This window comes from Mercenaria mercenaria, chromosome 2, assembly GCF_021730395.1.
Source record: "Mercenaria mercenaria strain notata chromosome 2, MADL_Memer_1, whole genome shotgun sequence".
NCBI classification, from domain to species: domain Eukaryota; kingdom Metazoa; phylum Mollusca; class Bivalvia; order Venerida; family Veneridae; genus Mercenaria; species Mercenaria mercenaria.
In genome coordinates, this window is record NC_069362.1 from 47,015,359 (window position 1) to 47,087,447 (window position 72,089).

General features: G+C 34.9%; 1 protein-coding gene across 1 annotated transcript; it reads right to left on the reverse strand.

Moving 5' to 3' along the window:
* Positions 1–385: 385 nt before the first annotated feature.
* LOC123562180 (protocadherin-10-like) lies at positions 386–30,851 on the reverse strand. Its single transcript, XM_053536513.1, has 11 exons — positions 30,784–30,851; positions 29,407–29,463; positions 15,563–15,753; positions 11,446–11,499; positions 11,078–11,161; positions 9,191–9,301; positions 7,913–8,032; positions 7,385–7,537; positions 6,593–6,674; positions 5,712–5,821; positions 386–5,422 (listed from the first exon to the last, which is right to left on the reverse strand). The coding sequence occupies exons 1-11, from the start codon at positions 30,839–30,841 to the stop codon at positions 4,742–4,744; spliced, it is 1,701 nt and encodes a 566-aa protein (XP_053392488.1). The 5' UTR covers positions 30,842–30,851; the 3' UTR covers positions 386–4,741.
* Positions 30,852–72,089: the final 41,238 nt, after the last annotated feature.

Consider the following 72,089-nt stretch of genomic DNA (forward strand, 5'->3'; position numbering starts at 1 on the left):
ATATTTTATTGATAAATATTTACTCAGTTATACTAATAACATGAAATAATTTGTTGAAACATATCTAAAGATAAAGATTTGTATTATAAAGTAATATCGATGGAAAAGTTTTTGTTAAAAACAGTGGTCATTTTTGCCCCCCATTTTTAACCCTTTCAGAGGCATTTCCCAGATGGCCAACATATATTTTTGGATTCAGCATACCAAAAATATGTTATAAAAGTATGTTGGACCAAATACTAACAAAATGCTTGTAACTTCTTAAATAAGCTTATATCTGCAAAATCGGACTAGACTAGTACCGATAATGAGATGTTGAGGGAGATTCATGTAAATTTTAGAACTTGTTTCACAATCGACATAAAATAAATTATTATAAACCATATATATTTCATAATTTATTGAAAAATCCTTTCTTTACAGTACATACTGTATCTAATATTGACTAGCATTTCAACTTTGATTTCCAAATCACATCACATGGTAACACAAAGAGCAAGAAACTACAGCTACTGTATTTTACACGTACATATTCAGTCTAAGAAGAGGTGAGGTTGATCGTCTGAATGTTTCGGTAATTTAAGAAATGTCTTGCATCTATACATTAATGTCTGAAATTTCAAAATTCTGAACACAGGTACATTACCTTATTTTCAGATTTTACATTTGCATAACGGAATTTCTATTAGTAAAATGGAATTAAAAGACTTAAACATTTTCAATGGGACATTCTTTTAAATAAATCTATAATACTAATTTAGTACAAGATTATTGATACATGTAAGTAATTTCTGAATGTTGCCGAACAATTGCAGACTTTAAGATTTCAATTTGTTTTATTATTAAGACATAGAGCTTTTCCGTCAAATTTCTAGGCAAGGAATCATGGAACCGCCGTCGCCAAGCGCTCGTAGTATAAACATATTTTCATTAATGCCCTGAAACTACCCGATTATTTTTTTACAGTTGCTTGACAAAGAATTTTTTGTTTTTCGTTCCACTGAAATAGTCGTGCTATTTTCGAAATTCGACAGGTGTCTGAAAATCGTTCTTAGAAGCCTAATAGTGAGAAAGAGTACTGTATCTTAACAAAATTTGAAACTCTGCAATATTCGATACTGAAGAGATGGAAACTATCAAAAGTCTATAATGCGATTTCTAACCTTTTTAGAAACATGGTTAATTTCAGTACTGAATAGAACACATCAGAATTTCAGAATGTATTTTCTAACCTTTTTAGGAACTCGGTAATGTTCACTACTGAGTACCGAACAGATGGAAAATATTAGAAGTTTAGAATGTGTTTGCTAATAATAAGATGAACTCGGTAATGTTCGATACTGAAAAATAAATGAAATCGAATTTAGGTGTCTAACAATTTTAGGAACTTGGTAATGCTCGATACTGAAAAATAAATGAAATCGAATTTAGGTGTCTAACAATTTTAGGAACTTGGTAATGCTCGATACTGAAAAATAAATGAAATCGAATTTAGGTGTCTAACAATTTTAGGAACTTGGTAATGCTCGATACTGAAAAATAAATGAAATCGAATTTAGGTGTCTAACAATTTTAGGAACTTGGTAATGCTCGATACTGAAAAATAAATGAAATCGAATTTAGGTGTCTAACAATTTTAGGAACTTGGTAATGCTCGATACTGAAAAATAAATGAAATCGAATTTAGGTGTCTAACAATTTTAGGAACTTGGTAATGCTCGATACTGAAAAATAAATGAAATCGAATTTAGGTGTCTAACAATTTTAGGAACTTGGTAATGCTCGATACTGAAAAATAAATGAAATCGAATTTAGGTGTCTAACAATTTTAGGAACTTGGTAATGCTCGATACTGAAAAGATGGCAACATATGAGAAGCTTAAAACAAGGAAAACGCTATTGTTTTTGATAATTTTAAAACTTTGTTAATGTTCGTAATTGGAAAGATAGAAACATGTTAGGACTTAAGAACTGTGAAATGTTCGCTACTGAAAATATGGGAACATTTTATGAAGTCTAGAAAAACACTTTGTCAAGCAGTACTGTTACCTGACAATTTTAGAACTTCAGATATGTTCATTACTGACATCTTCTACACAAATGACATAATCATATCAAAGATTGGAACCTAAACAGAGTCTAAATTCCGTTCAAATACAAGCAGTACAAGACAAGTACAGACGTACTGAATATTATATCACAGCTAACAACCGTATAAACATTAAAAATAAATAACAAATGTCTCCTCTCATAAATAAAACAAGAGGACCATGATGGTCCTGAATCGCTCACCTCTTCCCACATGACCCAGTTTTGAGTATGACGTCGTTTTTTCTATTATTTGACATAGTGACCTAGTTTTTGAGCTCATGTGACCCAGTTTTGAACTTGACCTAGATATTATCAAGATAAAAATTCTGACCAATTTTCATGAAGATCCATTGAAAAATATGGCCTCTAGAGAGGTCGTAAGGTTTTTCTATTATTTGACCTATTGACCTAGTTTTCGAAGGTACGTGACCCTGTTTTGAACCTTACCTAGTTATCAATAAGTGAACATTCTCACTAATTTTCATGAAGATCTCATGAAAAATATGGCCTCTAGAGAGGTCACAAGGTTTTTCTATTTTTATACCTACTGGCCTAGTTTTTGACCGCACGTGATCCAGTTTCGAACTTAATCTAGATGTCATCAAGGTGAACATTCAGATCAATTTTCATGAAGATCCATTGAAAAATGTGGCCTCTAGAGAGGTCAAAAGATTTTAATAATTTTAGACCTACTGACATAGTTTTTGAACGCAGTTGACCCAGTTTAAAACTTGACCTAGATATCGTCAAGATGAACATTCAGACCAACTTTCATACAGATTCCATGAAAAGTATGGCCTCTAGAGGGTTTTTTTATTATTTGACCTACTGACCTAGTTTTTGAAGGCACGTGATCCAGTTTCAAATTTGGCCTAGATATCATCAAGGTGAACATTCTGACTTATTTTTATGGAGATCCATTCAAAAGTATGGCCTCTAGAGAGGTCACAAGATTTTTCTATTTTTAGACCTACTGACCTAGTTTTTGACCGCACTTGACCCTGTTTCGAATTTGACCTAGATATCATTAGGATGAACACTCAGACCAATTTTCATACAGATCCCATGAAAAATATGGCCTTTAGAGAGGTCACAAGGTTTTTCCATTATTTGACCTACTGACCTAGTTTTTGATGGCACGTGACCCACTTTCGAACCTGACTTAGATATCATCAAGATGAACATTCTGACCAATTTTCATGAAGATTTCATGAAATATATGGCCTCTAGAGAGGTCACAAGGTTTTTCTATTTTTAGACCTACTGACCTAGTTTTTTACCGCACATGACCCAGTTTCAAATTTGACCTAGATATCATCAAGATGAACATTCAGACCAACTTTCATACAGATCCCATGAAAAATATGGCCTTTAGAGAGGTCACAAGTTTTTTCTATTATTTGACCTACTGACCTAGTTTTAAAGGCACGTGACCCACTTTCGAACTTGACCTAGATATCATCAAGGTGAACGTTCTGACTAACTTTCATGAAGATCTTGTGAAATATATGGCCTCTAGAGGTCACAAGGTTTTTCTATTTTTAGACCTACTGATCTAGTTTTTGATGGCACGTGACCCAGTTTCGAACTTGACCTAGATATCATCAAGGTGAACATTCTGACCAATTTTCATGAAGATCTTGTGAAATATATGGCCTCTAGAGAGGTCACAATGTTTTTCTATTTTCAAACCTACTGACCTAGTTTTTGATGGCACGTGACCCAGTTTCAAACTTGACCTAGATCTCATCAAGATAAACATTCTGACCAACTTTCATAAAGATCCCATGAAAAATGTGACCTCTAGAGTGGTCACAAGCAAAAGTTTACGGACGCACGCAAGGACGCTCGGACGGACGACGGACGACGAACACCGCGCGATCACAAAAGCTCACAATGTCACTTTGTGACAGGTGAGCTAATAAAAAACAGAAACAAATGGGAAATACTAGAGCCCAAAATATAACTTCTACAATACAAAAATATATCATATCTCTTAATATATAATTAAAATATTTAAAGATTTCTTTTTTTCCCTTGTTCCATAATCTGCTGATGAACGCACGTGTATAGTCTTAACGGGCTGTACGCAACTCGTGCGGTTATAATTTTGGTAAAGCGTTTCGGGGATGTTTCAACATAACTTACTCTTCGAATAAGTAGAGGGTATCTATTCATTTCAGTGCAAGATCATAATGTCTTTTTAAGTTGATATTAAATACATATTTAAACAAGTAGCGTAGCCACGAGTGAAAATATAAGACCAGACTGTTACGAGGGAAAACATGTAAATCAAACACATTTTCTTTTTATCTGATGTTTTTTCAATGTCCTTGGCCAAATTCTTCCCGTGTTGTAGTTCCATATCTGATTCAGTTAAAAAGTATATAGTTTTACTGTCTTATTATAAGATACCTTTCAATACCTCACTAAAACATGGTCCTAAACTGTACTGTATAATGAAATCTTATGACAAATATACACCCACAGGCTGTGGTTATAAGTCAGAATGCTTTAAAACAGCCATAGTTATATGAGATACTTTAACAAAACAGATCTTTTTTTTCGGATATCGTCTTGGATACTTTGATACAAATTGTCGCAGACATAAACAACTCCATAGATAATTATTTGGCAAATGTCCAACTATCTACATGTAAACAGAGTCTATATCTGCGGCATTGTCATTTGGCACTTGAATTGGGAGGGAGGGATCCGCCTTTTTACTTCTTTGCGACCGTTTCACTCTGGATTTATCGGTCGAGTCGAAAAACTCTGGATCTGCGCCCATATTGTACTCCCGCGTACCGTCAAATATTTCTGGTTCTTTGTTTTTATTTCGCTTTCTAGACTTTTTCTTTCTTTTCCCTTCAGTTGTCTCAGTGGCTGTATCTCTCATAGGCAAGGGAGGTAACTGATTCGCTCTTCCGCCTGCAGTACTTGGAAAGTCGTCTGTCATTATTCCAAGCGTGGCCTTGTTACCGAAAACGAGTCTTTCATCCGAGTCAGCTCTTCCAGTGTAGTCTTCGCCTTCAGTGTGAAGATCTTCTTCCTCCGTCTGTGGCTCTGACTTGTCCTCAGCCGGCCCCACTGCCATTTCCCGTTGTTTTTTTCGGTATATTACAAAGACGACTATCAGAGCGACAATGACAATGGTTAACAATACTCCAAGGACAATAAGAGGAATCAGAAGGCTAGAGCCGTCTTTTTCTTCTGTAGACCGACCTACAGGCGGCTTTGGGTATCCTGTGTCATTTCGCAAACGCTCCCATACTTTTACAGTAAGGATGGCGATGGATGACAAATCAATGTTCTGGAGGTCTTTCCTTACCTTCAGGACAAAAACATTATATTTATGAAACTAAGTATTCTTAAAAGTGACTAAACTAAAAAATCAAATTTTACATAACAAATAAAAGAATGTGTAGCATGTCGAAGTGGTTGGTAAATTTCAGTAGTCTATATCAGAAAAGATGAAAGTATTAGCAATAATATTTTAAAAGCAAATCCAATGACGGTTTACGTAAACGTCTAGAAATACGTTGTGTGAAGCCAAAAACGTAAAAGAAAGGGACCAAAAATACAATACACTCATACAAATCCAGATCTGTGACATATACCTCAATAACGAGTCTAAACTCAGAGTCCGGCAGATTAGCTGCATCGACAGATTTCGCCTGTGTGACAGCACCTGTGCTCGCGTCCATTGTGAATAAATTGTTCTTGTTACCTGAAACAGCCATTTTGAATTGCTAGTATATATTGTTCAGGCGAATACTAATTATAAGGGAATGGACACAAAACTTCGCTGCCTAAAATTTAAACTGTGCATATTACACTTTGGAACGGTAAAGAATGCTGTCAAGGTTTACTGCTTAGGCTTGCGGCCGCCATTTCGGTCGAAAAATCGTTTGTCTCCTAAACTCTTGCCTTTGATAACCATTCACATTAATGTTTGAAATAACATGATTACTAAACACAATTTGTCGAAACGCATATGAATAAGATAATCTTTTCACTGATAACAGACAAAACTTTAAAATTCAGAGTTAATTTCGTCCATGACTAGTTAGTATCGTTTTCTACATGTATGGTACTCAAATCAGTTAACGGAAACAAGAGCAAGCTAGTACCTAAATCTTGTTACGTGAGATGCTATATGACTATATGTAAAGTCGCGAAAACATGTGACAAATCGTTGAATCAAGCTCCTGACCATCAGACTCTTATCGTCTTATATTGTCCGTGGTATAGGTGAGCAGAATGAAAAACATAAAAGTAGATTATAACATCTCAATGGCAATTCTAGTGGTTAACCTAGCCTTGCATACGTAAACCAGGTCAACAAACAAAGCACACACACGTGCCATCCACGTAAGAAACAATCTTTCTATTAAGACTGAAACAAAAGGCAAGAAAATAGCTATTATTATATTTAAAAGGACTTTATTTTTGTCAACTATTTTTCTTATATATACTGTTGAATTCACAATGTTCTTACCAGACTTTATAGAATAAAGTAAAGCAGTCCCAAGAGTGTCGTCATCTTTTCCTTTCAGTGGTGGTGTTATCTCCAAAGAACCCTGAGTCATAAAAATAAAAATAAATGAATCGTTGAGATATCTTCCCCGTCAATAAAAATATGACGATCATAGTAATTACTTTGCTTTAAACATTTATAGCCAGACCACCCATTTAGAAAAACTGGAATGTGCGACGCTAACCAACAATTTCCAATATGCTGTGACTATTTGATTAAAATATATTAACTGACTGTACGTATGTATGCTTTGTAAACTTTTCGAATGTGCAGAAATGGACACGACAGCACCCATTAGAATAATAGACACATGTATGGTGGACAGTAACACTTTGATGGCATTCTTTTTTTCCTGTGCCACTTTAATCATTAGAGTTATGAATGGCAGTCGTTCTAATGACCATTTGAAAACTTATCGTTTTTTTTTTGTTTTTTTTTTTTTTTTTTGTAAAAAATCTGTAAGCCCTAGGATGGAAGTATGAATGTTCGTTTCTTACCAAATAATTTCCAGCAAGGCACAATACACAATGGTGCCATATTGCACATCAGTTATGTTGCTAGTAACTTAATACTTTAAGGTTAAATGTGTGATTTTTACTTACTACTATCCGCCAACAGCTTTTGTCAGTCTGCGTACTGCATTTTCGTACGGATAATATTGTATAATTATATTGTACGGTCACATGTTGCAAATGCAAATCGCATATTGGAAGAGCAAAATAAGTACAGGATTAAAGACTTTTGTTTACATACCGTGTACAAAAGACGTGTTACAGACACAAATGCCGGCGCTGGACACGGCGCTGGACAATTTGGATACTCAAAATACGGCACTTGGTCGTCTACATCTTCTATATTTACTTGCAATGTGGTCCGAGCTGTTTTCGCGTCAGCTGATTGGCCATCCTTTAAAATAAAGACTGTCTGTACATGCTTTGAACAAATTTGTTTGAGTTGATTTACTGTAAGGAACGTGTTTACATGAACATTTTACATGATCTGCCTATTCAAATGAATAACCAATGAGCATTTTAGAACACAGTGAAATGCATTGTAACTTTTCGGTATGCAATCATTCTTGATATTAATTTGTACATCTTGCCTAACGTGCTATTAATCTGTTTTGTTTTTCCTTCTTTTTTCTAGATTTTTATAATTGCGGTATAAAGCAATTTCGTACAAATTTAATGGCTTATAAACAAGTTAAAGTAAAGACTTATTTCACTGTAAAATCATACTTTGAAATAATGGAGTTTAAAAGAGCGTCAAACTTGTTCTTACCGCTACACTTAGGTTTAGGGAACGGGTATTCTTTGCTGTTGTGTCAAAATCAAGCGGTTTTGTTAGAGTAATATTTCCTGTTGAAGAAGCCGGAATACTGAAAAAGGCTGACCCGTCATACTAAAATAGAAATGATTTACTCTTATTGACATGAAAGGAGCCATTCATTAATTGTTTTATTATATTGCATCAGAAATAAATTATAGAGGACAAAAGCTCCATATCTTATCGAAGGGTATATGTCGCGCGCAACTGGGGTCATGGTGAACAGGTGTTTAAAAGTTTTACTTCAGTCCATTTTAAACCGAAGAAGAGGTTTGCGTCAGAAAGTACCATGCACTAATTACGTATACACATTCAACCGAATCTAAGGGCACAATAGTGTAACAGCTCAACTGATCATAAATTAGTCACAAACATCTACACGTGTATGAAGTTTCACTAAAGTCCATTTAATACTGCAGTAGTTCACGTCATTTAACAATAACGATAATGGCTGCGTTCAGATTTCATATGAGTTTAGCCCTAAAATCTACAATTATTTGACCAACTTTTAAGAAATAGGTCATGTACAGTCAAACTACATACTTCTTGAATCCATGAAGTTCCACCTAAAATTGTGGAAGTATTTCAAACTAAAAATGTTTTACTGTTTAGGACAGATACTTAAAATATTCTGAAAAATTTGTCCCCCTTTGAAAATGAATGCCATTTGTAAAGAAATAAAAAAAAAACTATTGCTGAAAACTGTGTTCCACCAATATATGTGAAATTTCAACACTCGCACGCTATTGCAAATGCATCACAACGAACATGTATAACAGTTCCTTGAAAATGGTGAGTTTTTAAAGGCGTTTGACTGTCCGGAAGTCGGGCCCCTTAAGGCAGTCCTTTTCCGGAATTCAGTTTTTATATCAGTATACTGACACTTGTTTTGTAGAGTAATGTAATATACACGCTATCATAACAAAAACTAAAAAAACAAGTGTCAGTATACTGATATAAACATTGAATTCCAGAGAAGGACTGCCTAAAGGGGACAGTATGGCACAACATGTAATGGTCAGGTAAAATATTGGTAACAATGTTGTTCGTTTATCAAAAATTTCTGTGTTTTGGTGATATACTCCTAAACCTTAATAACGGAATTTCAACAGACCCAACCTCTCAGAAGACTTATCCATTCACATCATACGGTTATATAAAGTCAAACAACAAACTAGCAGGAAAGACATGATTATTTTTATCATGATATAGGTCTTAAGTATTTTTACTTACGTCAGCTATACTGTATGGATGAATTTGGAAATAAAAGTTCTGAACACCTCCCACATCTTCATCTTTAACTTTCGACTTCAGTTTGTATACCACAGTGCCAACCCGCGTGGACTTCAAAATAATATATTAAAGTTATGATATATAATACAATGTGTGGCAGCTCAAAATGGTAGCAGCGCATTTTCGTAGTCATTACTAAAAATCGGCCGGGTCCAAAATGCGTTCCACTCAACGCATTTCGGTAGTTTACAAAAACGTTGTAATAAAATGTGTTGAATATGAACACTTCCGACGCAAAACGGTATTAATGATTATCTCATGATTTACAAAAAGAATATTTTGTGAAAAATGAACACTAATATCTCAAAGAGGGTCATGATGGAACTGAGTCACTGATCCTTGACGTTTTGACCTTGAAAATATACAGTCAAGCAGGACCATTAAAACACACGTGAAAGAGGTGAATGCAACTCTAGCTTTGACATACATCTAAGATATTTAAGGAACGTGGCACAACTGTTCACCACACTATGTCGTTCGCATGACCCTGGGACAGGTTTCACAAACGCCCTTAAGTACAGACTGTTTCAGATTAAAATTCATGAGATTCATGAAAAAAGATCACATGAGACGTGTTGTATTATACGTTTAAAAGTGTATGCAAGATAGGCATGTAACCTCGAAACCCTTCACCTTTAAAAAGAAAAAATGCCGGAAATGTTTATCTACAACCTCTTAATCAGACTTATAATTCACCATTTATGGATGCTTAAAATATCTAGGTGAAGGGCCTACGTGCATCCTCACATTTATACTTCGTTTTACAGAATTCAACATTTTCGTGCTTGAAAAAAAACTCGGTGGACTATTTCTCCGACAACACTAGTACATCAAAACAACAAACAATACAATGTAATTGCCTGGAAAAGCGTTGATTGAGGCCCCTTTCATACGCTCAGGAATCTACATTTTGGTTGTTTTTATACAAAAACTATATCTCTGGAGGGGAACTCAGTATCCCCTCTCCCAACTTTTTTATAGGAGACATTCCCTCCTTTTATTTCTCTCTTTTGTTCGTAATGGAAAAAAAGAGAGCACAGCCCCTAATGTTGATAATAAAAAACTACCAAAATACTATTCCATGATCCCTAACACATCATATGTACCATCGAACGCATTTTGTCGCTACCAAAACTCGGTCGAATTTGGGTAGTGTTTAACAAAATGCGTTGCTACCATTTTGAAGTGTAACATAACAATGTTTAAATAATTACGATAATGATTATTCTGCAAAGTAGCATGCTATGACGTAACGTATCATACTGAAACAAAACATTACTGAATGTAAAGGTTGATAGAGCTTAGACTACAGGGTCCGTCTTCGAAAAAGTTTGGTTAAGTTTAAAACTTCCTATAAAGCCTATACATTATCTTTTTTCACTGTAATTGTTCAATAAGCACAGCTGCATATAATCTGAGTGATGGGAGTTAACTTTATCAAATTTTCAGTTTAGATAAAAAGCTCACATAAACATCTACGTCAGTGGAGCAAAGAAAATTGTAACTTATAATTAATTAAAAAGAATACATCCTTTTTGTCTTAATTGTGCCAATAAACTTGTCATCTTTATTCGATGAAGATAGCTTTCTTATTTTTTCTAAATTAAATTACCTCCTTTGATTGTAATCAAAACAATAGAAGCCTCATAAATACCTGACATTTACCATACAGACATATTCCTGAGGCAAGAGTTGTCGATATTTACAACAAAATAGATATAAATTACTAATACATAGGCTATTTTTAAATTAGTTCATCAATACAAAATTAATTTCATGATGTCTTTCTGTTTCAACATATTTCTCTAGTTTTATGTTATAACTTACCTCTGGTAATGTTATATTGTAAGGGCTGTTTACAAATACTGGAGTAAATTCATTCACTGGCGTCACACTTATGAACACATCATTCTGTAATATATCATTCATTACATGTGTGCATATATGTTTGTTTGTTTTGGGTTTAACGCCATTTTTCTACAGTATTTCGGTCATGTAAGAACAGGTAGTATAGTTGTAGATGCACAATTAAGATGTTAACAAACCGTAAGTCCTTTATTTTGAAACGAACTTAAAACGCCGCACTGTCACAAGTGAATGTTTAAAAAAGGTATGTCTCTTTAACGGTAACGGGAATTGTGGGCGATCTTGTTTACATTATTTTACATGCATTCGTCCAGAAAAAAAATAAGTACCGTATTTCCATCGCAGGTTACTGTCAGGGTTATCGTGGTTATGTCAACTTCATACTGAAGAACAAAAAAGTTATTAGTCTAGAAATACAAAGGAAAAAATGAAACAAACAACAATTGTGCTTACTTTCCTTGATTCAGTATTTGCGATCTTATCTCTAATAACTTAATTCCGGAAACCAGGTAGAAATGTCGTATAATGCGTACTGCTAACTGATTAAGTGATTTAATATGTTGCGCCTTGCTCATGTCAATTGCCAACTGTGTGAAAGATAAAATTAATGCAGTTAAATGCCAAATGCTTATCATAGTCTGTTCGTTTTTATAAAAAAAATTTTTGTACTTCTATAAATAGTTTTCTCTCTTCAAAAAGGTAAATCTGAACACATTTGAGGAAACAGTTTCTATAGAAAGCCAGTGCGCTATACTAAATGACAATTGTTTAAAGAGAAAAAGTTAGCGCAAAATGCTCTTTGCTTAATGGCTTATTGTCAAATATTAACGGTAATACAGTAATTCCCAAACGATAAATGCCAATTGTTAATTGCAAAATGCTAATTGATAAATGCCAAATGCTTTTTGCTAAGTGCTAAGTGCTCTTTTCAAATAAATGATCTATGATTCCAACCTTTCAATAGTCATTGGCCTTTGTTACATGTTTTCATATTATTCAAGTGTACATTTATTTGCTGTTTGCTCATTAGGTGAACGAATTTTTCAAAAAATCAAAGATAAACATTTATCTTTTAGCAATCTTTCATTAAGCATTTTGCATTAAGCATTCAATATATGGCATATAGAATTTAATTAGAAGCATTCCGCATTTTAAAGTATTTGGCACTTAGCATTTAGTAATTGCCATTTTGGATTAAATATTTTTCATTTAGCATTTAGCAATTAGCATGACGCACCTGCCTTCCATAAGTTTCTTTCTCAAAATACGATCATTCAAATCCTTTAGACACTTGCAGAACTAACCTTAATGCTACGAGTTTGATAATAAGCATGCATATTTCTCTTGTGCTATGACAATAAGCATTTAGCAAATAGCATATGTACCGACTATTTATTACTTTTGCATTTATATGGTGGCTGATTGCTGTCATTTCGTGTTGGTGTGTTGGCGGGGCGAAAATACGACAATACGAAATCACAAAAACCCGACAAAAACCTATTAGTAATTTGTCGAGATTTCGTGTTTTCGCGAAAGAGGTATCTGGACATATTTTACGCGAAAACTCGATGTTAAGAGGGTGCCAACATGACATATTTATCTGTCGAGTTTTGTTTTGTTTGTTTGTTTGTTTTGGGTTTAACGCCGTTTTTCAACAGTATTTCAGTCATGTAACGGCGGGGAGTTAACCTAACCAGTGTTCCTGGGTTCTGTACCAGTACAAACAAGTTCTCCGCAAGTAACTGCCAACTTCCCCACATGAATCAGAGGTGGAGGACGAATTATTGCAGAAACAATGTCTTTTATCAAATCGTCACGGAGAACATAAGCCCCGCCCGGAGATCGAACTCACGACCCCGCGATCCGTAAACCAACGCTCCCCCTACTGAGCTAAGCGGGCGGGCTGTCGAGTTTTGTGTTGGCGGGTATAGATATGTTGTGTTGGCGCCCTTTATTTGAAATGCAGTCGTGCTTTCGATCCGAAAACACGAAAACTGGATAAATTAGGTATTTGTCGATTTTTCGTGTTGTCAAGTTTTCGTCCCGCCAACACGAAAACAGGACAAATACATTGCTTGTCGAGTTTTCGTATATTTTTTTCGCCCCGCCAACAGGAAACCACGAAAACTCGACATTTTAGGGATTTGTCGTGTCCTCGCCCCGCCGACACGACAACATGAAAACAGTACAAATACACAACGTATAACTTTAAGAATTAAAATTGACTAAATATGATCTATTTTAGATATTATACCACATTTATTTAGCACTCTTTTCATACATATGTGCACGTTCAAAAGTGCTTTACAGAATAAACTTCAAACAATACAAACAAAATCATACAAAAATAATGCATTTCATATTAACAAAAATCACGAATGTAAAACATATACATGTGGATAAAACAAGACACCAGAGGCCACCATTGCATTCCTAAATTTCAAATATTTCTGTGAGAATACCATCTTACCCCCTCACGTACCTCAAATTTTGGATAAAAATGAAGCAGGGAATACCATTTCATACATACGTTTCAATAATGACAAGGGAGAGACCCTAAACATACTTATATATTTTGGAATTGTCTAAAACAGTAAAGCTTCTTGGGAATCTTATTTTGTTCATACATGTTATAGTGTTGAAAGTACCCAATACTGTGTTGGTATAGGCACCATATCCCTCCCCAACCTCCACACAGACGTATGCAGGAGTATAAACTCATCCGTAATCCAGATCATTCATTACGTATACACTTCATTGAATGGAGAGTAACGGAATTGATTGGCCAAATGGAAACAGTGAAATCAAAAAATCATGAAATCGTGAAGTTTAATGGTGAAATGGTGAAATCGTGAATTCGTGAAGTGGAAATCGTGAATTCGCGAAGTGCAAATCGTGAAATCAAGAAATCGTGAAGTTTTTTTCGTGAAATCGTGAATTCGTGAATTCGCGAAGTGGAAATCGTGAAATCAGGAAGCAGAAATCGTAAATTCGTGAATTCATGAAGTGGAAATCGTGAAATCATGAAGCAGAAATCGTGAAATAATGAAGTTAAAATGTCACCACGGGTCTTTCGTAGACATCTGACAAATTGTTGTACTGTTTTATAATCTCAGATCTTTACTGAATATAATTAAATTCTTAATTGACGGTTCGTTCAAATGGAAAGGAAAATGCTTCTAAAACCCCGTGCCACTGGTTTCGGAATATGTTAACTTTACGTTTTACATGAGATGTCTGAAAAATATTTATTGTGTTTTCGTTTTGTTACCTAATTTGTCGAGTTTTCGTGTTTTCGTGTCGGCGGGGCGAAAACACGAGAATACGAAAACTCGACAAGTAATGTATTTGTCCTGTTTTCCTTTAGGTGGGGTAAAATACGACAACACGAAAACTCGATAAATGCCTAATTTGTTGAGTTTCCGTGTCGGCGGGGCGAAAACACAAAATTACGATAGCTGACGACAAAATAAATGGCGCCAACGCAACATATTGATACCCACCAACACGAAAACTCGATAGATAAATGTTCGTGTCAGCGCCTTCCAAACTTCGAGTTTTCGAGAAAAATGTGACGTGATTTCGCCCCACCGACAGGACAAAACAAAAACACGAAAACTCGCCAACTTAGTTTTTTTTTTCAAACTTTTTCGCCCCACCGACACGCCAACAGGAAATGGCAGAAATCAGCCACCCTACAATTAGCATGGTGCCCGGCATTCCATGGGTATTTACTGCTAATTGTCAACAGCTATAATGCGTAAGTGTAAAAGGTGTCATTTAAGGCTATAGTTGTATCAGACTGATCATATTAGTGGAAATATAGAAAAAAAATATCAAAGGTTTAGACTAGTGTATTTCTAACTACTGCCATGTCTATCTGTAATCCACTGGCCTTCCGAGAAATAAAACTGGCGATATTTCTTCCAGTCAGTAAAATTTATGTTAACCGAAGCAGAGACAAAGCCCATATTAATTTTCAGTTTCAAATTGACAGTACACTATTAAAAATCTTTGTTATATTATGTAGCAAAAATATCGATTCTCACTGGTTTCTTTGGTAAGGCATTCTTAGAAATTGGATACAGTCGTAATTCAATGCCGCTTTTTAATTGTTCAACAACATAATTAGTCACTATTTCGAATTGCCAAAACTGACTTTGATAGTTTTTTTGGTCATCCAATCAAAAGCAAAATCTATTCATCATGAGATTCTATTTCATCCTTGCTCTACATTTTGACCAATCACAATTCATCTACTCGTATTTATAGTTCATATAAGAAGAAAGAAAAATGTTTCGCGCCTTCATGCATGTATAAACATTTGTTACTTATGTAGTTTACAATGGCAAAACTTGTTTGTGGTTGGCTTTCTGTGTAGAACCTTTATCAAAGATTTTTTTTTTCGATTTTGTTGAACAGTTCCTATTAAAAATTGCCACTTACACTTATCCAAAACTTCTCCAGATCTAGTTGTTGGGTGTTTTGCAGCTTAAAGGTTGTATCATTGTTAGTTAGCCTGAGAGCACTCTTAATATCACTCATAAATCCTTGAGGGTTCTTTGTAGCATTGGGGTTTTTCACTTGGAAAGTTACAGTGTGTCCTTGTGTTTTCGTTCCATTAAATATCAGAGTACCTGGAATATACACGTTTTCATTATACAAAGTCATATCCAGTTCAAATTATTTAAGATAATTATACATTCTGCTGGACCAACTAAACGATTTCAAGTGTTTGAATGGAAATATTAAAAAATAGCACGACAACTGACTCGATTGACTCGGAGCATCAAACGAAATCATATCTGGACAACGGCATACTAAAAGATGCTTTATCTAATTACACAAACGTGATTCTATTCTTCTATACACCATTGCACTGACTTCAACTGTCTACATTTTTGTGTGGGTGTGTGTGTAACCGCTGAAAATGTGCCCTGAAGATTCAATGCATCTGTCGAAAAATACTGACTATAATGATCTAGTATACCTTACTTATCGCACTACTTTGTGTAGTTGAATACGTGTGTTAAAGCCTTTGTATCACAAAGTTAGGTATGTACGTTACGTTGTTAATTCGTTTCCACGGAAGTACTGGTTTAGTTCAAGATATCACCATTTTCTACTGAAGTATGGAAAAATGCAGCGTAGTTATTAGCATATAAGTACCAAATTATCAGAACAGAACAGAACAAAACTTTATTGAAGAAACACAGATTATAGATATACGTTGTGGATTCGGGCGTAAATGTACTTTTAATATTGAACTAATCCAAGTAAAGGGGTGCTATAGTTTACTGAATAAATATTTTATACAAAAAAAGATACCAACCAATCGGACGTACTAAACTTGTCACGTTGGCGCAGTAGGTTAGCGTGAACCTCGCATACAATGCATTATGTGTAGGTGTGAGTTCGATAACTACATTGTATAATGTCCAGCTTTTTTCACGAAAGCCGGTATTAACGTTGATGATTCAACGGACAATTCAAAAATCGAAACTGCCAGCGAATCTAAGGATTAACCTTGTTTGTGAATGAAATATTTTTTTTTCTGATAAGAAATAAATTTTGAGAGAACAAAAAATATAAAAGAAAACCTGTGGGAAAAAAACTGAAGAAAAATAATTCAAAAAAGTAAATATTTAAGTCCAGGCAATGAAATATGATACGTTCTTTTTGCATTATAGGCCTAATCCATATTACAATAAAAAGAAATTCTGTTGGGGTTCGAACCCACAGGTTGCATGCATGCCATGTATCAGGGGCAATCACACTTACCAATACACTGTGCAGTCTTTGATCGCAATTCGGTCAATTTCTTACATTATATACCTATTTATTACGTAAATCATCAACCGAGATGATCCGAATACCAGATCCACCTTAGTTAATGAACTCGCACTAAGGTCATTTTTGAAGGTCAAAGTATATCTATAGAAAATATCATTTTGCAATTACCTGTTTACAAAACATATAATACAAGAAATTCACATACTCCGGGTATTGGTATTGGTGATATAAACATTTATGTTTGTGGGGGACAGTGGCTGATATTTTTCTTTTGTTTTATCTAAATCTAATATATTGAAGAAATACATAAAACGGACGCACAGCCATTTATTTCAATTGCACGGTTGTTTTCTTCACAGAGCATGTTCGTTTTTTCCTTAGTCAGACAACAACTACAACAAGAGGACCATGATGGTCCTGAATCGCTCACCTCTTCCCACATGATCCAGTTTTGAGTATGACGTCGTTTTTTCTATTATTTGACATAGTGACCTAGTTTTTGAGCTCATATGACCCAGTTTTGAACTTGACCTAGATATTATTAAGATAAAAATTCTGACCAAACTTCATGAAGATCCATTGAAAAATATGGTCTCTAGAGAGGTCACAATGTTTTTCTATTATTTGACCTATTGACCTAGTTTTTTAAGGCACGTGACCCAGTTTCCAACTTGACCTAGATATCATCAAGGTGAACATTCTGACCAGTTTTCATGAAGATCCATTCAAGGGTATGACCTCTAGAGAGGTCACAAGGTTTTTTTATTTCAAGACCTACTGACCTAGTTTTTGATCGCAGTTTACCCAGTTTCAAACAAGACCTAGATATCATCAAGATAAACATTCAGACCAACTTTCATACAGATCCCATGAAAAATATGGCCTTTAGAGAGGTCACAACGTTTTTTCATTATTTGATCTACTGACCTACTTTTAGATGGCACGTGATCCACTTTCGAACATGATCTAGATATCATCAAGATAAACATTCTGACCAATTTTTATGGAGATCCATTTACAAGTATGGCCTCTAGAGAGGTCACAAGGTTTTTCTATTTTTAAACCTACTGACCTAGTTTTTGACTGCACATGACCCTGTTTCGAACCTGACCTATATATCATCAAGATAAACATTCAGACCAACTTTCATGAAGATCCATTGAAAAATATGGCCTTTAGAGAGGTCACAAGGTTTTTCTATTATTTGACCTACTGACCTAGTTTTTGTCGGCACGTGACCCACTTTCGAACTTGACCTAGATATCATCAAGATGAACATTCAGACCAACTATCATATAGATCCCATGGAAAATATGGCCTCTAGAGAGGTCACAAGGTTTTTCTATTATTTGACCTACTGACCTAGTTTTTGACGGCACGTGACCCACTTTCGAACTTGACTTAGATATCATCAAGGTAAACATTCTGACCAATTTTCATGAAGATTTCATGAAATATATGGCCTCTAGAGAGGTCACAAAGTTTTTCTATTTTTAGACCTACTGACCTAGTTTTTGATCGCACGGGACCCAGTTTCGAACTTGACCTAGATATTATCAAGATGAACATTCAGACCAACTTTCATACAGATCCCATGAAAAATATAGCCTTTAGAGAGGTCACAAGGTTTTTCTATCATTTGACCTACTGACCTAGTTTTTGGGCACGTGACCCACTTTCGAACTTGACCTAGATATCATCAAGGTGAATGTTCTGACCAATTTTCATGAAGATCTTGTGAAATATATGACCTCTAGAAAGGTCACAAGGTTTTTCTATTTTTAGACCTACTGACCTAGTTTTTAAACGCACGTGACCCAGTTTCAAACTTGACCTAGATATCATCAAGGTGAACATTCTGACCAATTTTCATGAAGATCTTTGAAATATATGGCCTCTAGAGAGGTCACAAGGTTTTTCTATTTTTAGACCTCCTGACCTAGTTTTTGACGGCACATGACCCAGTTTCGAACTTTACTTAGATATCATCAAGGTGAACATTCTGACCAATTTTCATGAAGATTTTTTGAAATATATGGCCTCTAGAGAGGTCACAAGGTGTTTCTATTTTTAGACCTACTGACCTAGTTTTTAAACGCACGTGACCCAGTTTCAAACTTGACCTAGATATCATTAAGGTGAACATTCTGACCAATTTTCATGAAGATCTTATGAAAATTATGGCCTCTAGAGAGGTCACAAGGTTTTTCTATTTTTAGAACTACTGACCTAGTTTTTGATGGCACGTGACCCAGTTTCGAACTTGACCTAGAATTTACCAAGATGAACATTCTGACCCATTTTCATAAAGATCCCATGAAAAATGTGACCTCTAGAGATGTCACAAGGAAAAGTTTACGCACGCACGCACGGACGCACGGACGCATGGACGACGGACACCGCGCGATCACAAAAGCTCACCTTGTCACTTTGTGACAGGTGAGCTAAAAACGTATAACAAAGGATTATACATAGACGCATACTGTAACTATAAATTCGATCGGACACAGACGAGTACTATAACTATTAAACGGACATAGATGAATACTTCAACTATAAATTTTAAAATTGTGAACGGACATAGATAAATACTGTAACTATAGATTTGAACTTGTGAACGGACTTGGATGAATACTGTAACTATAAAACAGTTGTAGATGAATACTTCAACTAAAACATTAAAGTTGTGAAAGGGCATAGATGAATAGTCTTTAACTATAGATTTAAGCTTTTGAAAGGGCATAGTTGAATACTGAAACTATAAACTAAAACATTTGAACGGACATAGATGAATACTGTAACTATAAACCGGATATAGATGAATACTGAAACTAAGTAAGTACATGTAAAGTTGTGAATGGGCATAGAGGAATACTGTAACGATACATTAAAACGTGTGAATGACTAAAATAATCCGAACGTATTTAGCAAGATTTTTCAGCTGTTCTGATTTCTAGTGGCAAACAGTTCCTTGAATTTCGGGATATTGCGTCTTGTATAGAATTTTCTAGGGATTTTCTTTAAAGAATGGGCATACAAGTAAATAATGAAATTTGTCTCCTAAGTCTTTTAAAGGGCACAGAACAAATTTCCTTGTATGGAATAAATGACTGGCTCAACCAGCCCGTTTCTATTGTGAATCTATGGCTGCCTGTATGGAAATGCATAATTGGGAGTCTAAGGGAATTCAAAAGTAAAGTGAAATATTCCTCAAATGATATGCTACCTTTAAAACAACTACACATGTTCCTTCATTTGAAGTTTCAAGTTGCGAAGACCAGACCTTAATGTATTAATCAATCAAAGTACGTTTAAACTGTATGTATAGTTTTACAGCTTAATGAGTGCTGGTTTAACCATAGGTAAAAAATTCAAGTTGAGTCAGAAATTTGTTTAATAAAAGCAGCCCATTTAAAGGCATGAGTTGACTCTATCTTATATAGATAACAATTATTGGAATATTTAGTGTTTTTGAACTGAATTAACCTGTTACAGAAGTTGACCATTCAAGATCTAATGATTATTTCGATAGGGCAACGTCCAAGTTCAGCATACAACATGTATCTAGGGGTACTTTGTCTAAGTAAATTGGTGTGGACTTGCTCTACCATATCGAAGTTTTCAAAACCCCATATATTACTCCCGTACGTTAGAATAGAGAGGACTTTGTGGCCGGACTTTGTGGCCGAATAACTTCAATTATAAATCGATAGGAAGGTCAAGGTTATTGAACCTCATATATAACAAGTGCATGGATTTATTTGCCTGCGAAACTACATGCTTTTTACAAGATAGGAAAGATCCAGAGCTTGAGAAAATTACACATAAAGATTTATCCCCCTATTCACTTAGATTAAATAGATTGACCATTAATTCTGAAAATGTACTTGCTGGGTTTATTAGTACCAAAGACGACACATTTTGTTTTGGAGAAATTAATTTTTAACTTCCACATATGATAATAGTTGTAGAAGTAGACATGGCTAGAAATTAGTCTCATTTTTCCCTATTATAACTGCATCGTCTACATGAAGTAGTAATATTTTCAAAAATTGCAGGGCGTTATTTCCTGGAAAATCAATTATGGTGCCGTTATCATCTCAACTGAAAAATATCAACTTTTTTTCTTCTCTGACATTAATTTTTCAATAAGAAAATATAGGGTGAAGATATGGTCATTTGAAGGGTACCCGGATCTAAATCCGGCCTGAGTTTCATTTAAAAGATGATTCATTATTAAGAAATTCATTTATACGATTGTTAAGTATTATTTATTATTATACCAGATTTATATAGCGCCCTTTTCATGATAATACGGTTTGTACCATATAAAGGGACAAACCCCTTTATCTGCACACAGTAGCAGTTTTTTGTTTGGACCGGGTACGTATTACACGACTTTAGTCTTTAATCGGATTGAATACGTTCATGCGGAGTTTATACCAAAGCTTTGCCTCTTTTTGGAAAAACAGCTGAGATAAAGTCGTTTTCAACTGTAGAGAAGTATTTTACTATATTTTTTTCTTTTTTGAAATTTGTATTCATTATTTGTTACATGTCTAATTAAATTTTATCGATAATGCCGTCAAATAAATACATTTATACAATTGATTATCGAAGTTTATGCGTACATCAGCAAAGTCGATGATGCAATTTTGTCAATGTAAACCTGACATTTTGAATGTAGTATTCACTGTCTAGGCATTTTCTCTGATGGTTGCATCTAAAACTTAGTACAGTCACCATTGGATACCTGGTTCTGTACATAAAACAGGTTCGAGGGATTCAAACCTACAACCACACTCAAATATATTTAATTTAATAATTAAGTTTTTTTAACATAATTTGTTACACAATTAAATTAATTAACTTTATGATAATTAATATAATAATGTTTGTTATTTTGTTATTTTTGCCTTAATTTTAATAGATGCCTTATACCAAAAAGAAGTCGGGTACGGTTGGCGCAACCAATCATGTGGCCTTAAACGCAATGAAAAGTGCGGTTAATACCAACGTGCACAAAATTATCTGGATTATACCTCACAGTGCCACAATTTCTGGCTCACCTCCGATAGTGCGGCGCCTCAACCTCACAGGCTTACACCTCGAACAGTATCAGTATCTTCTACAGCTCGCCCATCCTCACGAGGCATTACCACCTCGAGCATTATCAGTATCTTCTACAGCTCCGCCTCAACCTCACGAGGCATTACCACCTCGAGCATTATCAGTATCTTCTACAGCTCCGCCTCAACCTCACGAGGCATTACCACCTCGAGCATTATCAGTATCTTCTACAGCTCCGCCTCATCCTCACGAGGCATTACCACCTCGAGCATTATCAGTATCTTCTACAGCTCCGCCTCATCCTCACGAGGCATTACCACCTCGAGCATTATCAGTATCTTCTACAGCTCCGCCTCATCCTCACGAGGCATTACCACCTCGAGCATTATCAGTATCTTCTACAGCTCCGCCTCATCCTCACGAGGCATTACCACCTCAAGCAGTATCTGCCTGTCCGGCTCCACCTTACGGCTCATCTCACTCCACACCGGCACCTCAACCTAATGAACCATCACCACCTCAAGCAGCCCCACAGCTAGTACCTGCGGCTCCACCTGTTCACCAAGTAGAGCCAGCTGAAGGGGTACCTCAACAAGAAATTCCAGGGCCTTTACCCCGCAGGCAGCGGGTTCAAGGTACAAGTTTTCAGTCTATTTATGATAACAGTACTGATCAAATATTCAATCCAGCAATAAATAATTCAACTGCTCAGCCATTCGAACCAGCCATCGAGCACATAAACCCACAACTTCTGGTTCCTTTAACGATTAACACTATCCATTTTCATGTTCCCCCAACGATAAAAGCGAAGATTTGGAATAATGAGTTTATCGAAGTAAGCTTTTTGTTGTCAGAGAACAAAGATAGTGTAAACTCGTCTTTTTTAGTTGTTCAAGATGGCAAAATTGTAAGCCAGAATTGTAAACAAAAAATATCACGAATATTGAAAAATGGTCAGATGCTTTTCTGATTTTTATTTCGATTTACGTAATGAAACACCCTGAATCTGTTCAAGGTTTATTGAAATATATGTCTATTATCAGAAAGCTTGCAGCTCGCAATGCAAACTGGGTGTATTACAACAATCAGTTCCGTATGAGAAAAAGCGTGGATCCTACAAGTAGTTGGGATGTAGTCGACACTGAATTGTGGCTTCTGAGCACTACCACAAATAGTATAGCGCCTGTCGAAGCACGCACTTCTTATGACTTTAATTTTAAGGGTCTGTGTCAAAGGCCCCTTTGTACTTACAAGCACAAATGTTTGAAATGTGCACAAAATCACCCAGTTTGTAGCTGCAGGCTTTCTGATAACTATAAGTATAACACATTCCTTTTCACAATGTAGGTTCTTTCAGGCTGAATCGACCATACCGCTCAGCACAGCAGAGTGCGCCAAGGCCTATGGGACCTCGCTTCAACGCCTATAAAAACTGATAGGTTAAAGTTTTGGTTAGAGGATTACCCTGATTTAGATATAGTGATATACCTTTTAGAAGGTTTTCAGAATGATTTTAAATTAGAATATAGGGGCCCTCGAATTCCTCTTTATGTTAAAAATCTACAATCTGCCTTCATGTACCAAGAAATATTTCATGATAAACTTTATCGGGAATTGAGTTTAGGACATATTTTTGGTCCATTCTCTGACCCCCCTTTTTCTAATTTGAGAATCAATCCTTGCGGTTTGGTGCCAAAAAAGTCAGGAGGTTGGCGACTTATCACACACCTGTCATACCCTCCAACACTTAGTATAAATGAATTTATTGATCCAGAATTAACTTCAGTCCAGTATTCGAAATTCGACAATGTTGTCAAAATGGTGCAGAGTTTAGGTAAAGGGGCACTACTCATGAAAAAGGACATAAAGTTTTACCTCCCGTCCACCCATCAGACTTCCCTCTTTTGGGCATTTACAATAATTTAACGTCTGAAATCTTCATTCAAAAAACCATGCCGTAATGATGTTTTCTAAGCTGTGCAACTTTCGAGAAATTCTCGACTTGCCTACATTGGATTTTATCTAATTATTCAAAATCAAGTAATATTGACCATTACTTGGATTACTTTTTATTTGCCGCAAAGACATATTCTGATTTGTCGTGCTTGGTTAACTCCTTTGATTTCATTTGCAATGATATTGGAGTGCCTTTAAATGAGGACAAAACTGTAGGCCCAGTCACTACCATAATATATCTGGGCTTAGAAATAGATTCAGAAATTGGTCTTCTTAGAATTTCACAGGAAAAGATTGTCATATTATTACAACTACTTGAAACACTCCAATGTAGAAAGAAAATTACTCTTAAGCAATTACAGTCATTGGTAGGGTCACTAAATTTTATTTGTAAAGCCATTCCTGCAGGTAGAGCTTTTAATAGGTGTTTTTACAACGCTATGTCTCAGGCACAAAAACCTCATCACTTCATTAGGGTATCTGATGGAGTGCGATATGATATGGAAGTATGGGAAATAATTTTGAAGGATTTCAATGGTATCTGTTACTTTAGTGACCTTCACTGGACCAGTTCTGTTGATCTCGAACTATTCACAGATGCTTGCGGCAATAGTGACTATGGGTGAGGAGCTTACTTTCAAGGAAGGTGGTGCTTTTTGCAATGGCCGTCCGATCTGCCGTGTGAGGTCTTAAAAGAGCTCATACCAATCATGCTTGCTCTGTCTGTTTGGGGTCATCTTTTGAACAAATAGAAAATTCTGTTTAGAACTGATAATAATTCATTAGTGCATGTTATAAATACACGATCGTCAAAAAATGACAGGGTTATGAACTTAATACGTCAGTTAGTTCTTTTCACCCTTAAGTATGATATTCCGTTTAAAGCTCTCCATATTTCGTCCACCCGTAATGAAATCACAGATGCAATTTCTCGTTTACAGTGGGATCGTCTTGCCAGATTTCTACCGGTTGGAGCATCATTGGAACCGGAAGAAATCCCAGTTTCATTTCTAGACATTTTCAAGCAGAAATTGACAAACTAGCTATGGAATCCATTTCGGATAACACACACAGAACATACAATAATGGGCTTTCACTCTTTAAGCATTTCACAGATGAGTGCAACAAGAGCATTGAATGGCCACCTTCAGTTATTCACATTTTAGAATTTATTGCATATATGTCCGTGAGAGGTTACTCCTTTAAAACAGTAAATAGTTACATATCAGCTGTAAGTTTTCAATCAAAGCTAAATGATGTAGTTGATAATACTCAGCATTTTCTAGTGAAAAAAGTACTAAAGGGCTATACGAAGGTCAATAAAATGACAGATATTCGATTGCCAATTTCTTACTCAATGTTACTTATATTGTGTAAAAATCTTCAGTTTGTTTGTGCTTCAAGATATGAAGCATTTCTTTTTCAATCAGCATTTTCCTTAGCATATTTTGCATTGTTGCGCATTAGTGAGCTTGTTCCGTCAAATTCTCACGAAACAAAGAACTTTATTCAACTGTCGGACATCATCATTAGTGATAATCAAGTGTCTGTAAGGATACGACATTCAAAAACAGACCAGTTGGGTCAAGGTACCTTATTGGTCATCCCCCAGTCTGGAAGTGGAACAACTTTCCACTCTGTTCTTGTACGGTATCTTTCGGTTCGGCCAAATATGCATAGTCCATTTCTTTGCCATTTTTATGGAACAAGTCTCACTACTTATCAGTTATACTCGGTTATGCGGAAAGTTCTAGAATTTAGTAAATACAATGTTAAATTTTACAAATCTCATTCTTTTCGCATAGGAGCTGCAACCGACTTGTATTTGCATGGTCACTCAGAAGAGAAAATAAAAAGTATGGGCAAATGGAAAAGTTCAGCCTATCTGGGCTATATTCGCATTCATTAATTCAATATTTTATTCACACTGCGCTTAAATAAGTTTTCAATTTTTCAGGGCCATTACAAGTGTTAATTGTTGGTTCTTCAATAGTTAAGCATGCAGCAGAACATGCCACAAAAGGTGTCGGCTATCACCTTGGCTTGGAAAGGTACAAAATTTATTTATATTGGAAGGGTGTATCAACGCTGAAGATACGTTCTCAGTAATTCAAAAGTCTATACAAAAAACTGAACCAGATATACTCATCATTCATTGTGGGGGCAATAACCTTGGCTGTACTCCATTAGGACAAACTATGTATTTTTAAGGTCTCTAATGAGTCAACTTTTTCAAACATATCCATATACTTTAATTATTTTCTCACCAATTTTACCATTGATACAGTGTTGGTATGGAATTAGCCATGCTTGTTTGGATAAAGCCCGGAAGCGCATTAATAATTTCAATTTCAACAAAGGTTATAAAACAAGGTGGGGCTGTTATAAAATATCCAGAAATATTGGAAGAAGCATCTGCATTATTCTGCACAGATAAGGTGCACTTGTCTAGTTTGGGAAATGACATATTTCTTAATACCTTACAAGGGGTTTTATATAAATTTTGTCACGACGACAATGCTAATTGCTTTCCAGATGCCACTGAAGTTGGTCCATGGCTGCCTATGTAATTTACCGCTGCCCTTCCGCCTTTTTTTTGGCGGTGGACTTTAGGTCCATTGGCAGAAGACGGGCACGGTCAATTCAGAGACACATCTATTACATTTTGGTATTAAGTAGGCAATATCTGTATACCAGACTGTCACTAACACTTTGTGATGTGTTTTTTTTTCAAAATTTAACAATCAGCAGTATCTGATCACCAGACTGTTCTTGTTTTTAGGTGATAAACTTTTTATTTAGTGTTTATCTGAACACCAGACTGAGGTGATAAACGTTGTTTTATATGGTGTCTTTGGAGGCTGCCCGTTGTATGTGAATTTGGCGCCTCACTGTTGTTTGTTGTCAGTTGTTATTTACTATCTTAGCAGCCATGGACAAAAAATTGCCACTCATAATTAATAAATTGTAGATTAAGATTCATACTATGTTGATTTTTCTATTTTTGGGTTCCTGGAATTACCTCCCTTTAATTGTTGTGCTGATAAACACATTCAAAGGCGCTTTACATATAGCAAACGCAGCCACAGGCAGCGCAAAATTTACCCTCTACTAGTACAGACATCGATCTGACCAGAGGGACAGAGTGAGATAATGCCCAATGAACAGACAGAGAAAACAGAGAAATACAGGCCTGTCCAGCTAACTTAGCCTATCTCTTTGCGAACAGAAATTAACGTGTCCGGTGTATAGAACCGATACACGAGAAGCCGTCTTTCCTGGAAAGAACCAGTACAGGCCTCTTAGTCAGGTGGGAGACACTCAAGAGCATCTCAGAATTTTCCAGTTCCGTGACCGGGATTCGAACCCCGGACCTCTGGATTGGCAGTCAAGCGTGTTACCACTAGACCACCGGTCCACTTTGTACCGCGGTTAAAACTTTTCTGTGTGATAGGCCTATAGTTTTCGGGCTTAGCGGGGACCCTTGATCAATCATCGGAAGAGGGAAAACATGGGTATTGCGAATTGAAAAAAATAAATTTAATCTTTCTCCAAACAATCAGTTACCAACATCCATTTTCTTACGTTCGACATGGTATCTCTTTAAATTAAGATCAGTTTTTTTCGGGTTTTATATATACTTATTGTATAAAGTAAATTTTTCGGCAAATACTCGTCTGGCTGTTTAAAGTTAGAATAAAGAAAGAAATTCGCTATTAAGTTTGCTCTGTTTCTTGAACTAACATCTAACATGTAACTGACAAAAAAATCCTCGCATACAACCTTTGTTTTTTGCCGATTTTGGTCATGCACAAACAAACAAGGGAAAAGCATGTACAAGCAAGGCAATTCTTGTAAGCACGCGCTGTTGGTGTACGTTTTGGATATACTGTTGAGGGTCCAACGTAAGCAAATTATGGATCCCGAATCAATTTTTTGCCAAAGTCGAAAGGTCCTAGACCTATGAAATCTATCATTTGCCTTTATATTGAAAATATAATTTTTCCACATAATTTCACTTTGACTTGAAATATCTGCTACCTTTCTTGATACGCGCCTGAATTGACGTTCTGTTCTATTGTATTATTTCGCGTATTTGCCTGAATATAAGTTTACACGCCGCGAATTAATCCCTGAACTGAATGATAGGCAAACAACATTTACAAAAACACAGTTTCGTTTTTTTTGGTTTTAGATTAATTTGAGTCGGGAAAGTTGACACACTAACTTTAAATCTTACATTAAAACTTTTAAAAATGATTCTGTACTTTTTACATATCTATGCAGCCTTCTGATGTGTAATGTCGGGCAAATGTGTATAAGCTAAAATTCGTGTTCATTTCTCACATTTTTAAATGCAATTTAGAATTTTGTTCATAATTATAAGTTGAACTAAAAGATAAAAAGTATAGACATTTCATTAAGGATATAATTATAAAGAGTGGGTGTATCTATTCCTATTATACGATAATGTTAACATTTTAAAAGAGCAAGGGACTGGATGAACAATGCAAAATTGTTGACACTCAGCTACTCTCGGCACCTTAATTTATACTGTACGTTAGAGACAAAATGCCGTGGTACTGTTTAAATCTAAACTTTTCGCTATGTACCGACTGCATCGAAGAAAGTGGGAGTAAGTCTTATTTATAACTTTGGACGAAATTACCATGTCAAGAAATCATGTTACTATAGGCCACGGACAGGCATAAATAAAAACGTATGTTCACAACAACGTGAAACGGCCGACTTCGATCGGCTTCAGTCAGCTTAATTTGTTCGATATTTTCAGCACTTTGCTGTGCTGCCCCTCGTGATATTATTCTTTCACATCTGAACTCTAAACAATGATTTTATTCAGCCACAAATCACAAAATAAGACATATTATTTAGACTCTTACACGTTACCAAAGATTTTAAGGTACATTCTTGACGAACTCCATTAAATATTTGCCTGTTTTGTGTTGTTGTCTTAATATATTATTTCTTAAATATAACTTCCACATTTTCAAAGATTTCACCGTCTTTTAATGTAACTGCCGAAAAACTGACGTCAACTTTCAATGAAACTGCCCAAACAGCAAATAAATAAAAAAAAATATATACATATATCTTTCAACTTAACTGCTGAAAACTGACCTTGCTTCTTTCAATATACATGTGACTGTCGAAAAGTAAGCTTTAACTGTTGATGCAACCGCCGGAAATCTGACCCCTTAATTGTCAGTGTTACTGCCGGAACACTGACGTTACATTTCACTGAAACCGCTAAACCACGACGTTAATTTTCGACGATAAAACTACCGAAGATTTGCTCAATACCCAATATTATGACCTTCAATGTCAATGCAAAACAAACATTTTAAGCTGTATTCATAAATACCATCACATTGTCTCCATCGAATTTCATTACATTCACCTCGTTCAAATTTATATTTTTCGACACCTTATGTGCAAGTAATCATACAAACCATTTGGCGCAGTTTCTGATATGGAATATGCTGGCTCTAGATCACAGACTGCGTGCACTGTAAGAAAAAGTTAAAAAATATCAGAGTTAATTGTACTGCTGGAAACGTTTGTACATTCTGACAGTTTATAAAATTTACAACTTAAGGGTCATGTAATTTATCTTTAAATTTACAGAGGTTATTGCATTCTTTGTAATCTCGATGAGAACAGGAGTTCAGTCATAGGGGAAAAAAACGTTTACCTAATTCATATACAAAGATACCCGTTTAAGTGTCTATGACGCCCTCTGACAGGTCAGTTATTTTTCTATGTAAATCTTACTTTACCACTCAGTTTTAATTTCAATTCCGTTTTTAATGGTGGTAGTCATCTAGAATAAATACCCCTGTAACATTGCTTTCACGCCAAGAAAAAAATAATATATATAACTTATTTTTTGGGCATTTAAATATATATGTGAAGGTCAAATGTCATATCTGAAAATATGAAAAATTGCTTCTCAGTATCTTTCAAAATATATAAAGAAAACTTATGTCTATACATTAACAGTATTTTATCTTTGTTTGAAATACCAGACACTGAAATGTGTAAATAAACGCATGAGTATTTTGCAATGCCAGTAAAAATGGGAGATTTGTTAGTCAGACGTTTTTTACTAGACTATATTCGTCTTGACTATGTGTAGGACCCCCAAATGTAAAAATGGTCACATATGTAAAAATTGTAACAAACGTAAAATAATGTTTCCGAAAAACATCTATTACCACTACCCGCCCTTTCCCCTTCCTTTACCCGTACTCGCCGCTAGGAGCATTGGCTTCTATATTTTATGCAAAAGGAACATACAAACCGAAGGACGGACACGCCCATTACTACATTCGAGCGCACACTACACATATCACTGTGTCGACCACTCCGGCTATATTGTTTTTGTTTTAGATAATTAAAGGCGAAACTATTTCTAGTAGATGAAATCACAAGGTGACTGCGAAAATTGTGTTTTACATTTGTAGGAAATTGATTATACATAAGTGACCAAGACTTTGTTTTTATATTTGTGACGCTTTTTTATTACATATGTCACCAGCAAAGTTTGTACATTTGCAACAACTCGGTTATACATTTGTAGAAAGTTTTTACATATACGGTAAAATTATTTTACGTTTGTAACCATTTTTACATATGTGACCATTTTTACATTTGGGGGTCCTACAACTATGATTTGCTTATGATTGTAGTTCCACATACACACCGAGTCAAATTAGATATTATCATGAGGATTACATAGATTTAAATCAAAATCTCATTATAAAATATTTCATTGAAAGATATGCATATTGCATCTCTAAAGTAATAAGAAAATACAGTTTTATTACCGTTGGATACAAAGATGCACAGGGCAGCACTTATGATTATGCATCCTTTCTTAATCATGGTTGGGTCTCTATACCTGAAAGCAATAAGAAACATATAGTTTGGTAATACATTTGTATAATTTGATTTTGAAAATATTGAGCATTCACTCCAAACATGTACGACTTTGCGAGCGAGCTCGAGAGTTTGTCGCCGTTTCAGAATCTAATGGAACATAAAATAAATATTTTAGCGGTGAACCCTTTAAATCGAAGGGCAGCCGAGCCAGAATTCAATGTTCGAGTTTGAGGCGTTTTCAACATATAGGGGTTTCGTCTGAGGATAGTATGGTATAGGAGAAATATGAAAGAATTGCCCAGAATCCTGCTGAAGTTAAGCAACTTTATGGACGAGTGCTAAAAAATGATAGAAGGCAAGTGTCAATAGTCAGCTCAACTTAAAGATCGTTCTGCTTTTAGGGGCTAAAAAAACATGCTCGGATTTTCAAAATGGAGGAATTTCCTTCTATAGAGGTATCTTTATATATATAAAAAATATATATAAGGAAATGCTTCGGGACTGGAAACTTTGTTTAGCTTAAAGGGACTCTGATTTGGCGTGTTTTCTGTACATGTTACCCCATAAGGCTTTTAAAATTTAGATACATTATCGGTCGTTGGAAAATCTTAGTATTTGTAGGCAAAGATAATGAAAAAACACTTACAACAGACAGACGTCCACCTTGATATGAAATTAATTGTCTCTTATATTGGATAAATTTTAACTTCCTGATGTCCATTCCTGTCAGCTGTCAACATTTATTTATAAATTACAAACATCACCCGTATGTAAAGATATACAAGTATTTCTTATGTAATTTTTGCATATCTCAAACCATGTTCAAATACGACGTAGCAATTTATTAGCCTGACAATGGACTGTATAAATATTTGGCTGATACTTATGCTTGTCAAATATCCAAAAATCAATAGTTTTAACATCCTAGCAGATAACGTTTATCAGGGCACAGTGAACTAATCCTGAAATTTATCCCTCTTATACGCAATGCAATAAATCTGTGATCCCATAAAAATATATAAACAAGATATCAATCGATTATGTTTGCTTAAGTAATGTTCATATTGTTGCGTATTAAGTATTGTTAGATTTATATGTAGTAATATTCTCTAAACACTTGTTTCCCATTGTTTTTGATAAAAAGGGGGTATTGTTAGATATAACATTGTATAAGTAGTTAATATATTTCTACTTGACACAATTGACAGCCAGGTGATTACTCGTACTATCTTACCGAATGCTCTAATTTTAGTTTAATAATACTTAAATGTCTCAGGTGTTTGTATTGTAAAACAACGTTTTGTTAATATAGGTCGTTTAAAAGTTATAGCTGATTTTAAAAATATATTTTCAAGTTTCTTTTAACAACAACAACAACAACAACAAGAATGAAAAAAGACACTAGGTACTTCCAAATTAGTTTAGTATTACGCTATAAGAAGTCATTTTGCATTAAGATATATCCCATACACATATTTTAAAGGAAGGATCAGATTTTAACCCTGCTAAATCCTTTCTATAATGAACTTGTCCGTCTTTCAGTTTGGACAGTACCATTAACTGTTAAAAGGGGTGCATACTAAAACGACTGACTGAATGGCTGGCGAACAGTACAGATCATGATCAGACTACACGGATGTGCAGGTTGATCATGATCTACACTGGTCGCAAATGCAGAATAAATTGTGTCCAGCATGATAAGGGTTAATATAAAACATTATACAAAAATATATTTACTTTTAAGAAAATTCCATCGGTATCATCTTAATTATGAAAAACGACGCTTAACTTCGTAAGTAACTAAGTAACTATTACTTGATATGGGCGAGGCGTATGTTCTCCGTGACTAATTGATAAACGACATTATGTCTGAAATCATTAGTCCTCCACCTCTGATAATTCATGTGGGGAAGTTGGCAGTTACTTGCGGAGAACAGGTTTGTACTGTTACAGAATCCAGGAACACTGATTAGGTTAACTGCCCGCCGTTACATGACTGAAATACTGTTGAAAAACGGCGTTAAACCCAAAACAAACAAACAAACAAATTACTTGATATAATGTTAATATGTTTGTAAAATAAAATAAGTCAGTGAAATTGCAAAAAAAAAATGTTTGTTATTGGCCAACATAAAATTTCAGTATCTGGGTTAAAATGTTTTTATCGCAGGAAGTACCTGCATTCCCTTAGCAACAGAACATTAAAACGTTATAAGGACGTAATTAATGTCTCCTCAAACAAAATACACCCATCTGGCATTATTTTATTATCTATGCGTCATTATCTAATGTTATAATAAATATTCAGCTTATCGAACAAGTCATAACTTTAAAAGTGTATAGAATGAAAGCAGTCAATAAGTGTGTTCTCTGCTTTCATGTATCCGTATCATAGCTGATGTAAGGATTTTATGGTCCCAATTTTAAGAACCCAATTTTTAACATGCATTAGGAAAGGGACCTGAAAAAAAGCAATAAAAGCAAATATTGTTTATAATGATACGGAGACGTGGAAACTGACTATTTACTGATATATGGTCAAATATCAAAACACATATAGATTTAATCCAAAGATAATGAAAGATAAAGAAATTATTTTGTTTTTGACAAAGTTTTCTTGATTTATAACGAAATTCATTCGTGTATATATAATACTGGATTGAGGCCGTTTGGAATTAATAAGATAATATCACAGCATCATTCGATTTTGCTGAAATTTTCACAAGACATGTGTTTTTAACTGATATTGCTAAATTAGTGGGGAAATTCGTGTACTCTTATTAATATGAAATATATTGACAAAGATATCGAGCGTTGTTCGAAATTTCGTTAAGTGTGTATGTTAATGCATCTCAAAATTATGAAAAATACTTACTTTTTTTGTTACATTCTGAAAGAAAAATGGTTAATATCACAATTTTTTCTTTAAAAATTCACTTAAATTCCAATAGTATACACTGTTCTAACATGTTCGATTCAAAATATCCTTTAGAAAGTTGAAAACTTGAGGAACTTTGCTTTTGTCAACAGAACCAGGCCTGTTTCGTGATAAAATCCATGCCGATGGCTTTAGCTCTACAGATAAGCGTTAGTAACGCAATGAATAATCTTGGTCACGTGACCATGTGCGTTGACATAGCTTATCACTGGTCGATACTTAAAAGAAATAAGTTTGACATGTAAAATGTTTTCAGATAATTTATCATTATTTAAATACATAGAAAAGGTCTTAAATTCGTATAAACAAATACGTAAAATGAAAGTTTAAATTGCACAAAGTTTTATTGTTTATGAAAAGTCTCTGCTAAAAGTAAAACGTTTATAAGGCTATCGCGTACAATTTGTCATTTGTTTTGTTAATTTAAATGTAACCCAGTAGGCATTTGACGTCGGTTAGACGTCGTATAGACGTCGGACCCCTCGCTTATCTCGCGGATGTATGACTAATAAATTAACATGTGTAGAAGAGAAGATCCTTAGGTAGAATAATTTATACATGTGTATAGAATGCACTTTTATCTTGAACAGTTTAAAATTCGTGAACAAATCCGTTTCCGAAAAAAGACAATCTCATGCGATATTATAATATAATTAACAGTATTTGATGTTCGAATGAACTATTATTTATATGCGCATGTCCAGGCTTTTATGAAAACATTATATAATAAATAGTAAATATCTTGAAACTATACTAGCAAAATTATACTAGTTTAAAAGTTTTATAATTCATAACATTTATCAGACTTTCTATCCAACCTAATTCCAACGTCTTCTAGACGTCTATTAGACGTCGTGGATATGATGTTGGTTAGACGTTGGATTCGAGTCGCCGACGTCGCGACCAAAATCCAACGTCTAACCAACGTCGATACGACGTCAGGTGTTTACTGGGAAGCATATTATAGTTGCGTCGCATCTTGTACTTTTTGTCCCGAACCTTTGATTACATCAGACAAAATAACTACGTAAAATTTAAGTTTATGAGCATTCCAAATTAAATAATAGTAATAAAAAATGTTATTTAAAAAAATAATGAGGGTAGTTCGTCAACAATAAATTGGTCTCCAATATGGAAATTTAAGAAATAATAAATTCCCAATCGTGGTTTATCGTAGAATAACCTGTGTTTTCAGTTCTTATGCGTAAGAATAGTATCACGAAGGCCGTAGGCCTGATCATGAGTGATATATTGTTCCGCATAAGAGCGAAAAACTCGGATTATTCTACGATAAATCACTCTTGGAAACTTGTTATTTCGATTCTAACACGAAATACTAGTATCAACATTGTTAGAAAAAATGGTAACTACTTTTTACGACCGTGCTACGCACCTGGATCGGATGACGTCATTGCACGCGCGTGGGTTATTGCAGAATAACCCGAGATAGATCTTGCGCTACATGTATACATAGGTTGCCCAAACTCTAACGCAGTGATCTCCCTTTCCACTTCGCTCTTTAGTTCTTTACGTAATTGTAACCGTGACCAACACTTTATGACTGTATTAGCCAATAATTAGGAAATGCTATAATTGCGTTTTTACGAAATACGCGACATATAAAGGGAAAAAATAATTATTTCATTCTTATGAAATAATATTTCGTATTATTGATATATTTTGAGTTTTGCGAAATAAGAAGAAAAGTACTATTCATAATAACAGAATGGAATGTTACTTTTGGGATTCCATAGTTACATACTTATTTGAAACAGCAATAATTTTGTAAGTTTTAACTACTCCTATGTTTACATACCTGCTACACCTGCTGTACACCCATCCAAATTATTTATTCTACATTCTTATAGTTACATGTCATATTAACATCTTAACCGAAAACAAAGCTGACACATTGGGTATATTTTCTGACAACTTACAGTCATTCTTTGAAAACAAATCGAGGGAGCGCGATATCTTTGTTTGCGCTTTCTTCAAACTTTGAAAGTTTTAAATTGTCATGTTTGAATCAATCACAAGCGATTTCCACCTAAAGGAAGACGTGTATTTTTTATAATCAATACATCTATATATAACTTTGATAAAATTCCCTACTTGACATGTTTAGAAGTTTATGGAATGCCGTTATCCAGAGCGACAATAATACTGACTTATCTGACAATATAGTACTACCGGCTGGAAATTCACGGTTGCAGATAGGTCAATATGGCAGACACGATTTAGGAAGCTTAGCAGGAAGTGCTTGATAAAGAATTTATAAATAATAAAAGATAAAAGGGTATATATTTTATTAATTTAAAAGTATTTTTTCGATATTGCTAATTTATTTTGAGATACATGTAAATTGTTAAGCGATCACATATGACTACATCTCTTGCCTCATGTAGGTAGTGCGTCTGTTATCGATATTACGATGAAAGAGAGATGGTACTTTAGACAACAAAAACAGGTTATATTCAGAATCTCCTGAATTTCTTTTGTATCACCGAGTCTGCAACAAATGAACGTTAAAATTTAATTGACATATCACTCGGTGTCATATCAGACCAGGATTAATTCTCACGCATTGAATATACACGCATTGAATATACACTATTAGACCTATGTAAAACATAACTTTAGAATATGTACATCCAGTAGGGTTGGCGTATCATAATATGCATATAGCACATTATACACCGAGTCTCAACGTAAGCGTTGACCGGTGGTATAATTACGTCCGAGCTGGGTCCGGTTGTTCGAAACTTTAACCGGCTGTTAAACTAGCCTCCGGTTAAATTTTGATTCAAAATACTAGACTTAGTGGGACACACTAGTATGATGTTTTGATTTTATTTTAAAGATTTTCCAGTGTTCAAAATTCTTTCCTCATACATTTGTTTTATAAAGTCTTCTGAAATGCCGAAAAATAACCCTAAAAGTTAATCAACCGTTAGCTTAATCGCCTGTTAAAGTTTCGAACAACTGGGCCCAGGTCGCTTTTTGCGGTTGTTTTCACCAGTCAATGTAATATTTTCCTTCACACTTTTTTCATTTTTAAAGCTTTGTTATTAAAAATTGGCCGAGGATGACCTACAATGGACGCGCTTTGATGGTGATGTATTGAATTTTTCATGTCATTTGTATTTTTTTCTAACATTCAGGAAATATTCACTAAAAAACACGTATTTGGATACCATACCGTAGTATTCTCGCTTTAAATGGATAAATTACTGTTAAAATGTCCTGTAATTTAGTTATACATGTACGATATATCGGTCACCGTTATATGCAGTTTAAAAAATCACATAGCCCGGCAAAACTCGGTCGTCGGCGAAGGTGCTGTCTTACGTCCGAGTCGGTGGTACACCAAAATAAAAATGCATACGTACGAGCTGGTGGAATTTAAGAAAAACGATTTTTTCAAGACTTTTCAGGATCCGACAGTGGACAAAATGCATTTTTATCGATATATAGACTAGTCTACCGTTTCATGTTTCTTCGTTATGCACAGCCATTTAACGCATCATTGTGCACAGTCATTTAGCACATTTAGCAGGATTTTGTGACCGAATATTAATGTTTCCTTCGCGATCGCCAGACTATTATTTGCTTATGTGTCTACGCTTACAGTACAGTTAAACCACAGTTGGCCCTATTAAAAGCGAAGTACATCTTGATACGCAACGTTTTTTTCCCTCGTTTTTCTTTCACACTTTCCTTGTACATGTATAAATATTTTGAAAAATGTTGCGTTTCTAGATGTGCTCAGTATATTTATAGGTGTAAATATTGCAAGTAACGTTTTGGGAGAAAAGCAATTGAAGTATAGTGGAAGCAATTTGACCCCGGTGGTTGACCTTTGTATTATAATACATAATAAGACACAACCTATTACTGAGATGGTGTACGTAAACACGAGCTGCACGAGAAATGGAAATATAAATTAATGTATTGGAAAGTTTTAACGATCAAATGTAAGTATACATACTTTGATACAGCACTGTATACAAACTAATTCCATATAAATATACACGGCTACCCTAAGCACCCCTTATTTCTACAATGAAATCCCTTATTTCTACAATGAAATAATAGATATGAATAATCAACCTATAAGTTCAAGCATCGCAGTCAAGTTGCGACTACTATACTATATACAACCCAAAATTAATAAATACACTGAATTCCTAAATGGAGAAATGTGTGCAGTTTAAGTATGTACATTATGCAGTCTTATTTACAGACTCTGTGAACCATCCTGACTAATATTTGATTGTGCAATTTAAATTTCAGTTACTGTTTCATGCGGTGCTCATAGAATTATGTTACTTTATCCATATAAAGAAACCACTTGATTTAAATGACTTTGTTTCGACCAAAACCTTTCAATGAAGATAGTTAATAGTTAACTATCAAGCACTGACATTAGTCGAGTGGCAGCTTTTGGTCCCAGTAATACTCACTTGTTTTATATAATATATATAAATGTATACGTTTAGATGTTTTGCGAGTCAATGGCACGAAAAAAATCTCAAGTTTTTATTAACCAAACGCTTGATTTTGGTGAAATTGGATACAGGTTCATAACTAGGTCATACCAACACTGAAAGTAAATCAATTTTCATTTTCTACAATTTAGAAAATTTATTTCTTTGTTCTACATAGATTTTACCCAATAGCTATCGAATAAAAACGATTGAGTAACATCAAACATTCCATTGATCATTTACTATTATATATATCAATACCTACTTTTATTGCACGGGAAATCGCCACCAACATTCTGTACGATTATAATTGATGATTTATCCATTTCAATTGACCTGCCGGGGCGGGGTTTCGCGATGTTCCACTGCGTTATTGTGCTGGATATATAGTATATTCTGCAACCAGATTTCTTATTCAGTGGCCATCTAGAAATATATTGCTCTGCGTGTTTTGCTCGTTTCATGAGTTTAACTCCGCCCCGCCAGGTCGAATGACATGGACAGTAGTGCCCTATCAAGACGAAGGCATTTTCTTTTTATGCCCCAGCATCTTATATACCCCTTACTAGAATGACTTGATACTAATGCAGATGTAACCTGTGACCATTCCTCACCGCCTCGGTAGCCTAGTCGTAGAGCGTCCGGTTCGATCCCCGGCCGCGTCATACCAAAGACGCAAAAAATGGTACTAGTAGCTTCCTCGCTTGGCGCTCAGCATTAAGAGGGTTGTGCTAGGACTGGTCAGCCCGGTGTCAGTATAATGTGACTGGGTGGGGTATCATGTCACGTGTCTACGGCGTGATATTCTAGTGAGGTAGCACTATAAAGTTGGGCATTGTGCTCACTGCTACAAGTAGACATCGTCGTTTATATGACTGAAAAATTGTTGAAAAAGACGTTAAACCCGAACACACACACACACACACACTCATCTTCAAACATCACCTGACGGTTATATACCAATAAAAGAAATTGTTCTTTCTTTCATATAACATTCAGCTACTTCAGAACAATTTTGTTACAGTTTCTAGATTTTCACTCCGTCGTAGACCTATTTTCCACAAGATATCCATACATTTGCTTCAATAAAACGAAAAGAAAAAGGGGTGTTGAATAGTATGCAGTGAAATGCAAGTCAACTGAAGTCAGGTACCCTCATATTGCCGCATTTCAGAAAGCGGTCCGCAGAATAAACACTCTACTTTCGTTTTCAAGTAAAACAACTCGAAAACATGCGAGTATTACCATGAAACGTGTCCTATTTTATGTAAAATTCATTCCACGAGTGAAATAATGCCCATTTGACCCCCGATTTACGCGCAAATGCGCGAAAAATGGAAAAATTAGGATCTATTTATTAGGGACTTCTTTCGATCTATTTAGATCTATTTATTAGGGACTTCTTTCGACTACACCACGGAAGCACATTTTGGACCGAATTACTGCATTATAACCTGACCTCAGTTTGACCTTGCCCTCGTTTTGGACTTAGGTGCAAAATCTATCGACAAGGATGCCACTGGGGGCATCAAGCGTTTATTGAACGCAGCTCCTTGTTATGAACAATTATTAGGAAGTTTATGTTGAAAAGAATGACTATGTTAAATAAAATGTTTTATGGCACTCTAGCCTGGGCCTCAAATAGGTATAGTACTGTCAGCTGAAGAGTCAAAAAACTGGTCATGTGTTTAAAAACTGGCCGTTGTATTGAACGAAGAAAACCTACGTAACTGTGTCACACAGAATGTCAATATATTACATAGAAGTTATGAATAAAACATATTTATCACGCGTCTTTTATAAGTCTTGAATTTTTGTAGCGTTGGTATAAGGTTTTGAAAAATGTTTGCCAGATATGGTAAATTTTTTTACAAAAATCATCCAAAAATGTCATTTTGTCGTGATTTTTTAAATCGCGAAATATCTATACCATTTTAATGTGACATTTAGTAAATACTTTCTTTTGCTGATATAGTGCTCTCTTTTTACGCATACGACTTATTTATTGCACAGCTACTGTCCCCCGCCCCCCCTTTAATGCATTATTATTTAGTACAGGCTTCAAGTATGAAACCGACATATGTTAAAATGACTGTGCACAACGAAGAAACATGAAATGATAGTCTAAATATCGATAAAAATGCATTTTGTCCACTGTCGGGTACGTATGCATTTTTATTTTGGTGTACCACCGACTCGGACGTAAGACAGCACCTTCGCCGACGGCCGGGTTTTGCCGGGCTATGTGATTTTTTAAACTGCATATAACGGTGACCGATCTATTAAAGTGGGTATATCGTACATGTATAACTAAATTACAGGACATTTTAACAGTAATTTATCCATTTAAAGCGAGAAAACTACGGTATGGTATCCAAAATACGTGTTTTTTAGTGAATATTTCCTGAATGTTAAAAAAAAATACAAATGACATGAAAAATTCAATACAGCACCATCAAAGCGCGTCCATTGTAGGTCATCCTCGGCCAATTTTTAATAACAAAGCTTTAAAAATGAAAAAACTGTGAAGGAAAATATTACCTTGACTGGTGAAAACAACCGCAAAAAGCGACCTGCTCGCACGTAATTATACCACCGGTCAACGCTTACGTTGAGACTCGGTGTTATAGGTTTTATCACAATGTCATTATTATTAACAGGTGTATAACGTCACATGTTTGGTCATCTATTTTTAGCGATTAATGGTTAAGAAGTCAAAGTAACACAGTGATAACTAATCTATCTTAGAGGGAACCGATCCAGTCGACTTGGAACCGACTCCTCTACGGTAACATGCGAGATATCAACTCAAATATTCCGCCACGTGCACTTAGCGTTTAGCTTCGGAATTTTGGAAGACGCCTTTTCATTGTGCCAATAAGCGTCTGCACAACTTATCGAACCGCAACGTTTCGCACATTGTAAATAAGGTAACGACCGTGTCATATTAAAATGCAGGAATTATAGCTTAAAATCTTAAATTTGCATATGTAACGGCTAAATGAATTGTGATAACCACGCCGTCTGAGGTAAACACGTTATTTCCCATCTATAGATCATTTATAGATAGGGGACATGTACATTTTGTACATACCGAACATAAGATATATAGCGGCCGTTCATTTACATCTATTATATAGATCTGACAACAGCGATATTTCGAAGATGAGGCTAATGTATAACAGATTAAACTTCGCAGAAGTACTAAAATAGAAATATGAACGATTTAACTTCTAACTGTCGTTGGTAAGAGTCAACCTACGCGCAGTAATATTGTTCAATCATCAATTGTGTAGATAAGGGGAGGTAACAAAGTGTTGGAGTTCGAGTAAGAATTAGTTTAAAATGTAAAAAAAACGTGATTTACTCCATCCGGCGTTGGATACAAATATTTCTCGTTGTGAAATGATTTACTACACTATATAAAAAAATAAGAATCGCACGTACTCGGTGATTTTTTAGTTTTGGGGGAATAGTGACGGGGAAAATGTCACACCGTAACGGCTAAAATATGGGAAAATTTGCGCCGTAATACAAATAGTATCTTTCATAAATATGTTACACACTTTCTAGAAGAACATGACAACATGACTTAAAACACATTGTTCATAGACATGCATATTCAATTCAAATTCAGATGAGCTGAAGGTAGATCGATTCCCGATTTAGGCAGAGCCTTATTTCAAATTAGACACATGCTTATCCTTCCTGTTTATATAGTTACTTTACTTAAAAAAATATCTTTATATAAACACACTAGCTCACACTCCTCTTGCTTGTATAATTGTATAATGCAAGGCACATAGAGTCGCCAAACTATTCAATGTGTATATCAATGATAATGTTTTGTCTTGGTTGATAAGATTTTCCTAAGGTCTAAAAACTCGGGGTGTTTCTGTATTGAAAATTCATTAAAGAATTGTACACACGATTATTTTGTGCTTTTTAGTTACTACAATGTATAATATTAAAGTCAATATTACGTACACGTATTTAAACTGGATCCCTCTCACCTACCCTTCTATGAGTCGTCCGAAGAGGGTCCAAGTTTGATCCTCATATCGTTTTTTCACTTATTAACATGGCATTAAGAGTCTCAGTACAACGTTGAGTTCTCCCCCTATATTATATGAAATACATGGTCTTCGGGCATATTTTCCAACATATTAGCTGCATTGTTAGTCTTGACATGAGAAATTGTTTATAGACCTTGTATAAGTATAATAATCACACTTGAAAAGATTATGTCAAATTCTTGGGAAATCCATTTATTAATATGACTTCGTGAAGACTTTATGCAATAAAGGGAGTTTATTAGAATATCTTATTTGCATGACTCAGTACAACGTAGAGTTCTCCCCCTATATCATATGAAATGCATGTTGTAATTACGGAATACTGTTATGTTTATATCCTATGATTGCTCATCGCCTTATTATCAAAGTGCGATCGTAGGCTGGTAGGATGGCAGGATAGTAGGATGGCAATGGTAGGAGTGTACGATAATAGGCTGGCGATGGTAGGATAGTAGGATGGCGATGGTAGGATGATAGGATAATGTACTGCCGTCCTACTAACACTATCTTACCATCCTACTATCGCTATCCTACCACCTTACCATCTCTCTATCAAACCATTCTATTTTCCATCCTACTTTCCTACCATCCTACCATCGCTTTTCATCCCGCTCGCGTTATTATATTTAGTAACATTTTAAAGACATTAAAATCGCATTTAAATTAATGCATAATTAGTGCTACGAAATACTGTTTTGTTCATACCCCACTATGATAGCTCATTCTCTAATTATCAAAGCGCGGTTGTATGATGATATGATGGTGGGATAGGATGGTAGGATGGCAATGGTAGGATCGTGGGGTGGTTGGGTAGTACGATGGCGATGAGATATGTATAGAAAAGTAAAATGGTAGAATGGTAGGAAAGCAACAATATATCATTCTATCACCGCTTCATTCTAACATCGCTATCCTACCATCCTGCTATCCTTACATCCTGCTATCCTAGCATCCTACCATTGCGCTTTGATAATTACTCGATGGCCGAGGGTAGGATATGAACAAAACAGTATTCCATAGTCCACTCATAAACATGACGGGAAGATTTTCTATAATTAAGGAAAATGATCGGACTTTTTCTTTTTCATTAATCTAATTCAGAATTTTATTGTAAAACTAGTTCTCCACCATTTCAACATCTGTACGAATCTGTGCAACTGGATTTAACAAGTGTCATAGCCAAACTATAGCAAAAACTAACGCAGGAGATGTTATCCAGAAGCGCTGTAAGGTACAACCATTTGGAAGTCCTCAATATGTCACTATAGCATACTTTGCGGCCAGCCTTATTGTGTGTTTGCCGCAACGGATGTGGCTACGAAGCGTCGACCGAGGTTTAGATTTTTTTCATGTGGGGGAGCGTTGGCTTACAGAAAGTCTATCGTTCTACTCAGGTGCTCACCCATGCCTGAAGTAAAACCCGCAGGGGTACTTGGGGTCTTCCTTCTGCACCAAAAGTTGAAAGGAAAGTATCCAGATGGCCTAAATTCTGTCGGTATACTCAAAGCCCAACAAAATCTATGTGTTTATAAACTGGATCATGTCTACTAAATAATGCGAATTTCATGATATGTCTGTTCATTTACAAAAGACATGTCAACATCGATTATGCCAATAAATATTCATATTCTTGTAGTTGTATATACAATATAACTGAAAATGTATATCATCAACACTTTGCGTACTAAATCTGTACTTATTAATTTTAGCTTTATTTCTGGTGAAAATCACTCTGAAGTCCGCCTCTTGGAAAAGGCAGCACTGCTGTCATATGAGAAGACGAGGAAGTACCCCCCAATGGAGCTCGAAACAGATTACCTTACATATAAACCGAGAACATACCTTATACAAATCTAAATCTATTTCAAACGTGTAATATTCCATGCTACTGTCGACTCGTTGTAATTGTCACTGTCTTCTTTTAGGCGTCCGTCCGTCCAAATTTGTGACGTTCATATCTCAAAAAGTATTCGACCAAAAGTCATTAAACATCACAGGATTGGTTGTAGCGAAGAAAAAAGAGGAAAGAAACGCAATCAACAAACAAGACAACATACGTAACAAAAATACGAGACGAACAGAAAACAAGTTGAAAATAGGGGCACCGCCTTGGAATGGTCATTAACCTTTATAAAGGAAATTGGGGGTTTAAACGCGTTTAGGGCATGCCAACCTCGCACTAATTAAAACATATTTCACCCGAGTCATGAAACTATGTAGGAATATTATCTTCCATGTGAATTTGTGCTCCTGAGTTTTTTTCATTATGCAAAACCAGAGTTATGGCCCTTCACTTTGCGAAAAGTACACACACAGGTCTTATAATTTTGTGTTGCAAACATCTTAAAAATATTTCACCAAGAATTATGAAACTATGTACAGTGAAAGGGGTTTTATGGGCGGGGCACCTGTGTCCTATTGACACACATCTACTTTTTCTCTTTCATGTCTTTTCAGCAAATAATGTGTGTGACTTTTTACCAGGCTAGTTGATCCTTGTATGTGAAAATATAAGTATTTCGTTTCTTTCTTGCAAGTAAATATTTTGTAATGTGTACACGTTACACATAGTTATTTTGTATTACCCTCACAAAATAACGAAGGACATCGTAATTTTGTTCCTGATAACATATACACAGGCCTTCCCCATAGATCGTAATGTAAAATGGTAGTTTTAAGTATATATCAAGTTGTTTCTATTCGAGATCATATTGCCACATTCCACATTCTATTTTTCTCAAATGGGGTTGTCTGCTGACACTTCTTCATATATCAGAATATATTATTGCTTCTGGAGTCTTCAAATTAGACGTTCTTATCTATTGCATCTGCTTATTCGAATCCCACTAAATCTTTTTTATGGAAGAAAGCTATATTAATTGCATGGAGTCGGTCGTTTAATGATATGTCTCGCCGTGCCCGATTATAAAGTATGCCCATTGTCGCTATTTGAGTCGAAAACTAGACACACAGTGCAAGTTAACGCTCAACAGGAATGGAAAAGAAACAAAAACAACTATTCATGAAGAAAAATTAGAATCAGTATAATTTTCAAAAAGCTCATAAAAAGAATACAAATGACGTCATATTACCAAGGGATGTTACTTTATGACAAAAATCATGTACATTTAGTACAGTTACGTGCCATATTAAACGTCACAAAGTAATTTGCACAGTCTTCTAAATGTTTCAATATTTTTGTAAACACTTATCTAACTTTTTTATTCGTTCAACATTCATAAAACTCATCTACTGGCAGGATGCTTCATTTTCCTATCTATAAAATTATTTCAGTTTCAATAATTTCCATGAAAATAGATGCATGTTACTATGTATGTTAGTAAAGAAAGTTTTTTTTTTTTATTTCTGACGTTCCATAGATCAATGGCAAATTAAAAAGAAATTTAATGTAAAAATGTAACTTAAAACTAAGAATAAGGTATTATTAACAATAATTTGCACACCATTTCCAGAAATAGAAATTTCAATCTTTCAAGTTATGACCGTTTTATAAAAAGTTATATTTGCATGTAAGTCAATGGAAAAACTATGGTACAACTGTTCTGGCATATAAGGTTGTTACATATACATAGAGTAAAGACATTTCCTGTAAAATGCAAATGTTGTACACTCATCAAAAGGAAATAAGTAATAATAGAGAAAAGGAAAGGAGCAATAATAATAATAAAAAAAACACTTTTTAATGATTAAAATGATGTGGTTTTACAAGGTAACAAAAGTGATATTAAAAGTAGTTTGACATGTAATAATTAGTTCTCTGGATTTGAAAAACAATGTCAACAGAGTAATCTGATCGTGTCTAGGTATGCATAGTCCTGACACTCTGTAATATTAGGTTATTTAACATTGTTCTGTATAATACTGAGATATATTTGGATGGGTACCCAGCTGAGAAAACCACACGGCTCGTCCAGTATGGTGTTCCCAGCTGGGTACCAGTCCAAATATATCTCGTATTTTACAGTACAATGTTAATAAACCTTTTTATACTATGTCTACTTTATTTTAGTTTAAATTAAAAATGATTCACTAAATTATTTAAATATTTTATTTCTGCCTCCAGCTTGGTACGAGTGCAAGTATATATTATACAGACGCATAAACAACTCTGTACTTAGAGCGCCTACTTCACTCGATTTATATTCGGAACATTTCTTTATCGTATGTTTAACATGGGACTGTTGAACCGTCCAAATACGGAAAAAAACACCATTTTTGTACACACGTTATTGCAATAAGGATATCTATTTTACGGTCACGTGTTTCAAATAAACGTTCACGATTCGATAAATAAAATAGATATAGAATAAAAATCAATATTCACAAATATAAAGGTTTTGCTTGCGGCATATTCTGTCATCAAATCTGTAGCCTGTGCCTTCACTGTATTTCAAACGCAAACATACCCTTCCCTGAAATCCAGTGTCCGGTTTATTTTGATGCCAGAATACTATCTGTGACATCGGAATATTTCTTTCATCTATGAATTTCCAGTCTGAAGAGATGTCTTTTTTTGCTCCGTCAATCCAGTAAGCAGATTCGTCGTATCCTTTAACAAATTAGGAAGAACAAATCAATTTAGATTAATAATGTTAACAGTCCACTTCTAAAATATTTCTAATTGGTCTTGTAACATTTATGAATACATGTTATCAGTTGTTCCAGGGGAAAGTGTATATAAAGCACAATTTCTTAAATACAGTTATGTACATTTAAATGTAAGATGATGTATATTTTTGCTCATTAACAGGAACAGTAAAACAAATATTAATGATTTTAATAAAATTATTATTCACTAACCCATTATCTAGATTTTAATCTCCCTATTTGATTTCATATTTACTTCCTGAATATATCTGTGGTGAAGGTTATTTAACAGCTGATTAAAATGTACATTTTGATTGGTGGATGAAAAATTCCACAGGTTTCCAAAGGGAATAGATAATATGTGCAGGTTCTCTGAACTGTATTGTTAGATAGTATAATCTTTTGCAAGGTTCATAGCATAGCATAGCTTATAAACGTCATAAACCCGAATCCCCTGCGTCAGAGTTTGATTCTGCGACTCTGATACAGAGTGATCTACAGTCAAATCTTCCATTAGTCAACTCGTCCCCATTTTTATCATTTCGTATCCCTTGACGATTTCAGAAATGGTCATTTCGAAACCCTTACACTTTTCGATCCCTCGTTTTTAGTCTTAATTTTTTTGTCAAAGTTTCCTAGATTATGATTAATATAATTATGATGTAAAATATGTGTTCTGTAAAATATGTTCTACATAAAAAAAACATGAAATTTTACTTTAAAAACTACATTTTGTTTTACTTTATAAATACCTAGTCGTATGTAAAAGTGTAGAGTGCATTAATGTTTCATAGTGCATTGACCAATGCGGCCGTGTATCTTTGTGTTTTTTTATTAAAGATATTTCTTGTTTAGTATTACCAGCGCATGACAGCAACACATTTTCTATGGCTTTAATTTTCCATTCTTCATCAAATATCGCCAGACGTCATTTGGTTCACGTTCACAGACAAGTTCTGCTTCGCTCTGATTTTTGTCTGCTGTGAAAATCTGCAGTCGAAAGTAGACGTCAAGTTGAATTCTTCCATTATCGTCAGGGCAGTCTGCAATGCAGAATACATTTTAGTTAAGATTGACTTCAACTTAATCTGTAAACAAAACATTTTATCATCAAGGTACATCGTCTTCATTCAAACTTAATGCTGACAATAATCAAATGTTTTTGTCTGATGACCGTTTTAATAGGTTTCTTTGACAAATCATTGAAGAAGATGAAGTTTTAAGCCTAACCGACACAATGTAAATAAACTAAATATGACATCTCTTATAATACTTATAATTCACAATACTCTCCAAAGATCCATTTAGATATCATGCACGTCTTGGGCGGGCACCATGTTATAACCAACGATTTTTCATAAGCCAGCTGGATAATAAGTGAAGGTAAATTGACACAACTTTAACTCTGTTTAGTCACCCTGTCTCCGACTATATTTCGGTGCTGATGTGATTTCGTAAAGCACTTTATTATACATAACATGGCATTCTAAATTATACGTAAAATGATATACTTCCAACAGCGATACCGACATCAATACAGATTACATAAAAACATTACATTTTTAAAGGAAATGAGATTATACCAATTACAACTAAGTAATATGACCAGTTGTTTGCGAAGATGCAAAGATGGACAAGAGAAGACATATAAATAAATTAAAAGGAACTTACAATCTTGAATGTAAAGCAACGAATTCTCAAAAGTATCCGAATCATTGCTAAATAAAAACGTTCCGTTGCATCCAATGCATTCTTCGGTTGATTGTCTATACGATATTCCAAAGCAAGACGCTTGTCTGGAACAGAATTCCAAGCATTGGGTGACGCTAACGATATTCTTTTCCTCGAAGACAATGCTACTAGCTGGGCATTTTTGTCCGTCCAGGGACTCTACTCTACAGTATTTCTTTATCTTTGTGACAGAAAATATTTTGGAACATGCAGATAGAAAAATAAGATATCGTATGGTCACAAAGGTATATTTGTAATTGGACATAGCTTGATCTATGTTAGAAGCACACAACAAACTTCACACTGAAATGCAAGACTGTGTACTGGGGAAATTAGAATTTTAAAATATAATATCGATTTACTTTAAATGCGTCATAAATGTTTCCTGCTGAACCAAGGCACCACTTTGGTACCTGTTAAGTGTTTTTTTAGTTGTATACTAAACCATTTGATTTTGAAAGACTAAAAGGTTCATGAAAATGAAGACAATAGTGTATGCAGACTGTTTCCGCCACTCCAACGGATACGACATTTTGATAGGATATTTCAATGCAGAGGAAAGAAAGTTTGAAAAGGTTGATAAATACTTGATGTTTGCATTAGGCAAATCTATAACTGGATTCAGATTATTTGTATTATTATCAAAAGAAATCAATGTGGCATAAAAATAGTTGAAGCAGAAAAAAAGTAGTGCAGGTGTAATGAAGTATTTCGACCCCCATAGAATAACGACCCCCCGGTCATTATTCTATAGAAAATGTGACTCCTTTCCTGTAAAATATTGACTCCCCTTATAAAAAACTGACTCCCTTTGAAAACTCTATAGAATAACGACCCCCCGGTCATTATTCTATAGAAAAACTGACCCCTCCAAGTAAAATACTTACTCCCTAAAGATGACTCCCTTCGAATCTCATAGAATAACGACCCCGGTTATTATTCTATAGAAAAAGTGACTCCTTCCATGTAAAATACTCACTGCCGAAATTACTACATTCGAACTCTCATACAATATCGATTCCCGGACATTATTTTATTTAAAAAAGTTACTCTTTCCGTGTAAAACACCGAATCCTAAAAAGACTTTCGACGATAATATCTATTAAAAACTGATCCCCACCAAACCTAACGGACAATTTTACTAGATCTACAACTCTAATACCCTGTTAACATTTTGATTGTACTACTACTACTATTGGTGCCGCTACTTCTATTGCTATTACTACATGTACTTCTTCTTCTTCTACTACTACTACTACTACTACTACTACTACTTCTACTACTACTACTACAACTGCTACTACTGATACTACTATACCTGCTTCCACTAATACGTCTTGTACATCTACCTCTTCTTCTCCTGCTGCTGTTGTTGCTGTCACTTATTCCTCTGCTGCTGCTGCTGCTGCTGCTGCTGCTACTGCAACTGCAACTGCCACTACCACTGCCACTACCACTACCACTACCACTACCACTACTACTACAGTAACTACTACTTTCTATTGTTGCCGCTACCGTACTTTACTGCCACTGCTAAGTATTGCAACTTCTATTAATACTAAGTTCTATGCTAGCAGTTGCTTGTACAGTTTCTTCTGAAGAATTACTTCATACCGAAGTTTGCAGGGATTATTGACACTGGTGTGTTTTGTGAACGTATTGTGAATTGTTATTTTCCTGAAAAAAATGTATACACCAAGATACAGCGTCTAGAAATAGAATCCCTTTTCCCGTTGCGGAATGCTCTGATTTCTGTGTCAAGTGATGGTATCTGGGGCTAATGGACAAACGGAAGGACGGACGGACGGACGGACGGACAAGGGCAAATCTATATGCCCCCCTCCCCCGAGTGGGGGCATAAAATGCAGCAATTAGGCCTTAGATACATGAGTTATCACTAAATTTGACCAAATGACCGGGGGTCGTTTTTTTATGGGAGTCAATATTCTTCGTGAGGTTCAGTTTACTTCACGTGGGGGAGTCATAGTACTATGATCTGGAGGTCATAATACTATGACCGGGGGGTCACTTTTTCTATAGAATAATGACCGGGAGGTCATTATTCTATGGGGGTCGAAATACTTCATTACACCTGCTAATATGTTCATTTTTTCTACACCTTTCCGGAGATGATACGTGTCAATATGTGTTGATGAAAACATTAAGCTGTCTGCTGACTTAGAATAATTTTCGTGAGTGAATTATGCGCTTCCGACACGTTTATGATTTGGTTATTATAAAAAGTATATGCTTTTGTTAAGAACTCACATTTCTTTTAATAATTCGCAGCAGAAAAAAAAAAGAAAGAAAAAAAAACTTATTAAAATGATTGCTTTGCTTATTTCTTTCGGATTATTATTTATCACATTTATAAAAGTGACAAGGGGATAAGCGTTTTATACACATTTCCGGTATGCTCAGTTCCGTCGGTGGGAATGTCTTGAACATGGCACTCCTCGCCGAAATTTCTTAGGAATTACTGCAAACTTGTACAGTCCGCTTTTGTTTTCATTATGTATTTGACGACAAACTTGGAAGTGTAAATTCATTATAATTGTCTTACATAATCCATTTTAGTTCAATAACATATCAGACAAAGATTATCATGCTCCCTCACAGACCAATTTGCCGTTGCTTTAAGACGTCGACGTCAGATGCGCGGATAGAGAATATAGTAATGGCGCTGAATCAATATTCGCCATTAGGGATCTGTCAACATCAGTTGTAATGGCAGTTTTTATAAGTTCTTTGTCTTTACTATTTATAGTAACGTATATAATAAGTTATTATAAAACTAGAAAAATTCTTGCGTGAAATTTATAATTATACTGTAAAAAAATAGTCCTTTGCAGTAGTCATTACGGTTGCCGTTGATTGATCGATAATGCAACAGTGTGTCTCACGTGTAGTTATATTAGCCCGAAAAGACTCGAACGTCTGCGCGTTATCAAGTCTGTATCTATTAAACATTTAGACTTGAATTGCATGCAAAATGAAAAGGCAATGCAACTGATACGTATAAGTATACTGAAAATATGAGCTGAACATATTAAGTAATTTGGATTTAAGTTCTGTTTCGATACGATTTATTTTCTTCTAAAAGTCTAACAACCGTTCACAAGTTTAGTATTTCTTTCACTATTTCGAGCTCGATTCATTTTTCTTATTTCGCTAACTGTTTAACGTTAATCAATATCGATCCATTCTTCCACGCTTTAAACTCTAAACCCAATAAAAACAAGCAAATAATGACTGAATATCTGTTCATTTGCCAAAGACATGTTGACACCGATTATGCTGATGACTGTACATGTTGTTGCATTCACACTATAAATGAACGGTTTTGTCATCTACCATTGTTATATTGCACACATACATTTAATTAAACTTATTTATTCTGGCTCACTTTGTGTCGAAAGCTTTATACCATTAATTGAATCGCTGTCAAGTACGCTTCTTGGAACATCCAATACTGGTGTCACATGAGAATGTATGGTAGTAAACCCGGTGGAACTCGAAACAACGTGCCTGCTTAATTTTAGTAGAAAAAGATCCTTTTATATATTAACCGAAAAGATAGCTTACAATATCTAAAACTATTAATTCGCTTATAATATAAACAAGTGCAAAAGTGCAATGTTCCATGCTACTAGCGAGTCGTTGTTTATGGTCAATGTCTTCTTTAGGATGACTGGGTTGACATGTTTGTTTCTCTGTCACTGTTTCTTTTCTCTTTTCTCCCGTCTTTTCAGCAAATCGTTTGTGTGGCTCTTTACCAGATTAGTTGATCATAGCATGTGAAAATATAAGCATTTTCTTGCTTCCCTGTAAAGAATATGTTGTTAACAGTCCACATTTGTGCCATTACTATTACAAAATAACGAATGATATCGCAAGTTTGTTTCTGATATCATGTACACAGGCCTCTCAAATAGGTCAGAATGTAAAGTAAATTTATACAGTTTTACATAAGTGAGTACAAAACTACTGTAGCTTTAAGTCTTTATCAAATTATTTCTATTCGAGATCTTATTGCTTCATTCCATTGTCTGTTTTTCTCAAACTAGTCTGTTTAATGACTCTTGACTCTTCTTCATATTTCTGTTTATATTTTTGTCTCTAGGTCCGAAAAAGAAGAATTTCTTATCTATGCATCTGCTTGTTCGACCCCTACTGGATGTTTTCAAAGAAGGAAGCCATATTGTTTGCATAGAGCCGTTCATTTAATGACATGTTAAGCTGTACCCGATAAACAATCGACACCATGCCGCTATTCGAGTCGAAAATTAGACATGGTACACGTTAACACTCAACTTGAATAAAATGAAATGCACAAGCAATCTATCAACTACTCAGGACAATAAATAGATTCAGTATAACATTCTAAATCCTCAATCAAAATGCAAATGGTGTCATGATACCTAGGAGATTTACTTTAATAACAAAAGTATATTTCAATTTCAATAATTTTCATAAAAAATATCATTCCCTGAAGAAGGCATGTAGCTGAAACGTTGGAACTATAGTAAATTTTGAAACTGCCAGCGTGTTTGGTCTTTATCTACTTTATTAATAATGTTCATACAAATAAATGCATTTTATTATGTATGTCAGTGAAGAAAAAAGAAATTTTGAAATTTCTCACGCTCAGTTAAGGTACGCCAATGGCAAATTGAGCGGAAATATGATGTAAAAAAGCTAAGTTTGCAAATATACAAAGGTGTATCAATTTTCAGATTGTGTTAATCAGTGTAAAACTATGTTTAATGTATTAACAAAAATTCATTTATTATTTCCAGAAATAGATATCTCAATTCTTTAAGATATCACCGTTTTATAAAAGTTGGATGTGTATGTAAGCCAATGGAGAAACGATAGAAAATCAGTTTTCTGAACCTGAATCCGTGCCCCCTGAAAAATTTAATTCAAGGTAGGTAGGTTTATTGTAGAAATTCAATACACTTCAAAAGGAGGTACACTATTACATGGGTCGTACCTTAAATGTAAGGTGAAGTATACTTTTTATCCTTGACAAGAACAGTAAGTAAAATATTATTGGTTTTAATATACTGTTCAGCAATTCATCATCGAAATAATAATTTCCCAATACAATAATTATCAAAAAGTATGAATTAAACAACAAATAGTTGAACATATTCATGTTCTCTTATTATTACCAGCACATGACAGCAATACATTTTCGAGGGCATTGATTTTCAATTCTTCATCAAATATCACCATACGTCCACTTAGTTCACTTTCACAGTCGAGCTCTGCTTCGTTCTGACTTTTTTTTTCTGTTGTGTAAATCTGTAGCTGAAAGTTGATGTCAAGTTGGCATTCTTCCATTTTCATCAAGACATTCCGCAATACAGATTTTTTTCCAGTTTTAATAATAAACTTCAACTTATTCAGTGAACAAATCATTTAATTGCTTTTGTACTCCTTCATGGAATAGTGTTTACATCCAATGTACACACTTCCTACAATTATCAAATTTATTTGACCCCGACGACCATTTTCAATTTTTTCTTTAACACATCTTCAGAAAGAAAAATGTGTTTGTCTCGTTATTGGCAGTACATGATATTATTTCGGCTTTACTACTGTTTGCAGATTGCAACTGCCCCTTCACCTTTTTTTTGAAATCAATAGAGTTTTACGTTTACGTCACACGCTATTTTTGGAGTAACCCTGACAGGTTAACACCGCCCCATCCGCTATCCTTTTTTTCCGAATAAGTGATGTATTCAATTTGTCTTGAAAGACTTGAATGAGCCCTTTTTTCTTTATCTTGACGTCACCTCGCGTTAAAATCTGATTGATCCGCTACATAAAGCTCGCGCTCTGACTCTAGCTTTGAAATGACGCGAGGCCAGTATCGTCGTCCTTGCATATGTTGTAACTTTTTTCACTTTGACAAGTCATGCCAAATAAGGCGAATATAATAGATACCTTGTTTAAAAAGTAAAATACTTATATTTAAACTACCTCCAACTTCTGCATAATGCATCACAAAACCTTCCGTAATTTAACTATCGCAATAGCTTTTTTCGTTTAGGCCTACACTATTGTTTCTTTTTCTCTTGTTGTTTCTTTTTTGTTTTGTTTTTGTTTGTTTTAGGATGGGGTAAGTCTTCAGTTGGATCCTTTGAATGTGAATTGATCTACTATTTATTTGAAGGGTGAATAGTATGGTGGCTGATTTCTGCAATTTTGTGTCGACGTGTTGGCGGGGCGAAAACACGACAACACGAAAACAGGAAAACACGACAAATACCTAATTTGTCGAGTTTTCGTGTTGGCGGGGCGAAAACACGACATATTTTACGCGAAAACTCGACATTTAGAGGTCGCCGACACGACCAATTTATTTGTCCAGTTCTCGTGTTGGCGGCTATAAATATGTTGGCAACATTTATTTATCGTGTTTTCGCCCCGCTGACACGAAAACACGACAAATGTCTTAATTGTCGAGTTTTCGTGCTTCCGCCCCGTCAACACGAAAACAAACTCGACAAATACATTATTTGTCGAGTTTTCATGTTTTCGCCCCACCGACACGAAAACTCGATAAATTAGGTACTTGTCGAGTTTTCGTGTTGTCATGATTTGGACCCTTACCAACTTGTTGCGTAAATTAATCTTACCTCGTATCGGAAAAAATGTTTACTGAAAGGTATGGTGGCTGATTTCTGCAATTTCGTGTCGACGTGTTGACAGGGCGAAAACATGACAACACGAAAACAGGAATACACGACAATTACCTAATTTGTCGAGTTTTCGTGTTGGCGGGGCGAAAACACGACACATTTTACGCGAAAACTCAACATTTAGAGGTCGCCGGCACGACCAATTTATTTGTCGAGTTTTCGTGTTGGCGGGTATAAATATGTTGGCGCCATTTATTTATCGTGTTTTCGTGTTTGTGCCCCGCTGACACTAAAACACGACAAATGTCTTATTTGTCGAGTTTTCGTGTTTCCGCCCCGTCAACACGAAAACAAACACGACAAATACATTATTTGTCGAGTTTTCGTGTTTTCGCCCCACCGACACGAAATCTCGATAAATTAGGTACTTGTCGAGTTTTCGTGTTTTCGTGTTGTCATGATTTTGATCCACCGATACAACAACACGAAAACACGAAAAATACTTTTCAGACATGTCGTTTAAATTGAAGCCTGTTACAAAGGGCTTTAGAAGCATTTTTCTTTCTATTCGAACGAACCGTCAATTTAGAATTTATTTATATTCACTTAAGCTGCATTAGGTGATTTGAGATTATAAAACAATACAATAATATTATGTCAGATGTCAGTTATCGTTTTATGAATACGAAGTGTATTATGTATAACTGTATAACAGACTCGGTTCCAGAATTATTTTATTGGGGTGGGTTTCGGTGTGTGTGTGTTGAGGGGGGTGGGGGCATCGGCGAGCCGAATGGGGTTAGGTACGGAAGGGGGTAACTCCTCATGTTAGGTGGGTCGAGCGTGTCCGCCTGGAAATGTTTGAAATATATGTATAAAACGGCGGCACCTGCTGCATTTTTAGTCAAAATTTTGAGGTACGGGGGTTAACCCCCTCCTGATAGAGGAGTCATAGGGTATCTCTCTTGTCATTTTTGAAATATAGGTATGGAATCGTGGTTCATGTTGCAATTTTTCCAAAATTTAATGTACGTGAGGGGTCATGCCCTGCTATTTTGGGGTTCAGAGGGTATCCCCACCGACATTTTTGAAATATAGGAATGAAATGGTCCGGCCCTGGATCCGAGCCTGTACAATTAGAAAAATAAGTACGTATACGCGTGGGCCTCAATGAAGATCAACTTATGCAAATAAGTTTCGTCGTTAATAAGGGTTTTGATTTTATTATTATGATAATGTTCTTATAAAATATAAAACGTATGACAACAACCTTTTTATAGAACTTTTCTTTGCTGGGTACACATACAATAAATTGATTGTAATTCTGTATTGTCGTCGTGGCATTATATCAGGTATATCAAATATTTTTCCTGCAACTTCATAATAATGTTGATATCCTCCATGTGTATATATATTAGCTATAACAGCTACCCCCCCCCCCCCCACACACACACACACGCTTTCTTAATATATTCGTAGAATAATCACAATTAAAAATAAATAAACTGTCAAAAACACTGACCTAACAAATTTGGTCATTATCAAAAATGTTCTTATTATTCTAGTAAGAAATTGCTTTGATACATTATGAGAAAATACATAAAATGTAGGTGAGGATAAAAAGGCAGAAGTAAATGATTTGATATTTGACGTTCGTCTTTCGATATATTTTTATGTAACAAAACGGTATCCGGCCAAAATATACACAGAATATAAGTCAATTTTTATTCCTAAACTTATATTTTCTAGTTGTGTTTTTTTTTGTCTTTATCTTTTGCATGCAATAAAACACGAAAACTCGACAAATAATGTTTTTATCGTGTTTTCGTTTTGGCGGGGCAAAAACACGAAAACTCGCCAAATACGGTATTTGTCATGTATTCGTGTTTTCGTATTGGCGGGACAAAAACACGACAACACGAAAAAAAAAGGATACCAATACGACATATTGATACCCGCCAACACGAAAACTATAACAAATAAATATGTCGTATCGGTGCCCTCTAAAGGCCGTGTGTTTGTGTAAAATTTCTCGTGTTTTCGTGTTGTCGTGTTTTCTCCCGTCAACACGAAAACACGAAATGGCAGAAATCAGCCACCATAGAAAGGGCGCTTTGTTTGGCTTTCTATACGATACTCATTAAATTTCCCAATTTCTACGGACTAGTAGACTTGTTTTTTACCGCATTTGTTAATTTGCAGATTATATTAATTTGTATAATTTGAATTTTATTTTTCAATTTTCAAGAATGTTCCCTATAATGCTTTAAATTTATTTCCAGTATGTACGCTAGGTAATTATAATTGTTATCAACTATATTTGCCACTTAGCCTCTCCCCCCTTCCCCCATGCTCCCCAAAGAAATTAGTATATTAGAACTATAATTTTCCCTTTCATGTTGATTGACCTCATGCCTCGAGCGAGACGTGGTCGTGGGAGAGCACTCCGAAATCAAGTACAGTATATGCGGCAGAGGCCAGATCCGCAGGTGGAGCCCCAGATACATTATTTCATTTCTGTATACACACTAGTCATAGCTTTCGCAGAAGCGGTGGTTCCAACGCAGCGGCGGTGGAGGATTCGTCGCAGAAGCGGTGGAGAAATATGGCCGGCTGACTACATTTACGCTGTCATCGGTACTTTTTCTAATGAGTTTTCCACGTTTGATTGAAAACAACCAGTGAGACAGGAGCCCACATGTGTACTCTTCCTGCCACAAACACTTGTTCAGTGAAATTCTTTGTCATTAATGTAAACACTTCTGTACAGTTTGACGAGGGACTGTCGTTTTTGTAGAATTTCCATCAAAAATGGTAAAATCTTGTACAAAACGACCCTAAGCACGTTTGCATCAAATCATAAGTATGACACTGTCAAGCAAAATCTATTTCTCCGTAATCGGTGAATTTTCATTGCAGGCATACAAAATAATCGACCAAAAATGATTCCAACGCAGTGTGCGGTGGGTACAATTGCAACGCATTACGGTGTATCTTGTTTCTTTAATGTTCGTTAAGGACTTTTAACTTATCTATACAGCACTTTTCCCGGGATTTTGATTAGGTTAGGGCCATGAACAACGGAAACTGAAAGTTTAGAAATTAGAATAAATATAATATTGATTTGCACATCCATATATACAAAATATCACCTGACAATATTGATTGTTTGATGAAATGCTGATTACATGCGACTTTTGCATCGTATAATACACCAACTTGACTAATGTACAATACAGTGACTTATACGTAGCATACCATTTCAAATTGCCATTGAGCAGCTGCGTTATAGGTGTGAAGACTTTTTACAAGTAGGCTGATTTACCTCTACTTCTACAATATCCTTTTACTTTCAATACTATTATAGTGACAAGCAATAACATTTTAATATTCACTTGATAACGAAATTGTGACATTAAGAATACAGATGTGTCCAAATGAATGGATGGATGGATGGATGGATGGATGGATATGCATAGTCCATATTGTTATCTATATCAAATCAATATTCACAAATGAAAGGGTTTTCATAGTGGCATTTTTTGTCATTAAATCCGTAGCCTTCAGATACACGGTATTTCAGTCGCAAACATACTCTACCCGGATCATTGCTGTTCGGATTATTTGAGTTCCAGAATATTGTCTCAGACATTGGAATATTTCTTTCATCTACAAATGTCCATTCTGAAGAACTGTCTTTTCTTGTTCCATCAACCCAGTAAACCGTGGAATTATACCCTGTAACAAAATTAAGAGAAGAAATATATATCAAAACATTGTACCTTTAAAATACAGATGACATCGCATTAAAAAGTCTTTGCATTACTGTTTATATCAACTTAGTTACACGCACCCTCAAGAAAGGCAAGAAAACACAATTTAGCTAAATTTGATTCGCCATACTTATCTGGCATTCGTATGCATTTAGTGGATGTACCCGAGCATTGAGGACTTCAGTAAACAAAATTAAACATTCCTATATTAAACTGTACAAAACTGAACCTTCACACTCTGATTAGTTAAACGCCCTTTCATTTGTTTTCAAACGATAAATGAGCCGTGCCATGAGAAAACCAACATAGTGGGTTTGCGACCAGCATGGATCCAGACCAGCCTGCGCATCCGCGCAGTCTGGTCAGGATCCATGCTGTTCGCTAACAGTTTCTCCAATTCCAATAGGCTTTAAAAGCGAACAGCATGGATCCTGACCAGACTGCGTGGATGCGCAGGCTGGTCTGGATCCATGCTGGTCGCAAACCCACTATGTTGGTTTTCCCATGGCACGGCTCAAATGGTCTTGTGTATTATTTTATTATTGGGATCACCTAAAGTATTAATGAGCAAAATATATTAATTGTCTTATACAAAAATAAAGTTCTTTCAACAAAGACTAAAGTTCTGATGCAAAAACATCCATTTTAACATGCCGTTTCTGCAGTCACTGTGCATGAAATAATTTATAACAAAAGTTTTACACTTTTATATAAAAGGGCTGTTAGTTTGTAAATTTAGCATTTCCAATTCCTCCAGCAAGATGTCCTGATATTGATTAAGTAAAATAAAAATTTTTTTTCTAATTTGAAGATTGTCTTCACATTAAAAAAGAAAATATTCAAAATTATACCAACAATTTTATTATATCTACTATTTTCTAAATAACTATTTTTATATATTAATATATTAATTTTATAATTGCAAATTATGAGATTACAAGCACAATAAAGATGAACAAACAGTTAATTTTAATTCATGTAGTACACATACTTATCGAAAAATGTGTATCATATGAAGGGAGTATTTCAGACTAAACCAGCTAGAAAGTGTAACTGAGTGTCACTAAATAATTATCTAACTTGCCAATACCTGCGGAACCACCGGCCATTCAGCTATATTATTCATATTTTAAAACAGACCCTAAGCTATCTGACTGGTAACAAAAACGTGCCATCAATGTCATCCGTCTTTGAGACGAATTATGTTTGCCACACAATATATTTCACTCTAACTTATATTTCGATAATTCACTGAAAAACATGTAGTAAATCATTACCATGACTACGAACAGTGGATAGTAGATACAAAATTTAATAAGACAGTTAAGTGGTAAACCACAAGCTAATACATGTACGTTCAACATGGTGTTCCTGAAGGAATAAAACATATTTGTTTTTCATTTAATATACCTTTGATAGTTTTACCCAAAGTTTTCCAGTCATCACATATAAGATTTACGATAAATAATCACGGAAAAATGTCATAATGTCTATGAAATTTGTTAGATTACTTCTTGTATTTGTATTTGAAGGAGCATAATTTCTAAAAATAGTTCTTCTAAAAAGTTATGTAAATCTAAGTCTTGATTAAAGTATATATTTTATCATTGGCAGGTAAAGCTAAATCAAGCGATAATTGTATTAATTAATTAATTATCTAGATTTTAATCTCCTGTAAACTATCAAATAACATTAAATAAACGAACATGAAGTAAGTATAATATTTGTCTTAAAACGGGCCACATTAAAATCAGATTTTCCGGGACGACAGAGCATCTCACACACAAACATAGAAACTCAACAAACAATTAAATGTTTACAAGTTTTCTTAATTTTACCAGCGCATGACAGCAACACATTTTCGATGGCATTAATTTTCCATTCTTCATCAAATATCGCCAGACGTCCATTTAGTTCACGTTCACAATCAAGTTCTGCTTCGGACTGATTTTTTACTGCTGTGAAAATCTGCAGTCGAAAGTTGACGTCAAACTGAATTCTTCCATTTTTGTCTGGACAGTCTTTAATGCAGAAAAAAATTCTAGTTAAGATTGAAATCAACTTAATCTGTGCACAAAAATTTCATTATTTGTTTTCGTTCAAGGACCATCGTGTTCCTTCAAAATTAATTCTGACAATTATTAAAAGTTTTTGTCTGATAACCATTTCAGTTTTCTGAGACAAATCTTCAAAAAGATGAAGATTTTAAGCCAAACCGACAAAATCTATTAAATAAACTTAATATGACAAGTTTCCATCTTAAATGGTATTTCATAGACCCGTTTGGATATCATTTACGGCTTGGGCGGGTACCATGTTATAAAAAACCGATTTTTCATAAGCCAGCTGGATAATTTCCTCGAGTGAAAGTAATAAAAAGCAAGCATAAACTCTGTTTAGTCACACTGGTACAGACTATATTTCTGTGCTGACGTGATTTCGTAAAGCACTTTATTATACCTAGCATGATATTCTATATTATACGTAACATGATATACTTCCAATAGATAACATTTCCACCCGTACCGAAATTAATTAATAACAGATTACATAAAAGGATATTACATTTAAAAAACAATGAATTGATACTATTTCCATGTGACACGATAACTAAGTTGTATGGGCAATTGTTTGTGAAGATTCAAAAATGGAAAAGAGAAAACATATAAATTAATCAAAAAGAACTTACAATCTTGACTGAAAAACAACGAATTCTCAAAAGCATCCGAAACATTGCTTAGTAACAACTCTTCGTTGCATCCAACGCATTCTTGAGCTGACTGTCTATACGATATTCCAAAGCAAGACGCTTTTCTGGAACAGAATGTCACACATTCGGCAACGCTGACAATATTCCTCTCCACAAAGACAATGTTACTGGCTAGACATTTTTGCCTATTGAGATATTCAGCTTGACTATATTTTGTTATCTTTGTGACAGCAAATATTTCGGAACAAATAGATAGAAAAATAAAATATCGTAGGTTCACATACGAAATTTCGGACATTTTTTTAAAGAAGCAGGTAACTGCAGACTAAAATGCAAGATTGTGCAGAGCAAAATCATAATTCTAAAATATATTATTATCGATTTCGCTTTAATTGCGTCATACAATGCTATCTGCTGACACAAAACACACCTTAGCTTCCTATTAAAACGTTCAGCAGTTGAGTAAAATAAATTTGCCTTTGAAAGAGTAAATTTTCAATATAGCTTAATGTATGCGTATTTTTGCTGCCATTCTAATGCCTTCGGCAATCGGATGTGATACTTCAATATAGAGGAAAGACAGTTTGACAGAGTCAATAAAAAATAGTTGATGTTGACATCAGAGAAATCTATAATTGGCTCCAGACCACTCACAATGTTAACAAAAGGAATCAATTTTAATATAAAGTTAGTTGTTGGAGAAAAATAGCTGTACGTTTTAAAATGTTAATTTCTTCTATCTCTTTCTGAAACAGATACGTGCCATTATGTTTTGGTAAAAAAACATTAGGCTTTTTGGTGACTAAGGTTCATTTTCATTTTTCAATACGTGTATATTAGGTTGAAAGACTCATGCGTTTAATCGAAAGTTGGAAATAAGAACTCACATATCTTTGGATAATTTGCAGTATTTTCAACAAATATTTGATAACACAAAACTTATTAACATAGATGTTATGTTTACTTCTTTTGGGTTATTATTTATCACGGTTATCGATACGCTAGTGACAAAGGATGCATATAAAATAAATAATAAGAGGTTAATATACGCTTCCGATGTGTTCAGTTCCTTCGGGGGGAATGACGGGGATCTGATCATTTCGTCGAAATTTCTTAAGAATTCCTCCAAACTTGAACAGTTCATTTTTTTGTTTTTTTCACTTTGTATTATAACTGGTAATGCCTTCGGCAAACTTAGAAGTGACAAGATCATTATAATTACCCTGTGCAATTCTAACTTAGATCAATAACCTTTTCGACAAGGATTAAATTGCTCGCTCGCAGACCATTTTGCCGTTGCCGAAAGACGTCGAAGTCAGACCGAAAGACGTCGAAGTCAGAACAGAATGCGACTGGTCAGTCAACGGCAGCCGTATGGGCCTTATTTAAGTTCGTTGTCCTTATTATTTGTAGTAACATGTATATAAAGTAATTATAAAACTGCAAATATAATACCAACAGTAAAAACATTGTAATGTTTATAACTATTTAAGTATTTGAAACTGCAAGAAAGCCTTCGGCAATGGTCATTACGGATGCCGTTGATGAATCAATAATGTCAGTGTACTTCATGTGTCGTTATCATATTAGCCACATGTACCCGGACCTCTCGCGCATTATCTAGCAACGTCTGTATCTACGGTCAGAGATTTGTGATAGAATCTCGGTTCGAATAATAATTGCATTCAATCTTAAAGAGCAATGAGACTGATACGTATAAATGCATTGAGCTCATGAAAAAAATAAACTACTGGCATCACGGTGTCCTCTTGCCGTAATGGCAGACCACTTCTATAACGGTCCTTGGACGAAAGCCGGCGTGCAATTATGACTTTTCGCAAGGGGTGATTCAGAATTTCGCGGAAATATCTACATATAAAAATTGTTCATTTATGAGATTTTTGTACATGAAATTAGATGTTATTACATGCATAAGTGTAATCTAAAGATGTGATCATTTCCATGGTGCCTCAACATCCTAGTACTAAATGGTTATATCATATAAGTTGACAATGCAACGAAAAAAACCTTTTATTTTAGTTTGGACTGGGATGTTAATGCGGGGATATGGGTACTACAAAACATCGTCAAGAAACACAAAATAAAGGAAAAATAAAGAGTAAAAATTATGGATTCATTTTTCTTTAAGGGGAGGTCGGGATGGCAATCTTAGATAAGGAGCAAGATGCAGAACTTCACTAGTTGAAAATTATTTCTTCCAGTACATTATTTCATGAATCCATGTCCAAACCTTTAATGCATAGTTTCTAAGAAAACAAGGGTCATTACTCCAATATTGCAAAGTGAAACATCAAATGTGCACAACTTCATATGCTGAATAATATTCACAAATGAATAGATGACTCTAGGTTAAATATGCTTTACATATATACGACACAAACATATAAGTGCTTTATGCATTATGTTGCAAAATCAAGAACAATAACTCTAGTTTTGCTTTGTGAATTTCCTAGCAAAACTATAGATGCACCACTGCACATGATGAACAACAATCCTGAAATATTTCATGTCTCCATGTCTCATACTTCCTGAGATACGTGCTACACCAATTATTAGGCCTATTACGCATATTGCTAACTGTCGGGGGCCCATTATCTTGGACTGGTTTAGTGAATTCCAAAACAAAACACAGCTGCACAATGTGCTGAACAAAATCATGTAATTAAAGACATTAAAAAGTACATAGTGTGAATGTGTAGTTCCAATAAAAAACTTGGAACGTTTTTAAATAATCAACTAACGAACCTGACTCATAATGATCTGATTTTTACAGGGTATAATTCGTATTAGGCTCGTATTTACTGTTGTTCTGTTTCTTCCTTATAGTAATAAATGTTTCTTCCTTATAGTAATAAATGTTCTTGTGAGCACAAATTGTTGTTCTTCTGATGGAATGTCCTGAATCTGGCGCTCCTCTCTGATACTTCTTAGGAATTCCTCCGCCCTTTTTATAGTCTGATTTTGTTTTCGACTTTGTATTATCTTTTTTCATGCTTTCGACAAACTAGTAAGTGTCAGTTCATTATTTTTATTTTGTATACTTCCATTTAAATTCCATAACCTATCCGACAAGAATTTAAGCATTCGATCGCCGGCCATTTTGACTTGATGAGGTTACGTTCTACCAATTCAGTTCCTTCTTTTTTTCATATAACCAATAAAATATTCAGACTTCATTTTCAGCACTTTAGAGTATTTTAATGATATGAAAACCATATATGGTCATTTAGGATGACATGCCTTTTTATCTAAAAAGTGCTGAACAAAAATCATGTAATTAATGAAACTACATTTTGGACTACTTCACTAGTCATTTCCTGTTTGCTGTAATCAGTCCATAATTGACGTCGATGTCATATGAGCATGTGCGAGTGACAAACTGCACCACTATGGTTCCGACAACGGCGGTCATAATGGCCGTATTTTAGTACTTCACTACATATAATAACCTTAAAAAAGTAATAATAAAACTGCAAGAATAATAACAGCAGTAAAATATTGAGTAATACTTCTTACTATATACCTTAAGAAATAGTAACAAAAAGTCGTTGATAGCGGCCTTTAAGGCTGTCGTTGAAGGATTGATACTTTGAGCATCATAATCATAATGACCCAAGGTAACCGGGACGTTTGCGTGTTGTGACGTCAACTAAAGGCGTCCATATTTCCAGTGAGTGATTTCTTAATGATGTTTTTAGACTTGAAAATGTGAAAAATGAAAAAGCAATAAACTTGATACGTGGTAGTTAGTGGAAAATATAAGAAAAAATACAATTTAAAAGATGAGTATCAAGCGTACGTGTATAATAAAATAGGTCAGTTAATGGCAAATCTGATCATGTTTTGCTATGCATCGTCCAGATACTTTTGCTTATGTTAAATCAATATTCACAAATGAAAGGGTTTTTATTGTTGCATAGTTTGTCATTAAATCCGTAGCCTACATTTCCTCGGAATTTCAGTAGCAAACATAATCTACCCTGTTAAACGCTGTTTGGATTATTTGGGTGCCAGAATACTGACTGAGACATCGGAATATCTCTTTCATCTCTGAATTTCCAGTTTGAAGAGCTGTCTATTCTTGTTCCATCAACCCAGTAAAAAGTTGAATTATACCCTGTAAAAATTAAGAAAAGTAAAATCGAATTAGATTTAGAGAAATTATCAGTCCATAACTTGTCAACACACATTTAGGAATATGTATTGATCATGTGGTGCAGTGATGACATCTCTTTTAAATGTCTTTGCATTATTGTTAATATCAATTGAGTTACACACACCCTCAAGACAAGACAAGAATACATAATTTAGCTAAATTTGATTTGGCATACTTATCTGGCATTCGTGTGCATCAAGTGGAAATACCCGAGCATTGAGGACTTTAGTAAACAGAAATAAACATTCCTTATCTGAAGTATACAAAACTGAACCTTGCCACTCTGGTTAGTTACTGGTTTGTTGACAAAAATGCCCTTTCTGTTGTCTTCAAACGGTAAATGGTCTAGTGTTTTACTTTATTATTGGGAACATCAGCAGCTAAATAATATATATCATATCAAATTCCTTTAACGAAAATAAAGATGTTTCAGCAAAGTCCTACTTTTGATGTAAATATATTCATTTTAACATGCCATTTTTTGAAGTTTATGAAATAAAATTTTACACTTTATTTACTGAAAGGGAGGTATTTTGTAAATTTAGTATTTCAAAGTGCTCCAGCCAATTGTCCTGGTATTGATTAAGTAAAACATGATGCTTTTAACATTTGACGATTTTCTTTACACTGAAAAGAAAATCTTAATGATCATACAAACATCATACAACAAATTATGCGATTACAGGCGCATTCATAAACCATAAACACTAATTTAGATACACATTTCTTGTCCAAAACAAGGACATCGTTGGTGAAACAGACTAATAAATACTGTTTCACAGTCGCAAGTAAAATACAATACAAAATTTATATTTTTTAATTCAAGGAGTACAGTGTATAGAGCCTGCAAGTCCAAACACTTCGTCATTTCTTTATTGAATAGGCGTACAGTGTTTTGGCGAATAGTGGAACAGTTTTTATATAAAGTTTTGCGACTAGGCGGCCAGTGCATAATTCAGATGCATGTTGAATTAAACAATATTTCAACTATTTAGGAGTGTAAATTCATATTTGTAGGTATAAACTCATGTGCATGGATTGATAATGTAACATTCAGAAGCGGTTCTGACACGTATTTCCTTCGCACTTCCTAAATAACGGGCATTTTAGCCTGAATGCATCGTCTTTTGATATGACCAGTTGTGTTTTTGGTGAAAATACGTTTTATTTTCATGTGTTAGTGTCTATTTAACGACAGTTTGTTGCAGAGACATTTATCATACATTGAAAAATATATACAAGAAGAGTATTTATTTCAAATAGCCACAGAAAAACATAAAAATAATTACTACCGACAGCTTCCAACAATTTGAAAAACGAAAGTGAACGCCTAGTTATTGGCGACTTCCGTTTGGGCGTACAGAGAGTCTATACACTGTGATGGTGTACGTACAGCAACAGTATTTCGTGTCAAAGAAAAAGTTTTTGATTTAATACAAAAAATTAAGTTGAATAAACTACATAGATATGCTTCCATAGTTATTATACAGATCTAATTCGGTTCCTGCGACGTTTCTGCGGGTACGTGTTTTAGTTATGTGTTAAGGATTTAAGAATATTCGACTCGTATATTATTTAATCAAGTAAAATAAAAACTGTCGTTTTTTTCAACTTACTTGATGAAAATATTTCATTACATATTTAAATAAAAAAATCACCGAAAATATGAAAAATGGAAACCTGTAAGGCCTGAAAAAGTTACTTGTTTCCGCTAACGGCTTTGAAAAAAAAATAGGGTAGGTAGGTAGACCAACTTTTTTTTTGTTTGTTTGGGCATCAGACTATGTGAGAACTACTTGAAGTTTCTTGTTATATCTTAAACTTTATTCAGTATGTAAAATTTATTTAAGTGTTCCTATATTATAAAAGATAATTAAAAAGGGCATCTTTGTACTAGTTTCAGGGGTGTTAACGGAAAACTTTGAAAATCTTCTTGTCCAAAACCACAAGGCATAGAGCCTTAATATTTGGCCTGCGGTATCATCTAATGGTCCTCTATACAGATTGTTCAAAATATGCCCCTGGGATGAAAAGAGGCCCCATCCCGGTGGTCCCACGTTTTACATAGACTTGTATAGAAAAAGACTTAAACATTTTCTTGTCTGAAACCAAAAGACCTAGGCCTTTGATATTTAGTATGTAGCATTGCCTTTTGGTTCCCTACCAAAATTTTTCAAATTAAGCCCCTGGGGTGAAAAGAGGTCCCGCTTTGGGGGTATTAAGTTTTACATAGACTTACATAGAAAAAAACTTTTAAAAATCTTCTTGGCTGAAAATTCTAGGCCTAGGCTTTTGATATTTAGTATGTAGCATTGCCTAGTGGCTCTCTAACAAGATTACTCAAGCTATGCCCCTGGGGGTGGGGGGAAAGAGGCCCCGTCCAGAGGGTCATGTAGTAATATTCAAGTAATGATTAAATCTCGCACATTATGATTTAACTTCTGGTGATGTTTATAACATATACAGATTAGTCACTTCTACATTAGATGCAGCTGAGCTTTATTCCTGAATTGGTTCCGTTCCGTTCCGCAAAGTACCATTAGCTATATAGGTAATGGTATTTTGCGGAACGAAACGGAACAAGAAATATTTTACTTGATGTGATTTCAGCTTGCACCACAGACAACCAACAGACTAGTTACAAGCACTGCTTCTGCAACAAATACGTTTTGCAAGCATTGGCACACATTCTCAGTTTCTGTAGATAGTACATAGAATCCGAGTAACAAGTATACACTTACAATCTGTAAGTGAAAAGAAGAGTGATCTTGCTGTAATCTTCAAGTAATGATTACATCTGACACAGTATGATTTCACTTCTGTTGATGTTTATAACATTAAGATTAGTCAGTTCTACATTAGATGCAGCTGAGCTTTATTTCCAACTTGGTTCCGTTTCGTTCCGCAAAGTACCATTAGCTATATAGGTAATGGTATTTTGCGGAACGGAACGGAACAAGAAATATTTTACTTGATGTGATTTCAGCTTGTACCACAGACAACCAACAGACTAGTTTCAAGCACTGCTTCTGCAGCAAATACGTTTTGCAAGCATTGGCACCCATTCTCAGTTTCTAATTTTGTAAATAGTACATAGAATCAGAGTAACAAGTATACACCTACAGTATGTAAGTGAAAAGAAGAATGCTCTTATTGTAATTTTCAAGTAAGGATTACATCTGACACATTATGATTTAGTTTCTGTTGATGTTTATAACATATTCAGACTAGTCAGTTCTACATTAGATGCAGCTGAGCTTTATTCCTGACTTGGTTCCGTTCCGTTCCGCAAAGTACCATTAGCTATATAGGTAATGGTATTTTGCGGAACGGAACGGAACAAGAAATATTTTGCTTGATGTGATTTCAGCTTGTACCACAGACGACCAACTGACTAGTTTCAAGCACTGCTTCTGCAACAAATACGTTTTGCAAGCATTGGCACCCATTCTCAGTTTCTAATTTTGTAGATAGTACATAGAATCAGTGTAACAAGTATACACCTACAATCCGTAAGTGAAAAGAAGAATTTTCTTTATGTGATCTTCAAGTAATGATTACATCTGACACATTACGACTGAACTTCTGGTGATGTTTATAACATATTCAGATTAGTCATTTTTTACTTTAGATGCAGCTGAGCTTTATTCCTAACTTGGTTCCGTTTCGTTCCGCAAAGTACCATTAGCTATATAGGTAATGGTATTTTGCGGAACGGAACGGAACAAGAAATACTTTACTTGATGTGATTTCAGCTTGTACCGCAGACAACCAACTGACTAGTTTCAAGCATTGCTTCTGCAACAAATAAGTTTTGCAAGCATTGGCACCAGTTCTCAGTTTGTAATTTTGTAAATAGTACATAGAATCCAAGTAACAAGTATGCACCTACAATCTGTAAGCATGGTAAGTGAAAAGAAGAAATTTCTTTCTGTAATCTTTAAGTAATGATAACATCTGACACATTACGATTGAACTTATGGTGATGTTTATAACATATTCGGATTAGTCATTTCTACATACCATGCAGCTGAGCTTTATTCCTGACTTGGTTCCGTTCCGTTCCGCAAAGTACCAATAGCTATTAAAGCTCAGCTGCCTGTAATGTAGAAATGACTAATCCGAATATGTTATAAACATCACCAGAAGTTCAATCGTAAGGTGTCAGATGACATAAGCAACACTCAGCTACCTGCTTAACTGTTGAGCAGTGGTAATGCTTGTTCAATATATTTGCTTTTCAAAGACTAAAAATTTAAATGGAAAAATCAAGACAATAGTTAAGTGCATGCACATTGTAGTTACCACTCTTAAGCCTTCAAAAATCGGATTTGATATTAAATATAGAGGAAACAAATTTTGAAAGGGTTATTAAAATTAATTGGTTCGTCAGAAGAAATGTTGACATCAGATAACTCTATTATTGGCTTCAGACTATTGATATTTTCAACAAAGGAAATCAATATGCAATTTGGTTAATTTGAAAAGATAGCTTTTGGAAAAGAATAGCAATACTGGCTTATATATCAAATGTATACAAGACCCAAATTTCATATTTGAATACATGAACAAATACTACATAGTTCATTTGAAATAGTACACGCTGTATACATGTATGGCTGAACACAGTATCAATGTGTACTACCACTAAAAACTGTATTAAAGAAGAAGAAAAAAAAATCGACAAAAGAACCAGACTGATATTGGTCTGAATTCCATTCAATGTATTAGGCTCGTGGTAGGAGCAAAATATTATGTTCCTCTGATTGAAAGTCCCGAATCTGGCGCTCCTCTCTGATACTTCTTAAGAATTCCTCCGACCTTTTACGGTCTGATATTATTTCCGATTTTGTATTATCATTTTTAATGCTTTCGACAAACTGACGTGTCAAGTTCATTATTTTCATTTTGTATAATTCCATTTCATTTCAATTACTTCTGACAGGGACGTAAGCGCTCGCTCGCCGGCCATTTTGACGTTAATGAATGACGTCGACGTCAGAACACGCGGAAATAACGTTTACTCTGAGCATATGACAATGCTGCGTGAGGCAATCCGCGCTAATATGAATCCGTCAATGGCAGCCATAATGGCCGTTTTTAAGTTCTTTACATAGCAACCTATAGTAAATTATAATAAAACTGCAAGAGTAATTACAGCAGTAAAAATCGTGTGTAATAGTTCTTACTATACTGAGTATTCAGAGTACATGTATTATAAAAAAGGTTAGTAAACGGCAATAAGATCCTCAGAATTAATATTTCATTTGATAATCAATGAGTGCCCTGAATAAAAAAAAACCTAACAATTTGCTTAACTAATTTTGACTGTGTTTGGATATGCATAATCCAGATAATGTTGCTTGTGTAAAATAAATATTCACAAATGAAACGGTGCTGAATGTGACATGGTCTGTCATTAAATCCGTAGCCTTCAGTCTCATGGTATTTTAGTCGCAAACATAATCTATGAGGAGTCTCTACGTTTGGATTTTCTGGGTTCTAGAATATTGTCTGAGACATTGGAATATTTCTTTCATCTATGAATTTCCAGTCTGAAGAGTTGTCTTTTCTTGTTCCGTCAACCCAGTACTTACTTGAATTATATCCTGTAACAAATATAAGAGAAAAGCAACATCAATTTAGATTTAGTGATATTAACAGTCCACAAAATCCAAATGGTCACTACACATTTACGAACATATATTTTATCAGGTTGTCCAGCTATATAAAAACAAACATCAGATAAAACACTGTTAAAAATACAGATGGTAATGACATCTCTGTAATAAGTCTTAGCATAATTGTTAATATCAACAGAGTTACACACACCCTCAAAACAAAACAAAAAACCCAAAATATTTCGGCATACTTATCTGCCATTCGTATGCGTCCAGTGGATGTTCCAGAACACTGAGGACTTGAGTAAGCAGAAACAGTCCTGAACTGCACTATACCATACTGAACCTTCACAGTACTCAGGTTATTTAAAAAAGTACCCTTTCGCTTGTTTTAGATGGTAAATGGTATAGTGTATTACTTTACCACTGAAAACATCGACAGCTTCAATGAGCTAAATAAAACATTTCGTTTTAATT

Bases quoted from the DNA above. Each gene is read 5' to 3' on its own strand.
- LOC123562180 (XM_053536513.1), bottom strand. From the start codon at position 30,841: ATGATTAAGAAAGGATGCATAATCATAAGTGCTGCCCTGTGCATCTTT. The intron at 29,464-30,783 runs GTAATAAAACTG...TTTTTCTTACAG, and splicing joins GTGCATCTTTGTATCCAACG to TGCACGCAGTCTGTGATCTA. The intron at 15,754-29,406 runs GTTTGTATGATT...TGTATATTCCAG, and splicing joins ATCAGAAACTGCGCCAAATG to GTACTCTGATATTTAATGGA.